At 35.6% G+C, this 72,089-nt stretch overlaps 1 non-coding gene across 1 annotated transcript; it reads right to left on the bottom strand.

Moving 5' to 3' along the window:
• Positions 1 to 508: 508 nt before the first annotated feature.
• LOC117803239 lies at positions 509 to 611 on the bottom strand. Its single transcript, XR_004626928.1, has one exon. It is a non-coding gene; the product is annotated as a U6 spliceosomal RNA (small nuclear RNA).
• Positions 612 to 72,089: the final 71,478 nt, after the last annotated feature.

Genomic DNA, 72,089 nt, shown 5'->3' with positions numbered 1-72,089 from the left:
AAGGAACCGAGATGCCCTTCAACAAATGACAGGATTAAGAAGTTGTGGTCCATATATACAGTGGAATATTACTCAGCTATCAGAAAGAATGAGTTCTCAGCATTTGCTGCAACATGGACGGCACTGGAGGAGATAATGCTAAGTGAAATAAGTCAAGCAGAGAAAGACAATTATCATATTATTTCTCTCATCTATGGAACATAAGTACTAGGAAGATCGGTAGGGGAAGAAAGGGATAAAGAAAGGGGGGGTAATCAGAAGGGGGAATGAAGCATGAGAGACTATGGACTCTGAGAAACAAACTGAGGGCTTCAGAGGGGAGGGGGGTGGGGGAATGGGATAGACTGGTGATGGGTAGCAAGGAGGGCACGTATTGCATGGTGCACTGGGTGTTATACGCAACTAATGAATCATCAAACTTTACATCAGAAACCAGGGATGTACTGTATTTTGACTAACATAATATAATAAAAAAACATTAAAATAAAAAAAAAGAAAGGAACATTAAAAAAATATGGAACACTACATGAATTTGCATGTCATCCTTGTGCAGGGGCCATGCTAATTTTCTTTGTATTATTCTAATTTGAGTTTATGCTTCCAAATCTAGCATTAATGTGTTTTTGCTTTTGTTTTCTTTCACCACTTCCTTACTTTTTGACACAGCAGGAGACTCCAGTCTCATCTTACATATTTCCTTCCCTAGTTCTAGAATCAGCCATGCTCCAAGGAATATTATTCAAAACGAAGATTTGGGCTTTAGAGTGTGTACATTTTTGCTGGGGTGTTATTTCTTTTAGGCTTTCTCATCTGACAGAGCAAAGAAATATATGTTTGTATACTAACCCCTATAGATACACATATCTACATATATATGTAGATAGAGGTGGATAGATTATGTAACCATCTGTAACAATATTAAGCTAAACATGAATTCTTACTGAAAGTAGTTACTTTTAAATTTCTCCTGCCTCTCAATTCTTATTCTTTGCACATTTCCTGTTTTTATTCTGTCATCCAATTTTCTCCTTTAAATTAGGCTTGCTCAATCTAAATAACAGTAGGCTGGAAGATTCTAAAGAGCCACCATCAACATACTGGTAGCTGCTAATTAAAGCTCTGAAATAAATGAGGTAACTCAATAAAACCTAATTGAGAGGTAGGAGTCTGATGAGCAGCCCCAGTGTTTTTGTTTTTTGTTTTTAAGATTTATTTACTTATTTTGGAGAGAGAGAGAGTAGAAACAAGGGGAGGGGCAAGGGGAGAGACAGAGCACCCTCAAGCAGACTCCCCATTGAGCACAGATTCCGACTTGGGCTCAATCCCAGGGAGCTGAGATCATGACCTGAGCTGAAATCAAGAGTCAGTCGCTCAACCAACTGAGCCACCCAGGAACACCACAGCCCCAAAGAGGAACGACCAATAGTGAGTGTTGTTATTGAAGCTATCAGAATGTGTTTGTTCATAGCCAATTAATCTTAATTCCCCCAACAAGTTTTATTTTTTCAAGCCTCCATGCCTTTGCATGTGTTGTTTTTGCTCTGTCTAGAATTCTCTGCACAAATTATTCCAGTTGGTAAGTTTCATCTTACCATTTTTTTAAGATTTTATTTATTTATTTGAGAGAGAGACATACAGAGAGACAGAGAGAGAACATGAGTGGAGACAGGAACAGAGGGAGAGGGAGACACAGACTCCCCCTGAGCAAGGAGCCCGATGGGGGGCTCCATCCACAGATCCTGAGGTCATGACCTGAGCCAGTCAGACACTTAACTGAATGGGCCACCCAGGCACCCCTCTTTTTACCATTCCATACTTCCTCTCCCATCACCTAACTCCCATTTAAATATAACTTCCAGCGAAGTTTTTTGTGATGTCTTAACCCAAATGGTTATGTGTACATTTCATTCTAATGTTGTAGTAACTGCCTTTCTTACAATGTTTACCTTATTGTAGTGTAATTGTGTGTTTAAATGCTTTTGTCTTTCAACAAGTTGTGAATTTTCTGTTATCATTTACTTCCAATTCTAAAACAGTATCTGGCACATAGTAGACATTCAAAAAAAAAACAAAAACAAAAACGTTTATGAATTGAGCAATTAAATTAATTAAAGAAGAGAATATTTCATAGGGATTAAAAGGGCAAGCATATAGGTGAATTTGACAATGAAACTTGGAAAAAAGTTATATTAAGGTTGTTAAGTCTGGAAAAGTCTCCAGTCCCAAATTATCTATCCCATTTACCTGTCACAGGTTCTGAAATTCACCATTAAAATTTCTTTCATTCATTTCAATATAGTTTTATTCAAAGCATCATTTTTCAAAGTGAAAAAATATCCTTCCAGGATAGCCTTTTAACTGATAGTTAATGTACTGTCAGTCCTTAATGCTTTAGTGTGTGAAATCATTAGATCTCCTGATGGCTTTAATACTGAACACTGACTGGATAGGCAGAAGAGAGTTTATTTGGTTCTTAAGATCATTAATGTTGATATTAGACTGGTGCAAAATCTGTTTTGCCCTTTATAATTTTTGGCTTGATAATTAATTAACCTCCCCGAATCTCAATTTTCTCATCTGTTAAGGTTTCTAGAATCTGTATAATTGAAAATTGTGAAGATTAAACAAGATTGCACAAATGTTACCCAGTGCCCCATACACAGTAAGAGTAAGCACTCAATAAATATCAACCATTATTATTATTTTCATATTCCTCAGGAATGAGAATTTTGATAAGAGTTTGGTAGAGAGAGATTATTTTCCTATAATTATAATGGATTGCCCATACTGGAAAACCTCAAGTAGGATATTGAAGGGATTTGTAGAATTTTCCTGAAACCCAAGGCATCTATTAGAGAGCTGGAACCTGGAGGAAGCAGACTAAAGAAAAAGGAAAGATTGGATTGGCTGCTAGCATAGGTTAGAGTATATCCATGACGGATGTTGAAAAGAAACATTTTTGTTCATTGTAAAGTATTATGGAGCGTTTTGTTGGCTTGGAGAAGCTGAAAGTTGACCAGTGATTCATTCTTTCAACAAGCAGTTACTGACAACACAGTATGAATGGCCCAGGCACTAATCTAAGCACTGAGGATACAGCAGTAAAAAATAGAGAAAAAGGTCTGTGCTCACATTTAAATGTTAGTGGAGGAGGCAGTATTTCTCTATGCTGGAAATAAAACTCCAATGGCAAATGGTTTTTCATGTTACCATTAAAAGTAGGCTACGCTTTACTCTTTTGAAATACATCAAAATAGTTTCTAGAATACGATCACATATCTATCACACACTTAACATGTGCAAGGGACTATACTAACCCCTCTATCAAATAATTAAACTCTCACAACAAATTTATGATGTAGGTTATCATTATTTTCTTAATTTTTCCAGTGAAAGAACTGAATCCCAGAGAAGGTAATTAACTTTTCTGAGGTCACATAGCTGCTGAATGTTACAGTCAGAATTCACAGCCAGAAGTCTGACACCAGAGCTCTTAACCACCACCCTATCCAGTAAAGTTTAAGAGAAATAAGAATGTCCTCTACCAGGCTGCTGCTGTCATCATTTTTCCCTAAGACTCCACAGAGAATAGTCTATTGGCACATCTCCAATACTCTTTGTCCCCATGTAGTCATTCCCTTCCAAATCCATAGGACATGAGTCATTCAGGAAAGAAATCTGAACCAAAGTGGGCTGCATTTTTGCAGCTTAGGTCACACATGATTTTTATTTTTAATTAAATACACAAAAATCAATACACTAGTCAGTCTGGAAACTCTTTTTTTTTCTCTACTGAAAGGATATATATATTTGAATAATCTAGAATGTGCCTTTAATCATAGTTTTTAAATACACCAATTCCATAACTACTCTACAAAAAATACATCAAATTTAATATTTTGTACAAATAGCATAGCCAGGGTAACATTAATAGGCTACTCTAGCAGTAGTTGGCAATAAAAGCATTCTGTAAGAAAGAGGAAAAGAGCAAGAAAAAAGACTCCAGAAATATCCAATAAGTATAAAAGGAAAATTGCTAAAATGCATGAATTCTTGATTTCTTTAATGGTTTGCCAGTTTCTAGGCAAGGAAAGAGTACTAATCTCAAGCCACTTACACAGGATCTAAAATCCATATTTTAAAATATCTAAATCACTCACCTTATTCCTATATAGTTAACTGTCATGAAATGAAAATTTTGTGGGTTAATAGAATCACTGAAGTACAAACAATATGAACATGTTGAAAATAATAGGGGTACTCTCTCTAGGGAATATTATTAATTTGTTTCACAGAAATCGTGATTTAAACCAAATGATCAGTTTTGAGGGTTTTCTTTTTCATTTGTTTATTATCCACTGATATTCTTTATTCTTACACATAATCTTCAACTAGGACTAAAAAGCATGCCAGTATACAAGGATTTATAATATTTACCTCTTAGTTCCTTTTTGATTTGAATTTGAATTCAATCATAATTAGTCTCTGACAGCCATCCTTTACTGTCCCAGATTATCTCTCATGCGTCTCTTTTTTTTTTTTTTTTTGGTTTACCTAGAACTTTTTTTTCTTTAAGTAAAGTGTCCTTCTCTTAATCTTTGCAGATATTTTTAAATATCCTATTATAATTCTAGTTTCATGTATAGGATATAGAATTAAGTGATAGTTTCAAGCTTCATCTAAATGCAGGGAACAGACATGAGAAGTTATAGAGCCATTTATAGGAATTAAGTATAACAGAATTTCTCATTTAGTATTTTTATTGCTATTTCACATTTATAATTACAGTACAAAAGTGATTTTAAATCTTTCTTATGCTACTCTTTGCAGTACCATGATTTAACGCAAGTAATTCTATTTTCAGTTTTAACTTCTTAAGTATAGAAAAAATGCTAACTTTTTGATTCTCTTAAACTAAAATGGGCAGTATGTCATAATTAAATACAGAATAGAGAATCTTAGCAGAAGAGGGATCAAATTCCACCTCCATTACTTACACATTGTGTGATTTAGAGCAAGGCACTTAACCCCTTTAAAATACAGGCCACTCATCTGTAGAAGTGAGGTCAATTATATCTGCTTCATATAGTGGTTGTGAGAATGAATGGTATTGCAAATAATAGACGTCTTGGCATAAAGTAGGTTGCTCTCTATGCATGTGACCTTTGGGTTATATTAAGTTATTCTTCTCTTTTTCAAAGAGTATCCTCTTCATTTCTGAAACAAATTGGTAATTAAATAAATATCGGTACTGTAAATTTAAATTCTTTAACAAGAGAATGTAACAGAAATCCTTTTCTGTATTCACAGAACACCAGACCATGCACCTTGGGACTCAGAGAAATTTTAAAAGTTGTGTTAGCATGCAGGTAAAGCAGGTTTCAGCCCAGCTGTGTTTGTGTATATATATCACACGTGTGAGCATCTCTGCCTTTGTAGATCTTAATTGGGAGAGGAAAGTGATTCACTTTGTCAGTTTCAGTTTCAAGGTGTTTTTCACATCTTGAAAGTGTTGGATTAGTTTAAAAGTTGAATATAGTCTTGGGGGGTTTGCAGAAGAGAAGAACTGAAAATCTGGGTTAAGGTATTTTAAAAGAAACATACAACATACCATGTCATTTCAACAACAGCATGAAAGAGGGTCCGGGATATTGATATCCAAATTCAAATTGATTGCAATTGATTAGAGGCATTATCTAGAAATAATATTTAGTACGGAAAAGTATGAATGAGAGTGATATTTAACAACCGCTAACTAACAACTTGTAGAAGTGGTCAGATGTAAGGGGCAAAGGGCATGGGTCAGTAACACAGTGCTGTACTTTTCTTTTTCCTTGAGAAGCCCCCATGGTATGTTAAAATTAACAGAGACACATTTTTTGAATGGAAGTGCAAGCAATGTCCTAATATTTCCTCTCTATTCAAAACCCCTTTACCTAAACATGAATTAAATCAAAGTGAAAAGAGATAGCAATGATTCTAATCAACAGTTTTGTTTGTGACTTGCTTATTTTGTGTTTTGTTTTGTTTTGCTTTTTTAATGTGATGATTTTCTGGAAATAAAAATACTATATGAGAAATGTTCTTTAAGACCACAAGCATATGAAACTACCTTACTAGAATATAATAAAAAACAGGAACAATAATAGTGGCAGCTTATTTTTTTGTTGTTTTAAACACCAGTGTGATATATTTCATTGAATTATTCCCTATAGTTTATCAGTTCATTCATTTATCAGGCAAGAAAACTGAAATTTGTAAAGGGAAAGTTTCTCATGGTCATATAGAGTATGCACATATTGATTTCCATTTGCCTTGAGAATGTGAGCAGGTGAAATGGGTTTAAGTTGCAATTATAAAGGAATGTCATTAATATTAGAGATTATTAAACAGAGAAGCAGTTGCCAAGGTGATGCCACTTGACCCATTTAGAAGGCAACAAATAACTTCTCTTCCTCTTGAGTTCATTTAAGTGTTGTTCTTAGAGGTAGGTTTCTTAACGTGGGCTTCAGGAATTTTGCCTATGTCTGAAAATTGTATGTAAAATCATATGTGTATGTGAGTGTGAGAATGTCTGCTTATCCTTGTGGGTTTGTATTTGGATGCGTAGGTGACTATCGATGTGTTTGGATTTATTTTTTTAAGGGACAAAAAGACCAATAGCTATCATCCAATTTTCAGAAGTTCCTATGATACAAAAAAATGTTTATAAGCAAGTCATTATTTCATAAGTAGCAATGTTTTAAATTAGCTAATGGGTAAACTGAAGTATATTAAACATTTTAAGAGTTTATTTGCACAAAAATGGCTTGGAAATTTGATTGGCTACAACCTTTTATTGATTGATGTTTGCCTAATTCGGAAAAATTTAGTGGGTTGTGTGTGTTTGGTTGTCGTTAGGTTTCAGTTTGTTAACTCTGAGGCATTTACAGGCTTAGGTTTGGGTTTGCTTGTGTAGGCTGCTAAAGTATTTGAACCACTCATCTAATGTCCTCTTTGTTTAATTAATTTAATAAGATCTGTGGTTCGAATATTACAACCCTGAGATCAAGACTTGAGTTGAGATCTAGAGTCTGACCCTCAACCGACTGAGCCAACAATTGTATTTTAAAGATAAGAAGACTGGTCCTTAAGGAATTTATTGATATATACTCACACAGCTAATGTAAAATGACACTGGGATAAACATCCAATATTTTCTGACTCCAGAGGCAGTAATCTTAACCCCTGTATTTTCTCTCTATTCTTGTATTCCTGGCTTATATTCCTTGTCTGGTCAACTTCCCTAACCTTGTAATGGTCAGGAAAAGGAGGGATCATTTCTCAAAGCAACTGGATTCACATGGGTCTCAAACTGAGGGCTGTTGGCCCACTGAACTATTTAGAGCAGCATTTGGGAAGGGTGATAAACAATGATTCCAAAAGCAGGAGATGCTGGTTTTAGCCCCAAATAAGTGCTAAGAAGTCCCAGAATAAAGAAATACTTATTGCTTATCCAAATATCTCCTACCCTATTTCAACACAGAATATTTTTGTTTATTTATCATCTCTGGAGAGCTACTATTCTAATTTTATACCAAATACAAGTCACATAAGTTTCAACGTAGCATTTACATTCTGTGTTATCACCAAGCTTAGGAGACACATGAGGAGTTCTTTTTTATGATATCTGTTTTATCCTTACAGAAAGAGGCTGGTGGAACCACGCACTGAAGCTAGTATTCATTGGGATACTGCTAATGGAACAAATACTCCATCAGATAAAGTAGCCTCTCCCTCATAAATATATCTCATACACACACACACACACACACACACACACACACACACACAATGTGTATATTTGTATTTCATTTATGCATATATTTATACGTATATGTGTATGAATGTATACGAGCATTACATTCCTGAGAGTCAGGACTCCCAAAGAGTGATATCTCATGATAAAGAATGATTCCAAATAAAAGAAAGTAGCAATGATTCATTCTCACCATTTTAGTCTTAATGTAATATTTCAGATCTCTCTACATTTCCACTATGTTAATTATGATTCACAACCTCTAACTTCCCTTACACCCCTCCAGGAAATAATTGTGTTTTCAGGAAAAGCCTGTAAGTGGTATTTTCTGTGAGTGAATGAAAATACAAATCTTCTATGCAGACATAGTAACACATGAGAATGAGTCATAATAATGTGAGCTTACATGTTACCTTCACAAAGTTCTCTTACGTCTAGTCTAAGAACTGGGCTTTGCATCCATATTCACAGGAAAAGATTATAACAGTTGAAACAACACAAATATGGGCGAGTTGGAGAAACAATTGAAAAAACAAATGTGTTCAAAAATGCATATTTAGATTTAAATGTTTAAATATTTATACAAAACCTCAAAACTCATCTTGTTTTGTGTTTAGCTGTAACTAGGTTTCTTTATAATACCACCCACCTCTGGCACCAGTCTCCCTGTGTTTAAATCATACTTGTATATAGAACTCCTATGCCATTCAATAGGCATAATTGTATTTTTTTAGCTACCTTGGATGGGACCCATACAAGTCTTTCTCGGTAATAACCAGAATATGAGATGGCTTGCTTTCAGATGTGCAAGGACCATGATTCAAAGTGGACAAAAAAACAAAAACAAACATGCATTTTTTGCCCCACTTGGGAGATAGTTTTTTAAACACATTTATATGTGTATATATTTATCTTATAAGTGTTGTTTGGTGTTAGATTGGCTCTTTTTCACATTCTTTATATGTCACTTATTTTTAGAAATCTGTCTTTTTCTTTTCGTCAGGTATTTGTTTATTTTTAACATATTCTCATGAATATACTAATATCATTTTTAGTTTTATCTCTTGTCATTCCATTTTCTATTGGAATACGATGGTGAAATACACAGAATTCTCATTATCTTGATGTAAGTCTTTTTTATTTTATTATTTTATTTTATTATATTTTATTTTATATTTTCCTTATGCTGTGGGTTTGTTTTCTGTGACTTGTTCATTTCACTGGTATAATATAAATGTCTTTCAAGGCATTTTTCCTCCTTTTCCATTGAGTTTTAATGATCTTGAATCTAGACATAATTTAGGATCTAGTAAAATTATATTTCTGTTTTAACTACATAATGTGTATGCATATAAATACAGATATGGTGTATATGTTTGTATATTTATGCATAATAATATATACTTGTAAATAGGTAGATTTTTTCCATTTTTTATTTGATAACAATAGATATATGGCATAAATGTATAACTTTATGTACTATAAATATATACATAAATAATAATTTATTCCTTTATAAAATGTAGATATCTCATGTGAAAATAAATTGTATTTTAGTTAATTTAATCAGTTTTTGGGGCACTTGGGTGGCTCAGTCAGTTAAGCATCTGCCTTTGGCTCAGATCATGATCTCAGAGTCCTGGGATAGAAACCCATGTGGGGCTTTCTGCTCAGGAGGGAGTCTGCTTCTCCCTCTCCCTGTACTCCCCACCCCCTGTGCTCTCTCTCTCTCTCTCTCTCTCTCAAATAAATAAAGTCTTTTAAAAAATTTAATCAGTTTTCATTTCAGTATACCATGATGAATATAATAATGGGATGAAAAATAATGTTAGCCCTATCAGATTTTCATGATCTGGGCCTGGAGTTAAATAAAAGTAATCCAAGAATGGTTAGCATCTATAAAGACAAATATTTGTAGCATCAAGTCTAATAGCAGTATTGATCCTCCCATAGATAATTCCTGCTGCTGCTATTCACCAATTTAATGCTGGCTTATTGGCTTATTGTATCACCTCTCACTAATTCATGGGCCCAAAGACATTTTGATTCATACCCTTAGACTTTCCACATAAACATTGTGTGATAAAAGCTGTCTGAATCTGAAATGTAAATTAGTGAAGAATTAATCAGTTTGGCAAAGGTGTTAAACAACACTCTAGCACAGTGACAACTTCAAGACATTTATCCAGCAGGTAGTTTAAGATTAAATTTACTACTGATACAAGGTTGGGTCAGTAATTCAGTTGTTAATAGGAACTCAAATGTGTAATTTAATATTTTGACTTAAGTGAACTGGATCTTAATATAGGACTTAAAATCTTATAAAACCTTATGAATGTTTTTGGCCAGCTATATAACTTGACTTTCTCCAATACAGACTTTTCCTTCCTTTCTCTAGGCTTCTGTCCATCTTTGTGCATATAAGCATCCTGATGGTTTTACTCTGGAGAGTCCTGTTTTGGAAAACTTTTAAAAAGCTTAGCTACTCTCTTCAATGTGAATTTCAGCCATAACAGCAAGCAGCTTGATGCTGTTTGTTGGAATACCTTTCTCATACTATAAAATGTCAAACCACTAGATAAAATGTTCAGAAATATAGGACACAGGAATGTTTTTGAGCAGTGTTGTTCTCACCACTTGGAAAATAATTGGGATAGGTTTCACAAGACAGAACTGTTAGAATGGGGTTATGATCAGAAAGGAAATTCATCTAAACTCAAAGCTCATAATTGTCCTTGATTTTAGGCTATGGTTCCTGGATTTGAAAACATACCCACCAAAGTATAAACATAATTCAACCATTGACCTTATATTTTGAATATGAAATTTGAGCATCAAATTTTTACCTAACAGTTACTTAGATTATACATTCCTGAGTTTTAACTAAAATGAGGCCATTATATCCCACTCTCTAAAATTTTCTTCACACCAATGAAACAGAATGCCTAAGAAGGCAAGAATCACTGGTGATAGTGAAGCTCACAACAGTTGTTCTCAAAACCTTTTGGAGTTATCTCAGGTCAGCAATGACATGTTCTTTGTTTCTATTGTCTTGGGTACAATTTCTGCTTTAAGTTATGATATTTCTTAGTCTCATCTCAAAATAATAAAAGCTTATAAGCATAGAGAGGTAAAGACCATAACTTAATTAACTACAGTCTTAAAAGATAGCAGGCTGTTATTAATCACTGAAGAATGTTACCATTCTCCACCTTCCTAAATTACAAACTATGTGTTCAGACAAAATACAAATTTATCACATAGAAACATAGATAGGAATACCATAATGGCTGCTAAGTTTCCCCCAAACAATCCATGAAAGTCTATCTAATCTGCAATGAGATTCAAATGTAGAACTATAACTAGCCTATTTCTGGTATCTAGGAGCAGTTGGTCACATGATATAAGAAGGAAAAGAAAGATACCTCCCCATTCCTTCCCCACACACTTTTGAGTCAGGAAAAACATAAGAAAATTTTCTGTAACTATTCTGTTATTTTCCTATGTTTTTTCCTCTATATCTCTTCAGTTCTATTACCATTTTTTCATTGTCTCCCTTTGCTAATACTCTCTAAATAATTTGTCTCCACATAATCAAAACTTCCACATGTCAACTAATTATTAATTTATAAGGATTCCCATGATGCCCATTAATTTTTTTTTATTACTCGCATTAAGTGGGAATACTATCTAGCTCCTCATGCTGGTCAATTGAATTTTCATTTAAAACCAGTAGTCTTAGCGAGGTAAGATAAACACTCAGGTATTGTGAAAAGATACATATTTGGGCAGAGATCCTAAAAGATGAGGAGGCCTTCTTTGGAATGTACACTTCAGCATAAGCTTCCATTGGTGCTCTTTCTGCTTTTCATGATTTCCCCCCTCTTTCTCCATTTCAGAATCTAAAAATTCTTTAAGAATTCTTAGGTATTTTTATAATTGGTGCAATGGCTGCAATAGTAGGGAGGTTCGCCAGAGAAGGGCTAAGAATAGCTGCTTTCACATTCAGATTATTTGTAATTTGTGATTTCCTGGTAGAAACACAAGGATTTAAATCTGTTTGGATAAAGAAAAGCACACATTGATACTCTTCTAGGTCCTTGATTTTTCATTTGTCATTAAGTTGAAAGTTAAATGAGTCCCTGAGCTCTGTGGTAATGGCTGGCAGAGTTTTTCCAGTTTACTCTAGCCCCCCACCCCCCTGCTTAAGCTCAATCTGCTATTTTGCTCTATTCTCATTTTTATGCTTGTTGTCTGTGAATAAATAGGATCTTGTTATAATCCATCTTTATGTCTTTCAATCCTCTCTTTTTACCCCAGTCAGGTATCTATACTTGCCCTTTCTCTAAGTAGATGAAGTCTTGGTCTGGACACATCAGATATTTATTTCCCAGACAGAAGTATGTGGATCTATTCTGAAGCAGGTATTTTTCCTTTCAAGATTTCTACTTTCCCTGTTTAGAGCAACTTCTTTCTTAAACTCAGGCCTTGTTTCTGACATTGTCTCTTGTCTTAATCAACAGACATTGAGTATTCCTAGACACCTAACATTTATTTTTAACGTGTGTATGTGGCTTGAAGTCACTTGTTCCATTTCTGACTTGCTCCTTTGATTCAATATATAGCTTTTGGTGACATATAGTAACTTAGTAATCCAAATGCACTCTTCTATTTGGTTTAACATTGGGAAGTGATGGTCGGCTAACTTGTTTTGCCAAAAGTGATTTTAAAGCGGTAGTTTAACCTATAAGATCTGAAATTTTAACTTTTTTTTTTTTTAAAGATTTTATTTATTTATTTGACAGGATAGAGACAGCCAGCGAGAGAGGGAACACAAGCAGGGGGAGTAGGAGAGGAAGAAGCAGGCTCATAGCAGAGGGGCTCGAACCCATAACGCGGGATCGCGCCCTGAGCCGAAGGCAGACGCTTAACCGCTGTGCCACCCAGGCGCCCCTGAAATTTTAACTCTTAATCACCCATACATCTAGGTATCTATGTATGTATGTATCTATCCAATCTTTGTCTGCATTTACAAACTTGATTGCGGTATGTATTTATGTCTCTTAGATAAATACCTTGGATCAAATGGTAGGTGAAAGTTTAACATTTTAAGGACCTTAAAGGTTTCTTAGATTTACAGTGTATTGTACTGTTTTATATTCACGTTAGCAGTGTAAGAGAGTTACATAAGAGTTCAAGTGGTTCCAGGGGCGCCTGGGTGGCACAGCGGTTAAGCGTCTGCCTTCGGCTCAGGGCGTGATCCCGGCGTTATGGGATCGAGCCCCACATCAGGCTCCTCTGCTATGAGCCTGCTTCTTCCTCTCCCACTCCCCCTGCTTGTGTTCCCTCTCTCACTGGCTGTCTGTATCTCTGTCAAATAAATAAAATCTTTAAAAAAAAAAAAAAAGAGTTCAAGTGGTTCCATATAATCAATAATACTAAATATTGCCAGCTTTTTAATTTTAACCATTCTCATGGGGGTGTAATAGTACCTTGTGATTTTAATTTGCATTTACCTGGTGAGAAACTGTCACATATGCACTGCATGCACATAGCTATTTGCATAGATTCTTTTGTGAAATATCTGTTCAAATATGCTCATTTCTTATCGGGGAATGTATCTTCTTTATGACTAGGTTATAAGAGTTCTTTATATATTATGCATATAAGTCCTGTGTCAGCTATATGTATTATGACTATTTTCTCTCAGGGTGTAACTTGCTCTTTCTGCTCTTAATAGGGTCTTTCCAGAGCAATTTTTTTTTTATAATACCCAATTTATTATTTTTTCTTTTATGGCTTATGCTTTTATGCCCTAATTAAGAGTCTTTGCCTACACCAAAGTCACATAGGTTTTCTACTACATTTTCTTCTAAAAGTACTATACTTTTGCTTTTACTTTTAGACTCATGATCCATTTTGTGTCAATTTTTATGTAAGATGTGAGGGAAGGGTTGATGCTCATTTTATTTTCCCTTTTGGATACTCATTTATGCAGCATCTTTTCTGAAAAAGCTTTCCCCTCCCCATTGATTGCCTTGGCACTTTAGGAAAAAGTCAATTGACCAAATATGTGCAGATCTATTTCTGAACTCTACTATTTCCCATTTATCTATATGTCTATCCTTCTGCAAGTATAACACTACTGGATAAAAATAGATGTAAAATAAATCTTGAATTCACATAGTATAGGTGCTGTGGTTTCTTTTTCTCTGGTTATTGCTTTGGTTATTCTAGGTAGCTGACTTTCCATACATATATTTGAATCAACTTGTCAAATTTTTAAAATAAGCTTAATAGAATCCTCTTAAAGAATATAAGCTATATCACCAAAAAAAAAAAAATTCTACATTTGCTTGCAGTGTTATTGCTAGATTCTAGAAATACAATCATATAGACATATAACAAATATTCGTATGATCTGCAAATTGATGAAGAAATGACCTTTCCTTGTGTAGTTTAGCAAAAAAGTAATAGAGTTAGAATCAGAACTGAGAGATATTCGTATTAGACTTGTTAGCATAAAGAATTTAGAGAAGGTGAAAAATAACATTTTTTTCCTCATGCATAAACAAGCATCTTTAATTCTGTAAGTTCTCTCTTGTTCATAGGTTACAGATGTACTTTTTATAGACTTCTCTAGGCCAATTTAACACTTCCCTAATATTTTAATTTTCTCCTACCATAGCAATTACCACACTATATTATAATATTTTCTTTATTGTTTCCCTCTTATTTTTTTGAGCACAATGAGGGCAGGGACAGTATCTAATTTTCATCTTTATATACTGATCATCAGGCACAGAGTCTGCCCCAAGCACATTTCACAAAGGATACATGATTGAATGGCCAAGCAAATTCTTGGTGATTTTTCTTTCGAGTGCGACATCAGGTAGTGCTGATAAAACTACTCAAGATGATGAATATGGCATTCTTGGCAGTTATATTTCCTGTGACCATATAGATTAGACACAAATACTACTCCAGAGACTTGCAGCTTTGCATAGTTACTATATCATGACTGTCAACTTCTCAAAAGACATACTGACCTTTCTTAATCAGTGCATCATTTGGAATTTGTGGCAATGGAGCTTCTTGACAACTTTTAAGCTTGAAAATTCTAGTCTGCATGTAAAGATTCCCTTGTGAAGGCAGGCCATGATTTTCATCTTCTTCATGCTTGTCATTAGTAGCTCTTTGCTGACCCTGCACATCTTTAACATGAGAGAATGCAGTCACTAGCAGTTTCTGGATCACTGTTGTAAGGATTTATGATGATCTTCATAGCCTGTTGAGTTAAAAAAAAAAAAAAAAAAGTTTCCCAGAGGACCAGCAGCACACTATGACACCAGCTTCCAATTTTAGCATATGTCCCAGGGTAAATTTAATGTACTGATGATGGCTTTAAAATAAACCTTTCTTTCACTTAAGAAATACATACCTCTTTTAATTAAAAGTATTCTGTCTTCTCTAATGAGAAAAGAAAATTAAATGGCAGACCAGGAAAGAAAAAAAAAGAAAAAGAAAATAAACTTGACATGAGAAGTAAATAGGTAATTATCTCTTCGTATAGTTAATCCAACTATCAACTTTATGTCCTAAAGATGATGATGCATTAGGGTGATGATTATGTATGATTTAGGTTTGTTCTTGCAAGAGTTAAAAATCTGAAGCGTGCAGACAAATCACTCATTATTTTTCCTCTCCCACCTACTCACTTAATTATTGAGTTTTAAAGTTTCAGAATGTTATATCTGACTACATGCTATTAAAATATTTTAGCCATTTGGTAACTGATTCAATAATTTACAAATGCATTTCAACCATTTTATGGTCACATATCTTTGACAAAAGTCATAGTTACAAATGAAAAAATCATCCTATTACATGGGAACTGATTTCTAGGGAAATCATGTCTGGGGTTTTGGGTTGGTTTTTATTCTTGTCATGCTTATAGACCCAAGTGCCAAAATGTCCCAAATAAAAATGGAGATGATAAGGTCATGGTATGGATAAAAAAATGTTATTTTGAGAACAAAAGAGTCATAATGAATACTGAAAGATAAGAAGATATAGAAACAAGTACAGTAGCCTGCCTGGTCTTTCTACCACTATGCATGATCTCCTACCCGCTGTTCTCTATCCAGCAGGGTTTTAAAATATAAATTAGGTCATACTACTCCCTTCCCCCAAATCCTTTAGCAGATTCTCATGGGGAATCACTCTAGAATAAAATCTGAAGTCCTAGCCAAGGCCGAACTGCCCCACATGACATAGTTAGCCTCTTACTCCAACTTTGTCTCTCCAGCTCCACCCCAGCTCATTATCTGCTTTAACCACCCTGGCTTCATTGCTGTTGTTGAACAAACCAAACATGTTCCCTTCTGAGGGACCTATTGCTACAACTTTTGCCTAGAACATTTTTCATCCATGTATTCATTTGGCTTTCCTGCGTTTCATTAAGAGAAGTTTGTCTGGCACCTTATCAAAGTATCCTCCTAATCATACATCTCTTTACCCTGCTTTCCTTTTCTATTTAACATTTATCACTATTTATTTTATACTTACTTATTGCTTCTCTTTTAATAGAATATAAGCAATGAGTGCAAAGACTTCACTACTTGACTGTACCCGTCATTTTTCCATTTTTAGTTTACCCCTTGTTTTGCTAAAGTCCATTTTCCAGTAGATTTCTAAAAGGTGGCTAGAAGAGGTAATCATTTGAAGACTTGAGTGTCAGAAAATTTCTTGAATCTATCACCCACCCATCCTTGGAATAATAAGAAAGGCACTGTTTTATAAGATCCAGTACGTTTTTAAGAAATGATATCATTTTTTCCCTTTAATGTTTCTGTGAATTTTTTTTTCATGTCCTTATTTCTGGACACTCTTAAGATCTTTTTTTTTTTCCTATTTTGGTGGGTCCTTTCATTCTAGAGACTGGAATCCTTGGTTTTAGGGGAATAATTTTCTACTACTTTGTAGCCAATTTCCACTATCCTTTCTCTCTCTCTTTTTTAAAAAATTTGAAATGTTGAAGATTTTTAGATTGATAGTCCAAATTGCTAATTATATCTGCATTTTTCAACTGATTGTTTTTACCTTTTCCTACACTTGGAGAGATTTTATCTTCTCAACATTCTGGAAGAGATAGAAATATGGAAAAATTATCTTTATAATTTGTAAGGGCTTCCCTGTTCTCTGAATTTATTTATAGCATATCATTCTTTATGTTTATATGCAACATTTTGCTTATCTTCAACATAAATTCACTTTTGAGGTTTTCTTTTGGTCTCTGTTTTTTAGGCCGTTTTGTTTTGGTTTGGTTTGTTGTGGAGCTTTTCCCTACATTGCTGGGCATCCCTAACTGCCCCTCCCTAATCAAGAATGAGTTGACTGCATAGACACAGCTGGTCACCTGGTGGTGTTTAATTGTTAATCTTACATCTTCAATGGGAGCTTTAACAACTCTTAGTATCTGAAATCCCCTTCTTTAGAATTATTTTGTCAAGATAGGTTTCTAAACTTTGGTGGGGGTATACAATTGTGGTAGATGATATATACTTGACTCCTAATTTTTTGGGAATCAGGTAGGGAAAGAAAGTTGCGGTTCCCATAATTTTATATGCAGTGATTCATGTAGTCTCTCCTCTTCCTATTTTCTACAGTTCTTGGTATCTCCAAATCCATTCTGTTTTCATGTAGGGGACAAGTAAGTGAGGATGTGAGACAAGAAAGTCTAAGTGCTTTTTAAGCAGATTTTCAACCAATCTCATTGTTTTTTAAAGCATTAACCTTGTTTCTCAGCATGTGTCTGTAAATGCTGAAATGTTTAGGGGTTCTGCAGGATTGATTGTCTTCCTTTTTTATTATCATTGATGATCGTCATCATCAATGTGTCTTTCAGCACAAACCCAGGTGATGACTTTATTGACTGGACTAAATCAGTTACCACTGTATTTCGGTTGGTTTTCCAAAGCAGTTCCTGAGGTGAGGAACCACTTTTTGAAAGGGGTTTATTAGGCAGTGTTCCCAGGGAAAACCAGTCAACAGTTGAGGCAATAGAATGGAAAGGAAAAAAATAAAACAAGGATGTTGAATCAAGCAAAATCCCCACAGAATTTTTTAGTTTAATCCCGCCTAGTAATTCAGGAGACCCACTGTTGATACAATAAGGGGTCAAGAGGTTGGTGAATCTAGACACTCACACATACCAATCATTGGATAAGGGATATCTGCTGTTCTCTGGTGTACACAGGCATATGGAGTAGGTACTCACAGCCTAGGAAACAGATCTCTGACAGAGATGCTAGTATTGGAAAAGGGCACGAAGTGTCAGAACCACTGTGCATGAAAAGCAGATCAGAGGGAATATGACTGTAGTACTAATAGCAACCAGTATGCCATTTTTCTATCCATAATGAATTATCGAACTTTACATCAGAAACCAGGATGTACTATATGGTGACTAACATAATATAATAAAAAAAATTAAAAAAATTATGTTTTTCAAAGATTTATAAAATTAGATATGAAATAATTTTAATGAAAAGACAATTACAGTTGAGTTACAGAAATTTGGTCTATATAAGTTATTGGAATTAGGAATGCCATCACTTATTAACTAACCATTGATTTGAGAATTTTTTTGTATAGTTAGAAATAACCTTGGTATTTCTTTCCATCTAGTTTTCGAAAAATTTGTGGAAGAAAGCAAAAAATTAATTACAATTTATTTAAGAGGAACTCAAATTTATTCCCATTGAATGTAATGAATTGCATAATTAATTTTTCTGAGGGAGTGGCAAGTTCTATGAACATCTCCAATTTCATCCTCCCCTACCCCAAGTAAAGTGCTCCAAGAAGTTTAAATGTCTGTGGTTTTAAGGCAAGCAAATGAAATAGGGCCATTTCTTTCTATTGCCAGTTGCTAACTATTCATACAGATAATATATTTTAAGTTTTTATAAATAAAGTTATAGATATAGGTATGGAAAAATGTGTGTATTTGGGTCTAATCTGAGGTTCTAAATACTTTGGGGAGACAATAACCAAACTTGATAATATAATAAATCTCGACTATTACATAGCTCCTTAACTGCTTAATTACATTCTGTTTATCTGATGGATCTACATGCTACTACATGTTCTCCACAAACTTTTCCTAGACAATCTTGTTGTATTGTCTTGAAAATTGCCTACAACGTTTAGGAAGGTGCTAAACATGTAATAGGTAATCAGTAAATAGGTATTATCTGGCAGTTAAAGAAAAAAGGCAATTTGGAAGTCAAATTGCTTGGGAGCAGGAAAATATCAAGCAGTTTTATAATTTTATATCACAAAATATATGAAACAGGAAATATCTCAAAAACTAGGAAATAATCATTCAATTTATTTCAAACTCATTTTTCTAAATAATATAGTTCTGAAGAAAATAAAACTATATTCACTTGATCTACAACTGCTGTAGTTTTCTAGCACTTTAGGGAAGTTGCTGACCACTTAAAAAAAATGAAGAAGAAAATTTAAAACCTCAGAGTGGGCATTGTTTTCTCATTTATACAACTTAAAAATGCTACCATAATATATTTCCAAAACACGTATCTAAGGAAACTTTAAAATTGTGTAGTCCACAAAATTGAAGTTAGTTATTCATGTATATTGAATTGGCTTTTTTTTTCCCATTGGCTTTTGATGAAAGATACATTACCAGAAGTCTTCCTAATCAATCAGATATTACCTGAGAACTGGAAATAATTCATTGGATATGTCTCTGAGTAATGCCTTAATAATACTTCTGTTTTTTTTGCAAATTAAATACAAGCACTTCTATAGCATTTACTATGAGCCAGCTATTGTTTAAGCACTGTGATTGTCCTATTTTTATACATAGGGAAACTGAGGGACATAACCAAATTGTCAAGTTCATAAGACAGCAATAGGTCAAAATCAGGTGAATCAAACTATCTGGCTCCCATATCCATGCTCATATCTGCTTTAAATTACTTCTTCTTGAAGAGCATCTCCTATGGCAATGAAAGGGATGAGCAAACATTAATCACCAGGAACATTTTAGTGTGACTTCTGTTAGTAATAGTGTTTCTTTTTTAGAGTAACATAATTTTTCTCCAACTAAGAAGATAAATATGAGGATAAAGAAGGAAATGGAGACAGTAGTTAGGTGCTTCTTGGAGGCAATAGCCAGAGGGAAGCAGTCAAGTGGTCTATCAGGGTTTAAATTTGGAATGAAAGAATAGAAAAAAACTGGAATATATAAGATAAGACAACTGATGGATAAATTTTTAAATATTCAGAATGTTTTTGAGAGAGCAACCCTTAAGAATAAGGAAGAAAAGGAGAAAAGAAGGCAGAATAATTTGAATTACAGATATGGAAATACATCAATTTTTGCTTTTCAGAGATTCATGGGTCTATTTGACTTTTCACAAATAAACGACTACTTAGTTTTATGAGGTTCTAGTTCATCCAGCACTGTCTATAGGCTTTTTGCCATGGAGAGTCAAAATTTCTCATGGGATCCAATTTATATTTTTAGATAGTTTCTGTTATGAATATGATGGCAAGATCAAGAAGCTTCACTTCTCAAGGATCTATTAGATTGAGAAATTGGGCAGCTCAACACCAAGGTCCAACCAAGTGGCTAGCCAAGAGTATCTTTGTCAGGTATCAAATACCTATGCGTTTTGACCAAAGGGAGGAGTGAACACCATTCAAGTCTGTTATTTGATGAATCACTTGTGGAAATATTCTTTGGAATCCTAAGCCTTAGCAAAATCTTTAACCCATGCTAAAAATACAAATATCTAAAAAAGACAGCCTGTATTTTCCCCCAATTCAAAATAAAATAGGGAGTACTTTTATCCTTGTATTCACATTTTTTCCTGTTTTTGTGATCATATTTCTTATGATTTACATTAGTGATTATCTAAAAATATTACCATCAGAGTTAGTGACACTTAAGTCATTTGAAGTGTACATTTTGTAGCCCAAAGGCATATGCAAGCATTCAGTGTGAAAGATGAGTAGGGGATCAACAGGGCAAAAGACTGGAAAAAAACATGTGTGCATTGTTATTTTAGCTTAAAGAGAAAAAAGCATGTTTGCAGAGAATAAATAGTCATTCATCCCTTGACACAAAGAATCTGAATGGATATGTTTCCTTTTTTTCTAAGATGTCTTATGAATTACCTAATCCTTTAATTCAGATCAAAATCTTTTAATCCAGCAGAGTATAGCCCAAAATGGGAGTTAAGAAAGGCATTTCAAATGCATTCATAATTATGCCAATGAAAGTGTAGTCCTTGCCCAGGCTGATCCTGTTCTCCATTGCTTTTTAGACCTTCATCTGTTCCAGATAAACAAATGAACATAAACAGATTAGCAGAGAGGAATTGAAAGAACTGAGAATGTAAATTTTTGTTTGCATCAATATTGAATGTATAACCTAAAGTATTATTTTATTCTTTTTATTTAGTGATACGTTTAGGATTTTAACAGTGTGTTGTTGGACGAAACTGTTTATTACAACTACTGACAATACTGATAATAATAATAATAATAATAATAATAATAATAATATAAAGATTTAAAAGTTAGGATATAGAGTTTGAATGGTTTCAAAATACTAACTAGAAAATATCTTACTGGACAATAGAATTGACTCTAACCATAATAACTGGTCTGAAGAGTGCTTTGTAACTTTTGTGAATTTCATCATTCATAATTTTTAATGCTTTTGGTTTTCTCTTTGACAAATGAGTACCAAGCAATGCACAGTCTTCTGCTTGACTGAGAAAGTAAAATACATGTTTTTGTATGTCGGTAGAGGAAAATGTGTTATTAAATGGTGGTTATCTAAAAGGAGCTTCATAAATATCTGTTGAGTGATTAACTATTTCATCCTGATCACACTAAATCATTGGGCTGGTAGAGTGCTTCCTATGATTTGATATGATATATTTTTTGCAGTCATCCTAGAGAGCTCATCTTCAGTTGGAATTTTCAAATCATTTAGTAGTGGTATTTGACATTTTGCAACATTTCTCTCCTCACCAACCATGAGAAATCTAGGAAAGACATATAAATTATCTTCATATTTACCTCAGTTAAAATGAAGCCTTTTGATATCCAGCACAGTTAGAGGACTTACTTAGTCCTAATATTATTAGGAAATAAGAATTAAGTGATAATAATTTGTTCAAAAGTACTTGTTGTGGGCTTAGTACGTGTCATTTATTAATTCTTCCCTTAACAAGACAATCCAACTAATAAGCCACACACCCCGGAAATAATGAGTACACCACGAAGAACAAATAGCAGCAACCACAAAAACACACTTAGCTTACCATATTCAAAATTACTAAAAAGCAAAGAGAAAAAATTTGAAAGAAACCAGGACTGATGGTATGTCTTACTTATAAAGGAGCAAGATAAGAATTATAGAGGACCTCTCATCACAAACCATGCAAGCAAAAAGAGAATGAAGTGAAATATTTAAAGTGTTGAAAGAAAAACAACAACAACAACTACTAACCTAAAATTTTACATCAGCAAAAATATCCTTCTAAAGGAAGAAGAAGCAAAGATTGTCCCCACAATTAGAAAGTGAGGGAATGTATCATCATTCCTGTAATAAATATTAAAATTATTTCAAGCATGAAGAACATAACATTGGCTAGAGACTTGAATCTACAGAAAGAAAGGAAGAAGGAGAAGGAATGAATGGAGATTTTTTTTTTCTTTTTCTTCCTCCAAATTGAACTAAAAGATAACTATCTCAAGTAATAATAGTAATGCCAGTTGGATATATAGATTTAACACAATTAAAATGCAATGAAAACTCAGCAAACTATCTCATGGATATCAACAAAATGATTCTAAAATTTATATGGAAAGGCAGAAGTCACAGAATAGCCCATACATTAATAAGAACAAAGTTGAAGGCATCACACTATCCAATTTCAATAATTATAAAGCTACAGTAATCAAATCAGTGTAGTAATGATTTAAATAAAGACACTAGAATTATAATATAAATAAGATATAAACATAGAACAATAAACATAAAACATAGAACATAGACTACAAAATATAGACATTGCAACTAAAATATAAATCAATGAAACAAAATAAAAACCCAGAAATGACCCATGGAAACATAGTTAACTAGTTTTTAATAGTGGTAAAGACACAATTCCAAGGAGAAAGGATTGTCTTTTCAGCAAATGATGCTGGTACAACTAGATATCCATACACACACATGCACACAGATGAACCTAGACACATACCTTACATATTTCCTAACAATAATGCAAAGTCTATCATTAACTTAAATGTAAAATTCAAAACTGTACATTTTTTAGGAAAAAAGGTAGGAGAAATTTTTATATGACCTTCAGTTTGGTGTTTAATTTGTAAACTCAACACCACCAAAACAAAAACATGAAAAAAAAAAATAGGTAAGTTGAGCTTTATCAAAATGAAAAAGTTCTTCTCTGAGACATTGGTAAGAGAATCCAAATGTCACTGCAGATGGGGAAAAATATTTTCTAGATGCTTATCTGATAAAGACATCTGATAAAGGATTTATACTTGAAATACACAAATAAATCTTAAAATCAATAACAAGAAAATAAACAACCCAATTAAAACTAGGCAAAATGCTTATTTTACTTAGCATAATACCCTCCAGGTCCATTTATGTTTTCACAAATGGCAAGATACTATTATTTTTGTGGCTGAGTAATTTTCCATTGTGTGTGTATATGTGTACATATAAACATCTCATATCTTCTTTATTCATTCATCTATTTATGGACACTTGGGTTGTTTCCATATTTTGGCTATAGCAAATAATGCTGCGATAAATATAAGAGCACATATATCTTTTCAATTTAGTGTTTTTATTTTCTTTGGGTAAATACCAAATAGTGGAATTACTGGATCATATGACATTTCTATTTTTATTTTTTGAGAAACCCCCATATTGTTTTCCACAGTGGGTGCACCAATTTACATTTCTATCAACAGTGCACAATGGTTCCCTTTTCCTCACATCCTTGCCAACACTTACTTCTTGTCTTTTTTATTCTAGCCATTCTGATAGATATGAGATGATATCTCATGGTGGTTTGGTGTGCATTTCCCTGATAATTAGTGATGTTGCATTTTTTCATGTGTTTGGCAGATAAGATATGATTTCACTTATATGTGGATTCTAAAAAATAAAACAAATAAACAAAAAACAGAAAGAGACCCATAAGTACAGAGAACCAACTGATGTTTTCCAGAGGGGAGGTGATGGGAGGATGGGCAAAATGGGTGAAAGGGAGTGGGAAATACAGTCTTCCAGGTATGGAAGGAATAAGTCATGGAGATAAAAGGTACAGCATAAGGAATGTAGTCAATGGTATTGTAATGACATTGTATGGTGGCAGATGGTAACTACACTTGTGGTGAGCTGTAGTGTATAATGTATAGACTTATTAAATAACTATGTTGTACACCTGAAACTAATGTAACCTTGTATGTCAACCATACTTTAATACAAAAAGTAAAAATAAAAGTAAAAATAAATAAAACACAGGTAAAAGATCTGAACAGATACCTTACCAAAGAAAATATACAGATGACAAGCATGTGAAAATATGTTCAGTATCATTTCACACTAGAGAAATACAAATTAAAACAATAATGAGATACCACAACATATGTAATAGAATTGCACAAATAAAAAAAAATCAGTAATACCATTTGCTGGTGAAGATGTTAAGGGGCATGTGTCTGGCTCAGTCAGTAAATCATCTAATTCTTGATCTCAGGGTCATGAGTTTGAGCCCCACTTTGGGTGTAGAGATTACTTAAAGTAAATAAATTTCTCTAAAAAATAAAAGATTCTCAATCAGGCATGATGAGAGGGCATAATGGTGCAGCTACTTTTAAAGACAGTTTGGCAGTTTATCCAAAGCTAAACATAATCCTAGTATATGATCAAGAAATCACACTCCTAGGTGTTTACCCAACTGATCTGAAAACATTTCTACACAGAAGTCTGCACTTGAATGTTTATAGAATCTTTATTCATCATTACCAAAATTAAAAACAACCAAGATGTCCACCAAAGATGGCTGGACGGGGTGACTAGGTGGCTCAGTCAGTTCAGCGTCTGCCTTGGGCTCAGGTCATGATCCCAGAGTCCTGGGATGGAGTCCCACATCAGGCTCTCTGCTCCTTTCTCCCTCTCCACCAGCCCCTCCCCCTGCTTGTGCACTCTCTGTCTCTCTCTGTCTCACTCTCTCTCTCAAATAAATAATAGATAAAATCTAACAAAAACAAAGAAATAACTTGATAAACAAATGGTGGTACATCCATACAATGGAATGTTTTGAGCAATAAAAAGGAATGAACTAGCGCAAAGACGTGGATGAATATTAAAGGTATATTGCCGAATGAAAATGACGCATCTGAAAAGGCTGTATGTCTTAAGCTTACAACTTTACAGCATCCTAGAAAAGGAAAACTATAGATACGGTAAGCAGTTCTTTGATTGCCAGTGCTTTGGGGAAGAGGCAGTTAAATAGGTGAAGAGCGGGGGATAAGTTAAGGTAATAAAATTATTCTGCATGATACTATAAAATTGTACAGATAACACTATACATTAGTCAAAGCCCATAGAACTTTACAGCACAAAGAGTAAATCTTAATGTATGAAACTTCCAAAAGTCCCTTAGGGATATGGGGAACACAGGAGGGAATGCAGACTATGTAAAGAATCTATTATAGATGTACGAAACAGTCTCCTGAATAGGGTGGGGAAAATACATGCTGCCCTAATAAACAGCGGAAAATAAGACTAAAGGGGGAAAAAAAACTGTGTAAACTATAGAATTTCCTACTCAAGTATCACTTGCTGCAGAGTGACTTCCTTCTGATAAAGTATGTAATGAGAAGTAAGGGGAAAGAGTAACTTTACAGTTACTGACAGACACTACTTCAGCCACATGATCAAATTGAACATTCATAGTGATGACATGTTGATAATATGTACTTACACTGGATACCATGCTATAAGAATGTCACTTGACTTCTGGTCTTTCACCCAAAAACCCATAACCTAAGTTTAATCATAAGAACAGCAGATACATTCCAATGAATGGTCAGTTTGAAAAATATCTGACCATTAATCTTTTAAACTGTCAAGGTCATCAAAAACAAAGAGTATCTGATGGAGTGCCTGGGTGGCTCAGTCGTTAAGCATTTGCCTTCAGCTCAGGTCATGATCCCAAGGGCCTGGGATTGAGAACCGCATCAGGCTCCCTGCTCAGCGGGAAACCTGCTTCTCCCTCTCCCTCGCCCATTCTTGCGTTCCCTCTCCCACTGTCTCTCTCTCTCTCTGTGTCAAGTAAATAAACAAAATCTTTAAAAAACAACAACAAAAACAAAGAGTATCTGAGAAACTGTCACAGCAAAGAGAAGTTAATGGAAACATGATAACTAAATATAATATGGTATCCTGGATAGGATATTATATAGAAAAAACAGGCAAAAACCAAAGAAATAAAAAGAAAGTATGGAATTTATTTATTAATAATGTATTGCTACTCATTAATTGTGACATATGTACCACACTAATGTATTAACATAGGGAATACTGGGTGTGGTGTATATGGGAATTTTCTATACTATCTTTGAGATTTTCTGTAAATCTGAAGCTATTCTAAAATTACAAGGATATTTTTTAAAAAAGAAGAGAGAATAAAGACTTTTTTAGACATACCAAAACTAGGATGGGAAAATCAGAAAAAGGAAGTAAGAAATATTAAAGGACAACTACATGGGGAAAATAATATTCCCAGGTGGAAAACTGGATCCAGACAATTGAATAAAAACCATATTTATATATATATGGTGTATATATATACTATATATATATAGAGAGAGAGAGAGAGGCATATGGTGTGGGTGTATATATATATATATATATATATATATATATATACACACACCATATATATATATATATATGTAGGCAAATATAAATATGTAGGCAAATATAAAATCTTTTTTCTAATCTTTAAAATATAATTTGATGTCACAAAATAATAAAGTGTTTTGTGAGGCTTAGAAAAAGCTTAGAAGTAAAATGTATGGCAGCAACAACAAAAGATGAGGCGTAAAATGGTAGTATGCTGATGTAAGTTTCTTAGAATTTACATGGTGGTATATTATTTGAAGACAGATTGTGATCAGTTGAAGGTGTGCAATATAAACCCTAACTAACCATTAAACAAAAGAGAAAGTGATAGCTAATAAGCCAAACAATTTACAAAATGAAATGTTTAAAAACAAACAAAAAAACCCTCTTTCTTTAGAATGCAGAAAAACAGGAGGATGAAGAGGACAAAGGGACATTTGGAAAATAGAAAACAGTAAGATGGTAGATTTAAATCCAACTATGTCAATAATCACATTAGATTAAATGGTAAATACTCTAATTAAATGGTAGAGATTGTCAGATTGGAAAAATCTGTATCTATGTATTAAATACAACAAAACCAATTAAATTTAAAGGTATAAAGTAAAAATATGAAAAAATATACCAGGCAAACAATAATCAAAAGAAAATTGAAGTAAAAAAGAAAATTGGAGTAGTTATTATCAGGTGAACTAGATTTTAGAGCAAAAAAATTGTCATATGGAAAAGACTTTATGGATGAGAATTTCATTTTATAAGTTCATCAAAAGGACATAGCAATCCTAAAGATTTATGAATGCAGTAACAGAGATAGAAAATACATAAAGTAAAAACTCATAAAACTGCAAAAAGAAATAGACAAATTCACAATTATAGTTGGAGACATTAACAGTCCTCTCCCAATAATTGAGAGAAAATGATGACATACTTGACCAGCCTATCTACATGTTTGACCTAATCGATCAAGGAAACATTCTACACAATAGTGTAGAATGCATATTATTTTTAAGGCAACAAAGAACTCTTATCAGGATACACCAAATTCTGAGCAATAAAATTACCCTCAATACATATGAAAGGACTCAAGCAATTTGAAAAGTATGTTCTCTGATTATAATAATTCAAAATGAATAACAGCAGATATTTTGAAGATTTCCAAATATATGGATACAAAATAACACGTTTACCAGCAACCCATCACCAAAAAAGAAAGAGAAATTAGAAATTATTTTTAATAGAATGAAAATGAGTACACACACGTCAAAATTTATGGGAGGGTGTTAAAATAGGGCTTCAAGGGAAATTTATAGCACTAAATGCCTATATTAGAAAAGAAGAAAGATCTCATACTAATCACCTAGTATTCTACTTAACAAAGCAAAAGACAAAAAAGGGAAGAAGAAGGAGGAGGAGGAGGAGGAGGAGGAGGAGAAGAAGAAGGGATCAAGCCCAATATTAGAAGTTTTTCTTAGAAGAAAGAAAAATAGGATAAAACCACAAGTAATAATATAGGAAACAAAAACAATGGAGAAAATCGATGAAATAAAAATTGGTTATTTGTGGAGATTAATACATTTAATCTACTTCTAGCCAAGCTGATGAAGCAAAGAATGGAGATGACAAAATTATCAATACCAACATTGAGAGAGAGAATATCCCTACAAATCAGATAAAATAGGGGAGAAATTTGAATAACTTTGTGGTAGTTTTGAAATAGTTCTTTATTGATCCCCCATTTAAAAAATAGAAATTTATTGTCTTTTCCTACAGTTGTGAGCCAGATTCAGTAATTTGCTTCTAATGAATAGTGTAAACTGGAAACAATGGTGTGCAAATGTGGTGCTTAGATCATGAAAGGCGCTGTGGCTTCCTCTTCTCTCACTCTCTTAGAGCACTTGCTCTGGGAGAAATTTCCATGGTGAGAAGACACTTAAGTACTTAAGCAGCTTATGAAGAGGCCCATGTGGTAAGGATCTAAAGCATCCTGCCAACAGTCATGAGGGAACTGAGGTCTTCTTCTGACAGACATGTGAGTGATCCATCTTAGAATCAGATACTGCTAAGTATCAAGTCTTCAGATGACTGCAACCAAAGGCGGCACCCTGAACCAGAATTATCCAGATAAGCTGCTTCTGAATTCCTGACCCAGGAGAACTTGGTATAATAAATGTTTGGTGTTTTAAGTATTACATATTGAGAGAATATGTTACACAGCAATAGGTTATAAAAACATTACACCAACCAGTTGGGAAACTTAGATTAAATGGACCAATTCCATGAAAGACTCAAAATACTGATGCTCAAGGAGAAATAAATAACCTGAATAGGTTCAAATCTATTAAAGAAATTGAATTTGCAGTTTAAAACTTTCCCACAAAAAAAAATGTCAAGCACAGATGTCTTCAGTGGTGGTTTCTATCAAACATTAAAGAAAAAATAACAGCAACTCTATAAAAACCCTTCTAGAAAATTGAAGAGGAGGAAACAAATATCCATTTATTCAATGAAGTCATCATTATAACCTTACACCAAAAACAGAGGTCATTGGAATAAAAAAAAAATCTATCTCTTTGCAAATTTCTTTAATCTAGATGAAAAAAGCTTCTTATGCAATTTTATTATGTTTAATCCAACATTATGTAAAAAATAGTATTTTACCACAAAGTGGGTTTATTCTGGGATTACAAGATTAGTTCTACATTTGAAAATCAATTAAGTTAATTTACCGTATCAGCAGAATATAGAAGAAAAACTATATGAGCATTCCAATACACAGAAAAAATTTTTGACAAAATTCAATATCCATTCATGATAGAAAATTTCAGTGAACAAGGAATAGAAAATAACTTCAATTTCTGAAAGGGCATTTACCATAAACCTATATCTAACGTAATATTGAATGGTGAAAAACTGAATATTTTCTTCCTAACCTCAAGACAATAGCAAGGTTTTCTAGTCTAACCACTGCTATTCAACATTTTCCCGTAGGTCCAAGCAAGGGCAACACATCAAAGAAGAGAAAGCAATGACATACAGCTTAAGAAGGAAAACATACAGCTTAAGAAGGAAAACATAAAGCTGTCTCTCTGCATCAACATGATTGCCCATGTATATTCCACATATTAAAAAAAAAAAAAAATTCATGATTGTCCCTGCTCTCAAGCATCCTTGTAGGCCTGCTTTTCCTTTCTTACTTAAGGGCACCAGCACCTACCACCAGATTGCCTGAGTCAGAAACTTCCTGTTCACACTGAATAACATTATGTTAATTACTTCCTTTATTCTGTCACAAAGACCAGTGAAGTTCCCCTTCTAATATCTATTTCAACCACCTCCTGCTTTCTATTTCCCCTTCTGCTGCTTTTGTTCTGACACTCATTTTTTTTTTTTGCTTAGGATAAAGCAATAAAAGCTTATCTGATCTCTGTCTCCAATTAGGTACTGTTCCAGTCTTCCCACACATGCTGACCAAGAGACCTCTTCAAACGCAAACCTAATCACAATATACCCTTATTTTAAAAAGGATTCCAATGCTTCCCAAAGATTTCAGAATAATATCCAATTAATTAAGCTTTGTCCACATTGTATTCTATCTCATGGGACCTCAACATTTAATCCAGTCATAAACAATGACTGCAGCTTCTGCGTTTGCATGATACCGTTTAACAACAGCATGGCTATTAACATTATTTGGAATACAAGCTCTTTCCAAACCCAATACCCAATATGTGCCCAAATAACTCCAATTCATCCTTAGAGACTGAACTTTTATTCGCTCAGAGAAGTTTCCCGTGATCCTCAACTCTTACTCTCAAGATTCCTAATGTGTTTCTACCTTGTGATCCAATAATCCTCCTCATATAGATCTGTCATAACTTGGGTCATAATAAATTGTAATATTTAATTTACTTTTTTTTTTTAAACTCCAGATACTAGTTGTAATGTTGCTGAGGACTGAAACTGTATTTAAATAGTTCTTAGAATCATAATTTCAAGGATGAGTCCGGAATTTCAATGTTTCCTAATAAATGCTTCTCTGATAAAATGATAATCAAATTGTTTAAAAAAATACCTTAAAAGTAAAGCATTAATATGACATATATGGTATCACATTTTCCTTTTTGTGTGTGTGTGTGTGACTGAAATGCCAGTATACACATAAGTTAACCCAGTAATTTACCAGAGGTAAAAACAAATAAATGACATGAAAATATAGTGACATATATTATTTTTCATGTATTTTTCCAAGTATATAGTCCTAATTTATCACTCTTTAAGGAGCTTAACTACAACTTCAAAAATTTGTCAAGGACCAAGAAAGGACATTAATCTCAGTGTTTGCAAATGTCTGATATTTACTCTAGTTTCCTCATCCTGCCTTTTTAAAATTAGAGTTTCTGTTGAAATTACGTACATGTATACAAGAACTCAGAAATTATTAATTTCCCCTAGATTTTGATTCTTCCTCGAAGATTTAAAAACACTCCACTGGAAAGATATTCATGACTGAAAATGGTGCCCTGCCAGTTTAAATGAGAAGTCTAAGCATTGGTTTCACACTAGTGAAAAGAAGCCTTTCAAGCAAGATGACTCTGAAGGAGGAGTATGAGAAATGGATAGAAAAGATAACAGTATAGCCTGTAGGTTCTAACATGTGATTACAGCTACAACTATTGAGGCTTATGGATATGCGCATATTCACTAGAACAAAAGATTCTCAGTCTTAAGGCAAAAGAGGCATCAACATGCAATGATAGGCAAATTGAAGTGCCCCAGCTCTGACAAACTGCAGCAATTCACACACCTTATAATCTTCCTTTTGAAATTGACAATAGTAGAATATTCTGTCCCCCAAATAGTTTGCCCCAGTTAAATATATGAGTAATTCATAACTCCTGGAAAAACGTCATTACTGCTTTATAAGACTGAAAGCTGTACATTTCAGTACAAAGAAGTCATAGTATTTTAGGTTTTACATCTTATTGGCACCATACTAATCCATTTTTATTAGCATTTATTTTCCTTTTACTACTTTTAAAAGGAATTATGTTTTACTACTGGTGGCTGGAAAACAGATACAAGGCAAAGGCTTTTAGCTTATAAAAGACTACTAGTTTACAGTGGAGTGCAATTCCAAAGAGGAGAAGTTGAGGGCAAAGGAGATTGGGACAGGGAAGAAGTCAGTTCAAGTATCAACTCCTGGTATCAAGTGATGAGGAAACAGAAGGCAAGCTGAGGACAAAGCAGAAGCTGACGCCGGGCAACCTCCTCCCCTGGGATGTATACAGCATTCCTCAGACACTCCTGGCTGCCCTAAAGACAAAGATACAGTTAACCTATAGATACACAATCTTGCAAGACTTGAGTCTCCCTCAGTTTACAAATGTCTTAGCAGTTTACAAGAACAAAGCTATCAGTAACCTAGCTTCCAGAAGGGAATGTATGTAGACACAATTAAATTTCCTTACTACCTATAGCCCATTGACAAGTCCTTGAAACAGGCACAGTGACATTCCTCTAGGAGCTCAGCTGCCTCAATGTTAATACTTTGCTAAGAGCCAAAGGCAGTCCTAGCCTGACCCCCTCCCCTCCACCAAGATCCTGTACCTCTACTTTAATGTATAAAAATTCCTTTGGAAACTTCCTCTATCTCTAACCCCCACCCCCAAAATACGTGTTGGCAATCATCCCCCAAGCACATGGCCCACTGATACACATCTGAAGGGTCTCATGACTAAGGATTTATTAGACGGTAATACCCTTTTCTCCACAATAGCTAGCTCCCTCAAGGTCCTGGAAACCTTGCTTCCAAAATTCCTTAGAGACTTACACTATCCCTAACCTGCTCCCAACTTAAGGGTATATAATGGGCCATTCCTCATGACTCCAGAGCAGCTCTTTCTGCACATGTGCCCTGTCCCCGTGCTTTAATAAACCACCGTTTTGCACCAAAGATGCCTCAAGAATTCTTTCTTGGTTGTCGGCTCCAGACTCCACCCCACTGAACCTCACCTATATTCCGTAACCTCATCATCAAGTGTGACAGGTTATTCAGTCTTGCTTGATCATCTTCTAAAGGGCCATGGACACAACTTTTTCTTTGGATAGACTGTGGAATTTGGGGAAGAGCTCGCACAGAATTGAGCACAACAGCCATGTGTGGGATATAGAAAGTGACACAAGTCCTAGAGATAAGAGATAATATGACAGACCTATGACACTGTGGTGATCTGATGTGGCACTTAGAAGGTATCGAGTACAAAACATCACTTAAAATTTCTTAGATCCAGATTCTTGTTTCTAGAACAAAAGTCAGTATTCTGCCCCTTTCTAGTTATTGCTTTCAAGTTCATAACTACTTACATACTCTATGGCTCTTTGCAAAATTGTAAAATACAGCATGGCTGATATGATTATTTTAGCCCTCTCTGTGGGTGACACAGTGGTGTCAGAATTGCTTTAGTCACTTAGTTAAAGGGTTGGGTTTTCTCTTATAAAACTTTGGAAGAAGTGGGGAAATTGTGCTTTGTTTTCCTTTGTCACTCATTGCATCAATTAAAGATGAATACAGTTTGTAAAAGATCTACAGACTACATGTTAAAATAAATAAATAAATAACCATTTGTCCTTAATATCAAAAAGAGGAATGGAACAGCCTCATTTCAACCTTGTGAGGATTACTTGGAAGACTAAGAGTCAGCAGTTAATATAAAAGAAGGCACTTGCTACCCTGTACTTGGCCAGATGTGTGGCGATTACTGCTCTCTAAACTTGAGAGGAAATGGACGTGGCACAGAATCTGACCTATTTATCATGTGCTTGGTATAAACTGAAAAGTAGGAGGTCATTAGACATATAAAGGAACTCTTTTATGTACAATACATGAGAGGGATAGATATTTGGCTCCTGGGGTCTTGTCTCTGGAGATATGTAGGCATATTATTTCTTTGAAAATACCATCTCTGCTTTATCGTTTCTGGTGGTATATCCTCTACTCTACCTTCACACACGTTACTTATCTCCAGCGGTCTCTGTCACAGTCTACAAATTATTTTGTCAGTCTTTCTCTTGAGCTCAGCTGAATTTTAAGATCAATGAACTTACTTGCCAATTTGACAGGGCTATCAGTTGTTCTAGCAATTAATTAAGCCTTACAAATTATTTTAACCCACGACTAGCAGTCTCTACACTGCTTAATTGCCACTCAATCACACAGTTAAATTTGCCTGAAATTAACACCATGTTCCACAGGGAGACAATTTCAACCAGTCTGTCCAGTTGTTAATTTTCTGCATATTTCCTTAGGCATAGCTTTGAAAAAAGAATATTAAAGCTTCAACACAGGAATCCTATTTTTCTGAAAGCATTTGAAAATGATCTTTTCTCCTTCAAAGACTAATTTGAGGTCAAGCAAAGTGTTGATGTGAAAGCATTTTTCTGTCTTTGTTATATTTAGCACTAATTTAGGGGAAATAAAGCAACTGGAGAACAGAATATAGAAAGAAAGGGTAAAGAAGGCAAACATATGCAAACACGCATATCCACAGTTTCACTTATCTGGTTCATTGACTTTGTCTTGTGAAATGATAGCCAAGGAAAAGAAACTGGTAATGTGAACAAATTCACAGCTGATCTTCACACTTAAATATCATTCACCATGACAAGCTGACTTGGAAACTAACAATCTATCCACCTGTAAAAATATATATTTAGATCTGCTTAGTGCTAGCAAGCATTCCTCACTGGCATGGACCTAGCAGATATGCTGCCTTTGTAATTAAATGGCAAAATGGCAGTATTCGGGTTTTTAAAATCACTCTTTGTGCCTGGATTTTTAGTTCAAGCTGTATAATGCATGCAATATTATGATCTGCCTTTGAGATAGCTATTTAAAAATGACATGGTTTCCTTTTCTAAGCACATAAATATACATGCTAATCAGTGCCCAGCAGGAGAGCTACCTCTTCATTCTTTGCTCATGTGAAGGAGTGGGTTGTCGTTAGATGGGGTGGGGGGGAAGGTGCTGGGGGGAGTTATGTTATAGAGGAAAACCATCTTCCTTACAGAATTGAAGACTAACTTTCCAGAGGTGAGGAGCTGGTGAAGGGAATCTACCTAATAAGTGCCTAATAGATTTCTTTCACTAGATACTAGCTGCTTTATATATGTATTCTCTAATCTTCATAACAAATTTGAAATGTAGCCACTATTATCCTTTTTATTTTTAGATGAGTAAGCTAGACTCAGAATAGTTATGCAGTTTAATAAGGACTTACAATTGATACAGGGAGTAATCTCTTCATCACCTTTGCCGCTTCCAAACAATTTGTCACACTTCTAATGGAGTCATGATCATATCACATCCCTGCCTAAAATTCTCCCATTACTCCCTATTTCCTAAGTCAGAGTTGAAAGCAAGATTCAGTCTTTACCTACCTCTTCAGCATCGTCCGTCAACTTTGTGTACATTGCACTAAGTTACATCAATAGTTAACTGCTTGTGGTCCCAGAAAAACTCCGATCCAGATTTACTCTAAGCTTTGGCATATCCTTTACCTTTGAGAGATCTGGTGCCTGCCTCCTTAGCCCCCTCTTTCTGACTTAGTGTATTTATATATTTATCCCGACTAATTCCTCATATCCTTCAAAATTGAGATCAGCTCTACTTCCTTTTTGATCCTTTCAAGGACTTGGCCTTGCTTCAGTTTCTTTTCTGAATGTTTCCTTAGCCACTTGCACTTGCATCTTCCCTTGTGATTGTGTTATTGTATATTAATGTATTTGCCACACAGTAGACCTTGGATCTTTGAAAGAAAGCCATGAATTATAGTTCTAGAACTAGCACATTACCTGGCACTTCATCGATACTCACTACAATTTGATCAAATGAATGAATTGAATCAGACTAAAGTAGGTGTCAAAGTAAAGGCAGTCCAAGAATGCTGGTTTGGGGAAGAAAAAAAAAAGTTTTCCATCCAGGAGAAACTATCCTCAAATAAAGAAATGAGTGTGGGGGGGGGGAGGGGCAGAACTTGTAAAACTTAATTTTAGGAAAAGTATTAAGGAAGGGAAGATAGTTATACTAGATTCCGTTTTCCTTATGCAACATTCACTACATTTTGGAGTGATAAGAATGGCAATTTTGCTCAAATCTATTTTATTTTTGTTTTTGTTTTCTTATTGCTTTGTCCTCAGGATAAATATACAGAACAAATCATACCTAGCCTGGCCATCTGCTAGCAAGTATTTGTGAGTTAGTTGTATGGTGGTGGTGGGTGAGGGGAAGGAAAAATGAATGGAGACATGAGAGAAAAATTATATGAGGTTCATCAAATGAATTTCAATTGATAAGTTTATAACCTAAATCTCTTAGTAAATTCTTTTTTATAGTTATGGAATTTATTGCTTACAGTTTTATAGTGTTTTGATAATCAACCAGATTTCAATTTTTAAATAAAGTTTAGAGAGTTTTTCTTCTTTTTTGTTTTTAATAATCCCCTTTATCTCAGAAGAAACAAAGTTTTTACATATATTTTACTGAACATTGTATTTGCCGAATGCATTTTAGAATTTCAGCAGATAATATCTACTCTTGAGTATCTTCTTTATTTGCTGGTTTAGAAGTTTATAAAGAGTTATAATGGCTTCTGTGTGTACTCTTCTCCCCTAGAAAATTAGTTCTGATTTTTTAATGAATTGCTATTTCATTCCTGATTACCATTCTAAAAACTATGAAAAAAGAACTCACCCCATTTTCTTAGCTAAATCTTATTGCATTGGCATTAAAGAACCCCATGTTTTCCTTTTAAAATTCAATTGATGTTTTACAAATTTTTCATTATAATTTATTTAAAAGATTTTTTTTATACTCCTATCTTAGTAAACCAATAATGGTGTCATAAAGCATACAGCTAGAGGGTTTTTTGGTTGCTGGGAATCCAAACACATGAAGTTTAGTAAACTTGCAAGAAAGCAAACTATCCTGAGCAAGGGAAATTTGATTTAAAGAGAATGGGCCACAGTTAGTGTTTCTGAAAACAGCACAGCATATACTTCTTAAATTGTTCTCCAGCCTCATGGAATATCAATCATTTTTTAGGCAGAATGAATGTAATAGTGAGCTTGGTTAAAAGACTCTACATGGAACCTGGAAAGCTCAATGTTAAAGTAAAATCTGATTCAGATAATTTATTTTTCCTCATTATTAATATTTTAACTCACTTTTCAGCCCCTCTTCGCCTTAAATAATAGAAAATATCTCTAGAGCAGTAATCCTTTATAAATATGGATTTGGGGAGGAAATGCATTTCTTAAAACTCCACGAAAACAGAATGTTTTAATAACTAGGCATTATTTAGAAAAGCATTGCTTTCATTTACATAAAGCAAAGTTGAATTTAGCTCCAGATATTTAAAATAAAATGTAAATATACTTAAAATAATTTTTGAAGCTAATATTAAAATATTTTTAAACTGACCAACATTAAGTGGTCTTAATCAATGTTTATTGTTTTGTTACTTTTTTTCCAAGGAACATAGCCTGCATATCAGAAATTAAATAATAAACACAATAAGGATTGGCAGAGTTTTGAGATGCATCTCCCAACATTCACACTCACATTCTGCCTCTGTCTCTCTCACACACAGGCATGCATGTTTTTCATTAGGCTAGAACTGTTGTTCAGCCAGCATTTGGCAATATCATGTAGACATATTACAGTTGTCCCCTTTATTCTCTTTTTGGAAATCTATTCAAATGTTTAACAACCATTGCCCACCAGGGAAATCTTCCAATGGTTAACTTAAATCACTCTTGTAATCTAGAGCCATTTACAGTTTTGCCCTCAGTCCTCCTTAGAAGGAGAACTGATAGAAGATAAGCACTAAATTATCTCCCATTCACCTTCTGGTGCTTTTTTTCCTTTACATAAAACTTACTAGTATATAGTTCTCACAAGTATTTGAACTCAGGCATTTACTAAACGAAGTTAGAAATTACAGAAAATAAAATGAGGACCTTGACAGAGGTTTAGGGGAACAGAAAGAGATTTTTAAGTTAGACCTTGTTATTCAGGAGGTAAAAATAAAAACTCAGTCTCCATGGGTTTGTATTTTTTTTTCTTTACGTTGGAAATCCCCTGCACCAACATTGCCCATTCCTATTGCTATGGAAGCCTTAAATTGTTTAGTATATTTCTAGCTTCTATGGATTCTTCCAATTCCATTTTTTAATGCCATGTTTCTCTCAATGAGCATAACATTGATTTGTACACAACATTTGGGTCTGTCATTTTAATTTACCAAAAATAAATAATCTTTTTAGCATGTAAGGATACATGGTATATTGGTTATTGTTTAATATAGGTGATCAATTATATTATGTATAAATTACCTTCTACTACCTATAAATCAACAAGATTATTTTTTAAAAGCTAATTTTTTTGGCAGACTGTCTTTTAAGAGTTTCGTTGATAAGTGGATTTTATTTATTGTGCAAACTCTCTGGAAGTTACTATGGTTATAAATATGAAAATAAATTCACTTTCAAAACCTCATTTAGGGCTCACACTAATATAGTTTTAATAAAACAGTCTCATTAAATATAAAGCATAAAAAAATCCAGTGGTATTACTGCCTTCTGATGCTATCTATCCACGCAACGAAAATTTAAAAGCAAACTACACTCATGCCACAGTTTGAGTTTCACTGGGAGCAGACTCCGAAGCAAAGATTACTTACTATTCAAGAAGTTTAGAGAAGGAGGGCCATTTGAATCACCCCTATGGGAAAGAAAAGAAAGAGGCAGGATTGGACTAACAGCCTCAGCCTACCCCCATGGGAGAATTTGAGCTAACATAGCCATCAGGGACCTTCTGTACTGGGCTGAAATGGTTGGGTCTTGATCAAGCACAACTTGGGGTGAGGTGAATCTCTGTAACTGAAGTGGTTTCTGGAGGGGATAATGGCTAAAAGTTGGCCCTGAATGGCTCTCCTAGAGTTTAGGTCAACAATTTCTTCCTTGAAGGGAAACTGAGTAGTGTATACCCAAGTACACCAACATTTATAGTCGTGTGCCAGACATTGTTCTAAGTTTTTCACATATATTAACTCATATAAAACAATACCATATAAGAAAATCACTCATCTGATAATAATTTTGCATGTATAGAAGATGAAGATCTTAGAATTTAAGTATCTTGCTCAAGTTCGCAAAACTAGTAAATGGTAGAGTTGGTGAACTCAAGCAGTCTGATTCTGGAGTCTACTGATGTACTGCCTCTAAGACCCACTAATTCAAAGCTTACCAAAGATTACCAATGTTAGTTGCCAAAATCCAAGTGTCCAAGTTTTCAATTTATTCTTTGTGCTATTTATCTATCTGAATTGTCTGGTATGGTGTACCTTGTTTTACTTCTCCAGATTCATTCCTAGGTTAATTCATGTCCTTGTGTTGATTTTAATACCTAGTTTTCTGAGATCTTTCTGGCAACTCCTCTTCACCTCTCTACTTCTTAAATGTTTATGTTCTTTAAGTGTTCATTTCTGTTCTCTACTCTCTACTCATTTCTGATCTTTATATGCATTATTTTAAGTGTACCTCAAGCATATTTCATCCATGCTGCTACCAAGTCTTTTATTATATTACAAAAACTGAGGCATCAGATTATATTAGGAATGGAAGTGGTAGGACTGGAGAGGATAGAGCCAGAACTTCTCCATGCAAAGTCTGATGAGAAAAAAATCCAAGCAGCAGTTTCAGCCCTTGGACCCTGGGGAGGGGCAGGAGTTAATATCCAAAGGGCATCTGTTATAAGGGATGAGAATAAAATACAATCTAGGAATTATGGAAACAATAGCAACAGGAATAGTAGCACCTAGGGAAGCAATTAGATGGGAATTGCAAGATGCCAGAATTCAAATTAAAGACCAGGAGGTGACAGTGCAGGAAACCAAAAATTAAATACTTCACCCTATAATCACCCAGTAGAGGTATGAAATTGATCTTTAGTTTAAAATCAGAAATAGAATTTAAATGTGGAAGAAAGAGATTGATAGGAAATATTTTAATTCCAACATAAAAAAATAATAAGACTAAGATAATTTTCTTTTATTAAAATTTAAATTTTTTTTTATTATGTTATGTTAGTCACCATACAGTACATCATTAGTTTTTGATGCAATGTCCCATGATTCATTGTTTGCATATAACCCCCAGTGCTCCATGCAATACATGCCTTCCTTAATACCAATCACCCGCCTAGTCCAATTCCCCACCCCCCCTCCCCTTTGAAGCTCTCAGTTTGTTTCCCAGAGTCCATAGTCTCTCGTGGTTCATTCCCCCTTCTGCTTACCCCCCTTCATTCTTCCCTTCCTTCTCCTACCAATCTCCTTGCTATTCCTTATGTTCCATAAATGAGTGAAACCATATGATAATTCTCTTTCTCTGCTTGACTTATTTCACTTAGCATAATCTCCTCCAGTCCCATCCATGTTGCTGCATATGTTGGGTAATCATTCTTTCTGATGGCTGAGTAATATTCCATTGTAAGCATAATCTCCTCCAGTCCCATCCATGTTGCTGCATATGTTGGGTAATCATTCTTTCTGATGGGAGTAATATTCCATTGTATATATGGACCACAGCTTCTTAATCCAGTCATCTGTTGAAGGGCGTCTCGGCTCCTTCCACAATTTAGCTATAGTGGACAATGCTGTTATGAACATTGGGGTGCATATGGCCCTTTTTTTCACTACGTCTGTATCTTTGGGGTAAATACCCAGTAGTGCAATTGCTGGGTCATAGGGTAGCTCTATTTTTAACTTTTTGAGAAACCTTCACACTGTTTTCCACAGTGGCTGTAGCAACTCGCATTCCCACCAACAGTGTAAGAGGGTTTCCCTTTCTCCACATCCTCTCCAACATTTGTTGTTTCTTGCCTTGTCAATTTTTGCCATTCTAACTGGTGTAAGGTTGTATCTCAGTGTGGTTTTGATTTGAATTTCCCTGATGGCTAATGATGTTGAACATTTTTTCATGTGTCTGTTAGCCATTTGTATGTCTTCATTGGAAAAGTGTCTGTTCATATCTTTTTTTTAAATTTTATTTATGTACTTGAGAGAGAGAGAGAGCATGGGGGAGAGTGAGAGGGAGAAGCAGATTTCCCGCTGAGAAGAGACCCTGATGGGGGCTTGATCCCAAGACCCTGAGATCATGACCTGAACTGAAGGCAGATGCTTAAACAACTGAACTACCCAGGTGCCCCAAGGCTAGGATAATTTTTAACTACTTATTATGAGCCTGCTTATTTAATGGAAATGCATGTAGGAAGTCATTTGTATTTGGAATAAGAGTTGGGGGATTCCTTCAATAATTTAAATTCTGTCCTATTGATTTGTGAAAGGAAAACTTGTCTGTATTCTTAAACTTCATTAGTTATATTCTAATACGTCCAGCATTATATGTAAAAATACATTAAAGAGATATGTGTGTAATTTCCTAATGAATGATTTTAGAAATAAAAAAATCACATGCCATGAAGATGATTTAAATATTATTGATGGTAAAACAAAAACAAAAAAACACATGAACAGTTAGACTTCATTGTTTTAATACTATAGATTTGCTTGCACATACAAGCATTATATGTATTTCTAATTTAAAATGTTCTTAATTATCTCACTTAAATATGCTCTGAATCAATTCTTCCTTGAGCTTTGTAGTGTTTTATTTATTGCATCATCTATAATAATATATTTTAAAAGATTTATTTATTTGTTTTAGAGAGAGAGAGCATGAGTGGGCAGGGCAGAGGGAAAGGGAGAGAGAATCCCAAGCAGATGCCCTGCTGAGCACAGAGCCTGATGCTGAGCTTGATCCCAGGACCTTGAGATCATCACCTGAGCTGAAACCAAGTGTCTGATGCTGAACTGACTATGCCACCCAGTCACCCCTCATTTATATTAATACTAGGAAAAGTTTTGGTGTGTGCATTATTTTTCATTATCCTTTACAGTTTGACAAATTTGTTTCTCAAAAATTTAGATGACCCTTTTAAGTCAACAAATGCAGAGCAACAATTTTCAGACTGTTAAAATATTAATGTGAACAAGCATTCTTATATTATGTAAAACATTTGGTGAAGTATTCTTTTTCTTTGCCATTGTATGTCTGACAAATATGCTCATTAAAGTTAGGAATCAGTTCTATCACTAAGACACAGAAATAGCAATTCTGTAAGATAGCAAAAATTCTAGAATTTACTCATTATGCTGTATGAAGGAAAGTGCCTAAACCTGAATCATTCATTTCACCAAGGAAATGTAATGTGCTCATTGCTTAAAAACATGGACTTGTTCATAGAATTAGGGTGTGATGAATGAGGAAGGGATGTTTTGACAAGCATGGAGAGGGAATGGATACTAGGTGACAAATAGTAGATGTCCATTGTAGTGAGTTTGTATGTATTAGGACTATGACTTAGAAATATGTGACAATGGGATGCCTGGGTGGCTCAGTCAGTTAAGCGTCTGCCTTTGGCTCAGGTCATGATCCCAGGGGCCTGGGATCGAGCCCCACATCAGGCTCCCTGCTCAGTGGGGAGTCTGCTTCTCCCTCTGCCCCTCCCCTTGCTCATGCTCTCTCTTCCTCTCTCTCTCAAATAAATAAATATAGTGTTAAAAAAAAGAAAGATGTAATATTACATAATAAAATAATAATTCAATGCTATAGTTAATGCTGTTACACAGAAAAATAGCATTACATTTTGTACTTAAAATACACTAACATTTACTTCTTTGTTGTTTCAATTAAACAAGCCATAAATTCACTTCTTCCACTTATGTCAGAGAAAAATCATGATAAGAAATATTAAGTTTTTTAGGCTAAAAGATAACTTAACTCTTGAAACTAAACCAAATGCTCCTGAATCACCTGAAAACTCATAGGTGCTTCAAAAGAGAAAAGCATTTTTCAGTTCATGATTTATGTGTTTCCCTCATTATTGTAGGATCCTATTGTAAAATTGCCAGTGTTGTCAAAATTTCAATTCCATAGAAGTGGTGTGTTGTCAGTTTCAAAGTGGAAATGTATTGTTATAGCTACTCACTGTTAACATGCATATAGTCTAGGACAAGTTAATATATTCAATCTTTCATTTATTTCAATTTTTTTACCAAGTACTTATTTAGCATCCCTATTTTCTAAGCAACTTTCTAGATGCTCACAATGTAAAGATGAAGAAGACAAGATGAATGGCATGAATAAAAATATGAGTTTAGATAGCAGATGGTATATTGGGGAAATATATTAGGTGTGCTGAGAGTAAGGGGAGATTATATTGGGGCCAAAGTTTGAAGGATCTCTCATGTCATGCTAAGGAGTTTAGAATGTATCTGTTATGGTGAAGGTTTAATGAAACTTTTTAAGTTGTGAAATAACATGACCAAACATGTATCTTCCACAGGAATTGATTAGAGAGGGGAAAACATGAGAAAGGAATTGAAAACCATTTATGTGCTAGGACCTGGGGATAGAAATATTAATAAGGCATGATTTCAGCCCTCAAGGAATTTAGGGTTGTGAAGAAGACACACTTATAAAAATGCAAATTTAGCAATGTCTTTACTAAAAGAATAAACACTGAAGGGGGAGTGCCTAACTGCTTGTTTGTGGGTATGTGCCAGGGATCCTAGTGGGGAGTGGGGTTCGTGAAGGTAGAGAATATTCAGGACAGATACTCAAAAGTGATACATGGATTAGAACTTGAAAGAAGAGATAAAAGATTCATAAAGCAACAAGAATTGGGATTAAGATCTTTCTTAAGAGAGTTAATAGCATACGTAAAAACAACAAGGTATGAGAAAGGGTAGTGTACTTGGAAATATCAAATAGGCAGGGATTACTCAATCAAAGCAAAGTTGTAGAGAACACAGTGGGAAATTATGCTAGAAAAGTCTACAGGGGCTAGACCAGAAAATGCTGCTATCCTAGAAGTATTATTTTTTTCATCAGGATCATTATCTTTTATTTTTTCTTTATAAAAGGCTTTATCAAGCATATATACTTTTAAATAAAAATTGTATATATTTAAAGTATACAGCATATCTATCATCTACCTGTCTGCCTATCTAGTGAAATGATTACTATAGTCAAACTCATTATTGTATCCATCTCTTACATGTGTTTTTACACTAGGAAACAAGAAAACTTTGTAAGATTTTATGTAGAAAAATAGATATTGTAGGATATCTCTGTTGACAGAAGTAGACAAAGACTAAAGGCAGAATATAGTAAGAAAAAAATTATGAGGGATGATAACTAGCAGTAAATGGGTAAGAAAGAAAGAATGAAAAGGATATATAAATTTAAGGATATTTAAAGGATAGAAATTACTGTATTTGGTGATCTCTTGGATACAAAGTTTTAAGTGAGAGAGAGGATTTCTGATGGGGGAAAATGTGGAAGTTAGCAGACACTTAAAACAAAGGCAAGTGGTGGAAGGAAAAGGGTGGGGAAGATTATTCATTACTTTAGACATAATGAAGTTTTGGTGTCAATGTGATATAGCCAGGATATAGCACAAAAAAGCACAACATGAAGCATGGCAAGAAATTGGGTTTGGTTTGTCAAGTTTGGATTAAAATCTGAGTTCCTGATTTATCTAAGCCTCTTGCCTGTCCCTCAGCCCTACCTGACTTGAGTGATAATTAATACAGTCTGGGATTAAGAACAAATTTTAATCAATGACAAAGGCTTAAAAGTATATATGGAACCCACTCCCCATTAGCAGGTAGGATTTGGACACGATTTAGATTCCAGCTGCCATATGCCCAAAGGTCTGAAGATGACTGAAACATTATTGTCTTAACTGGATTTTCTTCCTTGAGCATCATGGTCAATATTTTTGCCAACTTCCTTTCACAGCTAATGTGGTTGATAAATGTCTGCTGGAAACACTCATGGAGATGATAATACACACAATGTTATGATTTAAAGGTAGTCTAAGTCTAGCTATCTAGGCTTAAAAAATACGGCTACTTGAAATTCTCTAAAGTCATAATTGATATCATTATACCCCATCTCAGGTATCTCTGGGTACATGTTTACCGTACTACGTACATATAACCTGCACAGGAAATTATACTAAATTCTAGTGAAATCCTGCTGTAGGTCTTACAAAAAATTTAGATATAAAACAAACAAAATATTAATATAGAATTCACTTGGATGTATTTTTAAATTATTAATTTCAGAATAAAACTGCTTCCTTTATCTTTTCAATAGTTCCCTTCAAAATCATCTTCTCTGTGTGAAATAAGTTTCTTTCAGAAATAGCTATTTCATTTGTTTTGTAAAGTTATGTAATGCATTTTTTTATTAGATTAATATAAACTATCAGTCTGGTGCTCTGAATTTTAAGTACATATTATTAAGATACCAAAAATCTTAAGTAAAAAAGTAATGAAATAAAATCCACTGTGGGACATTTCCTAAAGGCATCCAAACATAAGAGCAGACAGGAAGATTGCGGACACCCAAAGTAAAAACCTATATCCATGAATTTCTATCTTTGAGCAGAAAAACAAAAAGTGAAAAAAGAAGTTAGTCCATTAATCCATTAGCTTCCTCATGTAGAAAATAACTACCTTTTAATGTCTTAAAGACTGCTCTGTGGCATTTTTATATCTATTCTTAAGTGATATAACTATAATAGTGGGTAGGTTATACAGAGTTACAACAATGTAAATTGGGCAGCCAGCCTTAGGAAATGTAATCCCATAGGGTGAAGAGCCACATGATACAGATATTCTGGATAGGATTCTAACAAGTGATTGGATTTAAATAACTCCTATATCTTCTTAGCCTAGCTTTTTAATATTATATAATGCTATGAATTATTGTCTTTATTGCTATCTTGATTTGACAATATCTGAAACAAACTTTCTGAGTTTGTTGTAAGGAATAATGTTGAGGATAGGGGAAAGGGAAGAGGAGTCTAATCTAGAAAATACCAATATTTCAGTATAGTAGTATAATATAAGTTGATCCTAACTGATTAATAAGAGGAGTCAAGAAAATGCCAGGAGCCATATTCTTTTTTTAAAAAATGAATTTCCTCCTCAGCAAGCAAGCACAGGTGGAAACGAGTTGATACTATGCCTTATAAAAGGTTAAAAAACAAAACTGAAGCATAAACCCTTACGTAGGTCACATCTAGGATAGAAGCCCATAGAGCCAATAATTTTTTTAAAGTTTTGAGTAATTAACATTCAACAGCTCTATACATTATCCAATGCTCATTGTTGATAAGTGTACCCTTTTTTTTTTTTTTAAGATTTTATTTATTTACGTGACAGAGAGAGAGCCAGCAAGAGAAGGAACACAGCAGGGGGAGTGGGAGAGGAAGAAGCAGGCTCCCGGGGGGGAGGAGCCCAATGTGGGACTCGGTCCCGGACGCCGAGGTCACGCCCTAGATCACACCCCGAGCCAAAGGCAGATGCTTAACGACTGCGCTACCCAGGTGCCCCAAGTGTACTCTTAATCTTCACCTATTTCACTCATCCCCTGGCCCACCTTCCTTCTAGTAACCATCTGTTCTCTATAGTTAAGAGTCTTGTTTGGTTTGTCTCTCTCTCTCTTTTTCCTTTGTTCATTTGTTTTGTTTTTTAAGTTCCCCATATGAGTGAAATCATATGGTATTTATTTTTCTCTGATAGAGCCAGTCTTTACAATATATTCTCTTAGCCATTCAGCTGTTTTTCTTTGGGGAAAAGTTACATAGGAATTTGTCTTTAGAAAACATGTTACTTATTTGAAAAAAAATCTTGCCAGAATTAAATCCTAAAAGAAAATTTTCACCTGGAATCTTATATAAGAAATATAGTGCTCCGTGTTCTTCACAACAGCTTGTGATGAATGACAAACTCACTTCCACATGGCAATTTCTTACAACAGAATTTAGCAAAAGCAAAGGATATAACATTAGAAAGGACATTGGAGAGGATATTGTATGGAACTATCCACTTTTTATCTAAGTACACAATATTCTGCTAATCTACTTCAATCTGAAGGAAGAATTTAGAGTTGAATTGTTGCTCTTTTTGACTATCTTCTCTAAAGATCACAGTCTCAGACCTTCTTTTGATATAGCATGACAATCCATTCAAGAATATACCCTATGAATTTTTCAAGTGATGAATTCTGTGTTGCTGAAGGAAGACTAATCCATATTCTCTGTAAACCAGAAATCAGAAATGGGGTCAAAGTTGTGCTATATGACCACTAACATTTTTTGGCAAGTATATTTGCAAGAAAATATTGGCAAGTAAATTAGCAAAAGGTTACTTTCATGAAGTCATTATATATATAACACATGTGTAAATAATCTATTGTCTAAAGAAGGGGTAGAGAAAGTGGTAATAATTTTAAAGGAAGATCATAACAAAAATATATTGCCAGACACTTTAATTTGTCATAATAATATTTAGCTCATTTATCTTAGAGATAGTTGCCAATAGTTACTCATGTTAGACTAGACTGATTTAATCCAGTTACACTCATTCTTACTTTCACATCTGTAATTTTTTAGAATGGTTTATGCTCTAGCTTCTTTATTTCCTGATAGTTCAACTGATCTTTGCCTCAAGATGCAGGAACTAAGCCATCAACTTAATTACTGTACTTCATCTATCTAAAAGTGAGTTTCAAGTCTGGAAAGGTGTTGACATCTGGTTAGGTCTGATTGCAACTGAAATTAGTTTTTTTTTAAGATTTTATTTATTTATTTGACTGAGAGACTGTACAGGCAGGGGGAGCAGCAGGCAGAGGGAGAAGCAGGCTCCCCACTGAGCAAAGAGCCCAATGCAGGACTTGATCCCAGGACCGTGGGATCATGACTTGAGCTGAAGGCAGACACTTAACTGACTGAACCACCTGGGCACCCTGCAACTGAAATTAATCTTAAAAGCAAGGTAATGACACCTATTTACTTTTGAGTTTTAACCATCCTAGTGACCATATATTTGCTCGTATTCAAATAAAGCCTAATATTCATTAAACACATTGCAGCCTTAACATTCTAAGGCTTAAAACAAAAATGAAACAAACAAACAAATAAACAAAAAAAACAAGATAAAACTTATAAAATATTATAAGGGAGAATTCATTAGTGATGGAATATAAAAACTCCACTGTCCCCTGCCTACCTCCAGTTCTTTGGGTATTTGCCTATTTCCCCTCCTACTCGACTCTTTTCTGACTCTAACGTATCCAAGGGAGATATGAAAATCCTTATAAAACAAAGACAATATTGAGTGATTTACATTTCTCCAAAATATATTTTGAATGTCATTTTATAATACAGTTTTAATGACAGAATTGACCAAAACCAGTTGTTTTTGTTGTAATGGTTGTTTCATTTTTAAAAATTTTTTACACAATGTAATCATAGTAAGTTATAAGGAGTTGTTTGTATTTATTTTATTTTTTTTCTAGAACTTGAAAAAGTATAATAATAACTTCATACTATGACCATCTCCAGCTGACACATTTTGTAAGAGTTCACCATACATCATCATTTTATAGGGAAGGGTTTCTGAAGAAAGCACTTATGCTACCCCACAATTACCTTCTTCAATTTATCATGGAGAGATTGCTTTTATTCAGTAGGTAATATTTGAAAAGCTAGTCTTTGCCCCTTTTTCTTCCATTGAACTCTTTATAATGATTACAGAATGTGAGCTAGTTCTATTTTTCCATCATATTTTATCATTCAGTACCTGTGGAAACAATTCCCACTTTACTAAGCACACTCACGGCCTAATATGTTTTGACTAAAGTACTTCTAAGTATCAGGCACTTAGGCACACAAGGGCACATAGTTATCAAATACTGCTGTTCACTGACTAACCCAGAATGCAAGGTACAAACTACCATTTAAAGAAATGGGCATAAGAATAGATATTCAATAACTATTTCTAAAATGTATTGAATTTATGTTGTTCCTTTCTAAAATTATTTTTCCTTCTCATTCTAAATATACAGCTTGGAAACTTGCACCACACAGGAGTTGTTCTGAATTTGAGATTGTGTTGAGCAGTTTTAGTGTACTGAGTTAGAAACAAAATTAGTATCTTTCATATATATTGCCCTTTGCAGTTTCAAAGCACTTTTAGTTATGACATCACATTTGATTCTGTAACAACTCAACCTAGAAAGTGATTTCAAAACACATCTCCTATGCTAGGCCATATTTTAAGTAAAGGGGAGGGTGAGGTAGGGGCAGCGGTTAGGAGAAAGTGGAAGTAAAGGGGCCTAAACGTAGATATTTTGAGAAAGATCCTCTGTGTTTCTGCTGCAGATTTCAAAGCTAGTTGTAAATAAACGGCCCATAGTAGTAGTTCTTGAAATATGGGCCCCACATCAGCTTCACATCACCAGACAGGATTTATTGGAAATGCAAATCTCCAGGCTCCATCCAAATGTACTGACTCAGAAAGCCTGGGACAGCGTGATAATCTGTGTTTTAAAAGCTCTGCAGGAGAACTTGACATATGCCAAAGTTTAAGAGCCACTGGTCCACAGCTATGGTTCACAAAATTGTGGAGATCAGAGAACCTGTGTGAGTGCCTGGATTTCTACCAGGGCTACCAAATCAGCTTCTCCTAAAGGAGGGAGAAATTTTTGCAACTGAGTATTTCGAAAATTCTGTAGGAGAATCTAATGCATATTAAAGTTTGAGAAGTACTAACATGGTCCACTTTCTGACATTTCTACCACTCTTTCCCTCATTCCTACATTTTAAAGTCCAATTACAACGTAGGTAACTCCACAACATTCCCTAATACAAATGAAATGTAAAGCCACTTTACCTTTAAACCACTGGTCCTCTGGCAAACCTTACTCATCCTTCCTGTCCTTGATGAATTGCTGTCTTTATTGTGAAGAGACATTTCAAAAAGACTTAAAATACAGTCTTTTCACACTCCCTCTCATTGTCCTTATCGCTACGTTTGTTATATCTTCTATTTAATTGTATTAGACTTGATTGTTAAAAGAAAAAAAAAGAAAAAAAGAATTGAATGTTAAATGTCATTCTCTAGGATTAATCTGAGTCCCTTAAAAACATGGACTTTTAAAAATCTTACTATTACCCATTTAACTCAAGTCTCCCTGATTAAGATTATAAGTGAAACTAGTACTAGCTGAGATTTACATATGTTTCAAGCACTGTTTTCAGTGCTTCACGCACATTTTCTCTTTTAAAAAATGTTTAAGTTAATTTTATGGCACAGGTACTCTAATAATCCATGTTTCACGAAGGAAATATGAAAGCTAAGAAATTTACCCAAAGTCATACACGGAAAAGCTAGGATTCGAACCCCTGCAGTCTGGGTCCAAAGCTCAGCCTCTTTGCCATTACAGTAGTGTCCAAAATATAATAATATCTCAAAGTCTATTCATTTTTCCCCCTCTAGCTTCATATTTCTGCTTGCAGGAGACAGTGCCCCACTACTTTGCCCGCTGTAAGGATTCTATGTCCCCATCACTTGGCCCAGCTCCATGAGTGCCACTGCTCCTTAGTCTTCCCATATTTTGTAGGTTTTATTTCATCCGGAGCCTCAAATATCTTTCAGGAAAATAATCCACAGCTTCTAGGGATTAAAATCTTTCTGTACAAGGGCTCAACATTAGTCAGGTGTGCTGAGCATGGGCACAAATTCCACACTACGTTCTCTATTTTTTTAATCGTGGTAAAAAACACATAATATTAAATTTACCATCTTAACCATTTTAAATGTACAGCTCAGTCCTGTTATGCATATTCACATTGTTGTGAACAGATGTCTAGAACTTTTTTCATCTTTTAAAACTGAAGTTCTATGCTCATTAAAACTAGTGACCCCTCACCTCCCCCCCACCCTTGGCAACCACCTTTCAGCTTTCTGTTTCTATAATTTTGACTACTTTGTATACTTACTATTGAGTGGAATCATACAGATTTGTCCCTTGTCCTTGAGTTTCATGCAGCACATGACAGGAATTCCTTCTTTTTTTAAAGCTGCATAATATTCCATTGTGTGTCTTTGCTATATATATATATATATATATATCTCCACTCATCTGTGGATGGACATTTGGATTCACTCTCCATTCATTGTTTTTAACAACATACTCAAACTTCTTTAGACTTTTTCAAGCAAACCCATGTCCACTCAAAAATCTATGTTACAAGCTCACTAGTTAAGAAATAGATATATCCTGAATTTCAGTTTGGCTTCAGTGGAGTCTCCTTCCTGTATATATTCTGTGGCCTAGAGATTGGCATACCGTAGTCACTACATAACTTTTTTTTTGAGTCACATGTTCAAAGTCAAATAGTTTAAAACATAAACATGGGTTCAGAATAAGAGATGTCTTAACAGCTGTTTTAGTATATTTTTCACAATGCTACTTAATTTTAAGCTTCCACTGGCAAGTGACATCTCCCCCATTGCATTTGATTAATTATATATGCTTGTTTTTGCAATATATATTTCCAGGTATTAGCATCAGAAATATCAAAATTTGAAATGACATAATACTGACATATAGTACATTTTGTCTTTCTCAATTCCATCCTTCACACTGTATCCAGTGTTACATCTAAATTTGTAATACGATCATGTCTTTCCTTTGCTAAAAAATATTTAAAAGGTCTCTGCCTAAAATCTAAAGCCTACGTATTTTCAAGGACATTTGAGATCTGGCCTTCCTTTAACTCCTACCAGTACATCCTCAGGCTTTACTATATTATTGTACACTCAATTATATGGGAAGTCCCTTACTCCGGTCATGCTCTTTCATACATTGATCTCTAGCTGTGGTTTGGCTTCTGAAAGAATTCTTTCCCCCACTCATTAGCTTAGTTGAACTCTACTCATTCTTCAAGGGATGCAAGTTTCCCTTGCCATCAGAAGCAGCCTTGTCTCCTATCTAAAACACATCATCACCAAGTATGAGTGAATTATTTTTCCAGTGACTACTGATCCGCCATAAGACCTACCCTTATCACTTCTCATTGTTCCCAGATCCATAACTGGGTGCAAGTAGCAGCAGAGCACCAAAGAAAAAATACCACACAGCAAGATGAGTATACACCAAGATATAAATGGGCATGAGGTGTTATATACAGCAAAAGAATTCCAAGATTTTTATTTTCTTTTTTTTAAAAGATTCTATTTATTTACTTGAGAGAAAAAGAGGGCTTCAGGGACAGAGATCACAAGCAGCAGGGAGAGATAGAAGGAGAAGCAGACTCCCTGCTCAGCAGGGAGCCTGATGTGGGGCTCGATCCCAGGACTCTGGGATCATGATTATTATCCATTTAATATTTGTAGGAACCTGGAGGAATATGTTGAGAATGGACTGTAAGACTATTATACAAAGGAGAAAGGAAAATCTTGGTGGATTCAGCCCAATTATTGATACAGCGGATGGCCCAGAGATTCTGAATTTAATACATATTAGTTTGAGAGGCTAAACTGGGGGTATCTCTTGCTTGCTCTATTGTTTGACTGAAAACTGAACTCAATGGTGGCCTGCACTGAAGGAAATTGAAGTGCTAGAACTACTTTGGCAAACTGTGAAGAAAGAAATCAATTGGCTCAAAAAGTCAAAAAGGAGGGGTGGATTTTTTATGTCAACTTGTTCACCTACACATACTTCACAAAGCTTTGTATATTGGCTCTTTTCTTGATATCATAGTATGTGGATCACTGCCTAAACATTAAAATTAGATTATTCTCTTTGTTTTTTATAGCAAACTATAAATTCTTCAAAAGGCTACAATTATTCAGCCGGTTTATATCAAATGCCTCCTACACCCACATTACTTTTTTAATGGACACGAAAGAACACAGCTTTGCTTATTTTGGTTCCAAGCTATGTTATTAAAGATTTTATTAAGTATATATTTGATGACCAATATGTTATTTTAGAGATTTTTTAATTATATTAATGATATATGTTAGCTATTATGAAGGAATTTGTTTTTTCATTCATTGTTAATTTTGATATATATATACACATATATATTTATATCTGATTTATTACTTTTAACTTTATATAACTAAATATATTGCATGACATGAATATGCTTCATTTATGTCTTCACTTTTAAGTCTTTTCTAGGTTTTCCCTGCAATCAAAAATATTTCCATAGTCATCCTTTTGCCTGTTTTCTGGTATATGTAAATTAAAGTTTCTTCATGGTTTCTTTCTTCCACCTACAATCAGAATTTAGGAATTTTAGTGTACATAAAGTTTTAATTTTGCTAATCTCCATCAGGAGTATATGAGTTCCTCACCAATCCAAAATAGTATAATTTGTTTCTTAACATTTAAAAACTGGTGAATAGGGGCGCCTGGGTGGCACAGCAGTTAAGCGTCTGCCTTCGGCTCAGGGCGTGATCCCGGCGTTATGGGATCGAGCCCCACGTCAGGCTCCTCCGCTAAGAGCCTGCTTCTTCCTCCCCCACTCCCCGTGCTTCTGTTCCCTCTCTCGCTGGCTGTCTCTATCTCTGTCGAATAAATAAATAAAAATCTTAAAAAAAAAACTGGTGAATAAAAACAGCATTGTTCATATGCTGTTGGCTATTTTCTTGCTTATGATATGCCTTCATATCTGTTGTTCATTTCTGTTATCTTTCCTTGGTTAAATTGCAGCAGATTTTGTACATTCCCTATGCCAATGCTTTGTGAATTATCTGTTGCAAGTATCTTCTCCTAACCTCAGATAGGTCTTTAATGTCATGTATGATATTCTGTCCCCTATGAAAAGATTGATTTGATTTGATCAAATTTATAATAATGTTTTTCTTTATTCTGAGTTCAAAACGACTACCCTCTACATTCTTAATTCTGTCTTAATTTGTTTTATTTAATCCTTTTATGTCTTAACTATTTATCTGTATTTTCTTAACTTTTACTACATTTTAAATTTCCATAGGAATTTTAGAGTATTTGTTTAGTTTTACAAGGATTATTTTGGGTCATTGATTGAAATTGCATTAAATTTATAGAATAATATGGGAAAAACTGACATCTTTATGAAGCTGTATTTTCTCTTTCAAAACTATGCTATAACATTCCATTTATTCAGCTCTATTCTATTCACTTCCATCTATTCAGTTTTTCATAATATTTTTCAGTAATATAACATCTATTATTTGTTTGATTCACTCTTTATAGGTTTTTATACTATTATAATGAATTTTGGGGAGATTAAGATGGCGGAGGAGTAGGGGACACCTTTTTCAGCCGGTCCCCTGAGTTGAGCTGGATAGGTACCAGATCAGCAGGAAATATCCACGGAATCAGCCTGAGACGCAGGAAGATACATCTGGATCTCTACAAATGAACATCTCCAGCGCTGAGTACCGAGGTACGAAGCGGGGAGCCGAGAAACCGCGCACTGATATCGGAAGCTAAACAGAAGGGGGAGGGAGCCGCCGTGTCAGGGCGCCGGGAAGCGGTAGCCACCTGCAAGGGGGAGTGGACAGACCGCGGACCCGCACGCTTGAGACAGCAGGCTGAGAAGGGAGCTCCGGGAGCGCACGCGGGACGGCTGGCGGTTGGCGGGCCACCTGCACGGGGGAGCAGGCGGACTCGCGGACGGCACCCGCGAGACAACAGACTTAGAACGCGAACTCCAGGAGCGCGCGCAGGGCGGCTGGCGGGCCACCTGCACCGGGGAGCGGGCGGACCGCGGACCCGCACTCTGGAAACGGCAGACTGAGTCCGTGAGCCGGGAGCGTGCACCACCAAGCATCTCACGGAGCTCCGGAGCTCCGGTGTGCTCACTGGATCGAGGCTGAGACCGGGAGCTCCGGGAGCGTCCGCGGGGCGGCTGGCGGCTGGAGGGCCACCTGCACGGGGGAGCAGGCGGACTCGCGGTCAGCACCCGTGAGACACCAGACTGAGACGGGGAGCTCCGGGAGCCCGCGCGGGGCGGCTGGCGGCGGGCGGGGTTGGAAACACAAAGGACAGAGACGTGCCGGCCCTGGAAGTGAGGGCTGGGACGCCGGGTGTGGGGCGCACAGCCCGGGATGCTGCAGGGTTGAGCAGCACCAACAGAAACAGAGTTAAAGTGGCCAGAACATCAGTGGAGAACGATCCGCGATCCCTCTGTTCTGAGACAGAGGCTGAATTTCAGCCGCTGCTGCTCTCTCAGAAGAGGCATAGCAAACCGCCAGGGAAAGCCGCCAGAGAACAAAAGCCCGGAAATACCGGCTCACAGGGTGCCCATCCCCATCCCCCCTCGCAAGGGACACAGAGACTCTACCCAAACAGGGTTTTCTGAGTACCTGCAGGCAGGCCCCTCCCCCAGAAGGCAGGCTGAAAAATCAAGAAGCCCACAACCCGGAGCGCCTGAGTGGCGCAGTCACCAAGCACCTGTCTTCGGATTAGGGTGTGATCACAACGCTCCGTAAGGAGTCCTTCATCGGGCTTCTCCACCGGGAACCTGCTTCTTCCTCTCCCACTCCTCTGCTTGGGTTCCCTTTCTTGCTGACTGTCTCTCTCTCTCTCAAATAAATAAATAAACTCTTTAAGGAAGAAGCCCACATCCCTAAGATCTCTATAAAACAAGGGCGCACGGCCTGGGTCCCAGTCAACACTTGGGCTCTGGACAACCCTGCAATCTCTCTTCATCAGAATGACGAGAAGGAGAAGTCCCCCCCAGCAAAGAAAAGATAATGAGTCTGTGGCCTCTGCCACAGAATTGGCCTCGGCCACAGAATTAATACATATGGATGTATCCCAATTATCAGAAATGGAATTCAGAGCAACAATGGTCAAGATGATGAGTAAACTTGAAAAAAGCATCAGAGAAAGCGTTGCTGAGAATATAGAATCCCTAAGGGCAGAAATGAGAGCGAATCTGACAGAAATTAAAAATTCTATGAGCCAAATGCAGTCAAAACTAGAGGCTCTGACGGCCAGGGTCACCGAGGCAGAGGAACGCGTTAGCGAATTGGAGGATGGGTTAGTAGAAGAAAAAACGAAAATAGAAGCTGGTCTTAAAAAAATCCACGCCCACGAATGTAGATTACGGGAGATTACTGACTCTATGAAACGATCCAATGTCAGAATCATCGGCATCCCTGAAGGGGTGGAGAAAAACAGAGGTCTAGAAGAGATATTTGAACAAATTGTAGCTGAAAACTTCCCTAATCTAGCAAGGGAAACAAGCATTCGTGTCCAAGAGGCAGAGAGGACCCCATCCAAGCTCAACCAGGACAAACCTACGCCACGGCATGTCATAGTGCAATTCGCAAATATTAGATCCAAGGATACAGTATTGAAAGCGGCCAGGGCAAAGAAATTTCTCACGTACCAAGGCAAAGGTATCAGGATTACGTCAGACCTGTCTACAGAGACCTGGAATGAGAGAAAGGCTTGGGGGGGCATTTTTAAAGCTCTTTCAGAGAAAAACATGCAGCCAAGGATCCTTTATCCAGCAAAGCTGTCATTCAGAATTGATGGAGAAATAAAGACGTTCCAAAATCGCCAATCATTAACCAATTTCGTAACCACGAAACCAGCCCTACAGGAGATATTAAGGGGGGCTCTATAAAGGTAAAAAGGCCCCAAGAGTGATACAGAGCAGCAAGTCACAACCGATACAAAGACTTTAAAGAGAAATGGCATCATTAAAATCATATCTGTCAATAATCTCTATCAATCTAAATGGCTTAAACTCTCCCATAAAACGCCACAGGGTTGCAGATTGGATAAAAAGACATGACCCATCCATTTGCTGTCTACAAGAGACTCATTTTGAACCCAAAGATGCATTCAGACTTAGAGTAAGGGGATGGAGTACCATCTTCCACGCAAATGGACCTCAAAAGAAAGCTGGAGTAGCAATTCTCATATCAGATAGACTGGATTTTAAACTAGAGGCCATAGAGAGAGATACAGAAGGGCACTATATTATTCTTAAAGGAAGTATTCAACAAGTGGATATGACAATTATTAATATATATGCCCCCAACAGGGGAGCAGCAAGATACACAAGCCAACTCTTAACCAAAATAAAGAGACATATAGATAAGAACACAGTAATAGTAGGGGACCTCAACACCCCACTATCAGAAATAGACAGAACACCCTGGCAAAAACTAAGCAAAGAATCAAAGGCTTTGAATGCCATACTCGACGAGTTGGACCTCATAGATATATATAGAACACTACACCCCAGAACCAAAGAATACTCATTCTATTCAAATGCCCATGGAACATTCTCAAGAATAGATCATGCTCTGGGACACAAAACAGGTCTCAGCCAATACCAAAAGATTGAAATTATCCCCTGCATATTCTCAGACCACAACGCTCTGAAATTGGAACTCAACCACAAGGAAAAACCTGGAAGAAACTCAAACACTTGGAGGCTAAGAACCATCCTGCTCAAGAATGACTCGATAAACCAGGAAATCAAAAAACAAATTAAACAATTTATGGAGACCAACGAGAATGAATACACAACGGTCCAAAACCTATGGGATACTGCAAAGGCAGTCCTAAGGGGGAAATACATAGCCATCCAAGCCTCACTCAAAAGAATAGAAAAATCTAAAATGCAGTTTCTATATTCTCACCTCAAGAAACTGGAACAGCAACAGAGGGACAGGCCTAACCCACTGACAAGGAAGGAGTTGACCAAGATTAGAGCAGAAATCAATGAATTAGAAACCAGAAGCACAGTAGAGCAGATCAACAGGACTAGAAGCTGGTTCTTTGAGAGAATCCATAAAATTGATAGACCACTGGCAAAACTTGTCCAAAAACAAAGAGAAAGGACTGAGATTATTAAAATTATGACTGAAAAGGGAGAGGTCACGACCAGCACCATTGAAATTGCAAGGATTATTAGAAACTTTTATCAACAGCTATATGCCAAAAAACTAAACAATCTGGAAGAGATGGAGGCCTTCCTGGAAACCTATAAACTACCAAGACTGAAACAGGAAGAAATAGATTTCTTAAATAGGCCAATTAACTATGAAGAAATTGAGTCAGTGATAAACAACCTTCCAAATAATAAAACTCCAGGCCCAGACGGTTTTCCTGGGGAATTCTACCAAACATTCAAAGAAGAAATAATACCTATTCTCCTAAAGCTATTTCAAAAAATAGAAACAGAAGGAAAGCTACCAAACTCATTCTATGAGGCTAATATTACCTTGATCCCCAAACCAGGCAAAGACCCCCTCAAAAAGGAGAATTACAGACCGATTTCTCTAATGAATATGGATGCCAAAATCCTCAACAAGATCCTTGCTAATAGAATCCAACAGTACATTAAAAGGATTATCCATCATGACCAAGTGGGATTCATACCTGGGATGCAAGCATGGTTCAACACTCGCAAATCAATCAATGTGATACATCATATCAACAAGAAAAGACTCAAGAACCATATGATCCTCTCAATTGATGCAGAAAAAGCATTTGACAAAATACAGCATCCTTTCCTGATTAAAACCCTTCAGAGTGTAGGAATAGAGGGTACATTTCTCAATCTCATAAAAGCCATCTATGAAAAGCCTACTGCAAGCATTATTCTCAATGGGGAAAAGCTGGAAGCCTTTCCCTTAAGATCAGGAACACGACAAGGATGCCCACTCTCGCCACTATTATTCAACATAGTACTAGAAGTCCTTGCAACAGCAATCAGAAGACAAAAAGGGATCAAAGGTATCCAAATCGGCAAAGAAGAAGTCAAACTGTCTCTCTTTGCAGATGACATGATACTCTATATGGAAAACCCAAAGGAATCCACTCCCAAACTATTAGAAGTTATAGAACAATTCAGTAAGGTGGCAGGATACAAAATCAATGCCCAGAAATCAGTTGCATTTCTATACACGAATAACGAGACTGAAGAAAGAGAAATTAGGGAATCCATCCCATTTACAATAACACCAAAAACCATACGTTACCTTGGAATTAACTTAACCAGAGACGTAAAGGACCTATATCCTAGAAACTATAGATCACTTTTGAAAGATATTGAGGAAGACATAAAAAGATGGAAAAATATTCCATGCTCATGGATTGGAAGAATTAACATAGTTAAAATGTCCATACTACCCAGAGCAATCTACACTTTCAATGCTATCCCGATCAAAATACCGAGGACATTTTTCAAAGAACTGGAACAAATAGTCCTTAAATTTGTATGGAACCAGAAAAGGCCCCGAATCTCCAAGGAACTGTTGAAAAGGAAAAACAAAGCTGGGGGCATCACAATGCCGGATTTCGAGCTGTACTACAAAGCTGTGATCACAAAGACAGCATGGTACTGGCACAAAAACAGACACATCGACCAATGGAACAGAATAGAGAACCCAGAAATGGACCCTCGGCTCTTTGGGCAACTAATCTTTGATAAAGCAGGAAAAAACATCCGGTGGAAAAAAGACAGTCTCTTCAATAAATGGTGCTGGGAAAATTGGACAGCTACATGCAAAAGAATGAAACTTGACCACTCTCTCACACCATACACAAAAATAAACTCCAAATGGATGAAAGACCTCAATGTGAGACAGGAATCCATCAAAATTCTAGAGGAGAACATAGGCAACAACTTCTATGACATCGGCCAGAGCAACCTTTTTCACGACACATCGCCAAAGGCAAGAGAAATAAAAGATAAAATGAACTTATGGGACTTTATCAGGATAAAGAGCTTCTGCACAGCCAAGGAAACAGTCAAAAAAACTAAGAGACAGCCCACGGAATGGGAGAATATATTTGCAAAGGACACCACAGATAAAGGACTGGTATCCAAGATCTACAAAGAACTTCTCAAACTCAATACACGAGAAACAAATAAACAAATCATAAAATGGGCAGAAGATATGAACAGACACTTTTCCAATGAAGACATACAAATGGCTAACAGACACATGAAAAAATGTTCAAAATCATTAGCCATCAGGGAAATTCAAATCAAAACCACACTGAGATACCACCTTACGCCAGTTAGAATGGCAAAGATAGACAAGGCAAGAAACAACAATTGTTGGAGAGGATGTGGAGAAAGGGGATCCCTCCTACATTGTTGGTGGGAATGCAAGTTGGTACAGCCACTCTGGAAAACAGTGTGGAGGTCCCTTAAAAAGTTAAAAATTGAACTACCCTATGACCCAGCCATTGCACTACTGGGTGTTTACCCCAAAGATACAGACGTAGTAAAGAGAAGGGCCATATGCACCCCAATGTTCATAGCTGCATTGTCCACAATAGCCAAATCATGGAAGGAGCCGAGATGCCCTTCAACAGATGACTGGATTAAGAAGCTGTGGTCCATATATACAATGGAATATTACTCAGCTATCAGAAAGAACGAATTCTCAACATTTGCTGCAACATGGACGGCACTGGAGGAGATAATGCTAAGTGAAATAAGTCAAGCAGAGAAAGACAATTATCATATGATTTCTCTCATCTATGGAACATAAGAACTAGGATGATCGGTAGGGGAAGAAAGGGATAAAGAAAAGGGGGGTAATCAGAAGGGGGAATGAAACATGAGAGACTATGGACTATGAGAAACAAACTGAAGACTTCAGAGGGGAGGGGGTGGGGGAATGGGATAGACTGGTGATGGGTAGTAAGGAGGGCACGTATTGCATGGTGCACTGGGTGTTATACGCAACTAATGAAGTCAAACTTTACATCGGAATCTGGGGATGTACTGTATGGTGATTAACACAATATAATAAAATAAAATTAAAAAAAAAAACTATTATAATGAATTTTTGTCCACTGCATTTTCTAATTAGACATCCCTGATGAATATAGTTGAGATTTTTTAGATTTTTTAAAAATTTATTTGAGGGAGAGAGAGAGAGAACACAAGTGGGCGAGGAGCTGAGGCAGAAACTGAGGGAGAAGCAGATTGCCTGCTGAGCAAGGAACCTGATGCCGGACTTGATTCCAGGACCCTGAGACCATGACCTGAGCCAAAGGCAGACGCTTAACCGACTTAGCCACCCAGGTGCCCCATTAACTTTATTGTTTGCAAATAAGAAAAAATATGTATCTTTCTTTATAACTTATCTGGTAACTCCTATTTTTAACTGATGCAGTTGCTAGAATGTCTAATAAACTATTAAAGGAACAGGAGTTATAATACTTGCCTTTGTCTTTAATGAAATATTTCTTAAATAGTAATTTAAACCATGTATTTTGTGGGATTTTGACCTGGGTATTTACTGAGTTAAATAAATTATCCTCTATTTTTAATTTGGTAAGTAGTTTTTTTTAAAATCATGATTGAGTATTGTATTTTATTGGATGATTTTTCTGCATATAATAGGATAATAATGTGGGATTTTCCTCATTTTGTTAATAAGTTGAACTATACTGATAGATTTTTTAATGTTGAAATGTTCCTGCAGCTCTGTGATATTGTATATTTGACCATGGGGTAGCACCTTTCTTAACACATGACAAAATTCAATTTGTTTTGGATGTTTTCTTTAGAAATTTTATCCATGTTCATGAACAAAATCAGTGTATAATTATCTATTCTTGTTCTTTCCTAATTTTTGAAAGATTATACCAGCTTCAGAAATAAATTTAGTAGCTATTCCCTTTTTCTTTTCTTTGAAATATTTTGTGTAAAATAGTGACTATTGTACTTTGGAAGTTTAGAAATCTTTGTATGTAAAATTCTTGGTCTGGTAGCAGATGTCTGAGATGCTACAAACAATAGTCAGTTCATGTGAGCTGCAGCTGAGTATGACAGTTTCTAGATCATTTTCTCTATTTTCCCAGTCTCCAAAACCATAGAAGTTTTCTTATTCCATACAGGGGTCCACACAAAGATTAGTGGGGACTTATTCTTTAACCAGTGGGGTAGGGAGTTGAGAGTTAAATGCTGAAGACTGCTTGTCTGTAGGAGTTTAACAGAGGTGTATTCTATAGTGATTTAGGGGATGCAAGGAGGGGTTAGTTCCAGTTGCACATAGTACTAACCTGTTGTAGAAGACATCTTTTATTGACTCTCTCTACTTTTCTCTTTCACACTCCTATCTCCCTCATTTCTGTGTCAAGAGATTTCTTCTTAAGTAAACTACCACATCTAAATTCTTGTCTAAGGTTTTGCTTTTAGGAGTTGCAAGCAAGTCCATATAATTGTGAAAGAGGCCTTGGAAGTTAACCTACAGGATGGGATTTAGAACTAGGTCAGTCCCTGATCAGGTGGCCACAAGGACCCCATTACCAGTGTAAGTGTGTACTATTAACTCCTGGCATGCTGTAGAATAACAATTACTAATCTGTCTCCCTATTATGAATTAGGAGATAGGGAATAAGAGGTAAAATTGACTTATGTAGAAGCAATCTAACATTTGAAGGGAATGAGAAAATGGTAATTATAAAGACTGTCTGTTGCCTGGATTTGTTAATGGCTGTAAAAACCTTTAAAAAGGACTGACAGGTACACGTTAGCCAATTCTCTGTTCTGTGCATGCTGTGAAAATGTGAAGGGCTCCAGAACAGTATTAAAAGAAAAAAAAGTCTCCTGCAGCTGCAGCAAAGACTATGCTGATAATCAGGCCAATTTAATTAAAAAGGTGGCAAAATTGCTAAGGAGACTGAATACATAGCCTTGATACAACTCAGAAAAATAAAATCACGTCTTAATAGAGAAGGGTAAAAACTCTGAGAACAGGGATGGGGACATTTAGGAGGATGTGCCTGAGACTAGCTTCCACTAACAGTATAAACCAGCAGAAGTCACACTCTCATTTCTAGAAGGAACCTCTCTCTGCCTAAAGACTATGCAAAAAACTCACATATGACTATTTCTTTAGAGGATGATGCATTTTCTCCAAAATATCCCTTTCTGACTTCTCTCATTGTCTCTAGACAATAACTAATGTCTTATCTCTGCTTACCCTGAATGGGGCATCCATGAAAAAAAAGACGTGGCAATTGGCCAATATGTAATGGCAGAAATAGTGGAACTTGGGAAGGTTTGGATTTTGAGGGTGCTGAAATGGAAGATGTGGGTAAAATATGAGACTAGGTTGGCAAGAATTGATTAACATAAAATAAATCTCATGTTGCACCTCAGAATTTAATATTCTGACAAATCTGAATCTGATTCTAAAACTTTGCTCTTTAAAGTTTAGGCATGATGACAGCCTACAGTAATTAAGTATGGATATCTGGTCTTGCTGGCAGAGTATTGAGGAATGGGTCAGAAGACAAGTACAGCTAAACATGTCTACTATATGTTACCAGAGAATATACCACCTAATTACTTCCTAAGAAAAGACCAGAGAAGCTTTCAGTCAGTATGGACAGTATTTGTCAGCAACCAGCATCCTTGAGGACCTCCATGGTGGCTGTTCTCAAGGATCCGAGTTGACAAAAGAGGTTTTGCATGGAATTGGGATCCCTGCCATCAATAAAGATGATGAAATTCTGGACACTTGGAGGCCAGGTGGCAACAACCATCAGGAACAAGGTGAATTGTAATTACCATAATGGACATCAAGAATAGATTGACAAGTGGTACCGTTTGACTTGCCAGAAACTATGAAGTGGGCGTAACTGAATTATATTCTGAACTAAATTATATGGGCGGAAAACAAGGCTGTTTATTGTCTTGTATAACCAGAAAAAAATAAATAACTGGTATATGAAAGGCTCATGTCTATTGCCACAGTGAAAATTCACTGATCTTTGTCCAGTTAGCAGATTTGAGACAGTGAGTAAGATTCAGAAGTCATTGGTTCAGAAGAAGGTTAAGGTCCCTTAAATAGGCCTTTCACTATCACAGATGATATGTAAGAGGAATATTCTTCTGATTTTTGCTTAAAGGGATCTAGTAGTCATATACTACAATAACATCCTTGAAGAAAAGAGGATACCTAGGTGTTTTTAGCTCTACTAGGTTCAGGGTCTAAACTGTTACTTATATCATGGAATGTAAAATGCCATTATAGCTAGCTGATTAAAGAAGGGGCTTATGGAATACAGGTTATAAAGGAAGTCCGGAGCCCATTTTGTAATGAGTCACAAGCATCTATGGCCACACCTTATGGTAATTTTCCAGGTCCTTACATGCATAATTGGGGTGGCTGTACATAACTGCTGACTAAGCCCCCAATTTGGTTTCTCTTAACTATGGAAGAAGATGCATTATCATAAGTGATAGATGAAAGTCCCAGAACCAACTCCACCACACACACACACACACACACACACACACGTGCGAGCGCACACATATTCCAGCTATAACCTAAACCCCTTTAAAGCAAACGCCAAGTTATTGCACTTTGCACATTTTTCCATTAAGATAATGACACAGTACTTATAGATCTTTTTGGAATTATTTAAAGACAAAATTTACCACCAAAGATTCCCTAGGGGTTGTGGTGCCCTGAACAAATATTTTTGAAGGATCCAGTCAATATAACCAAATTTATAAAAATGCATTAAAAAATCCATAGGGCCTTGTGAAGTATAACAATTTATGTATTAAAGATTTACAATACTAAGTAAAAAGGGAATGTTAAATGTCTAATTATTGTACCTGAGAACATTTTGTGATGTCCAGGCAACATGTACTTCTGTTCAGATTCAGGAATATATGTCTTCACCGTGCTTTATTATCAAATATGCTGTTCCTGGAGAAGTTCAAATCTCCCACCATCAGAAAATGGAAGTAGTGCTGTTATTACTCCCAGTGCTCTGGCTCTTCAGAATCTATGTCTATTAAAACAATATAGATCTTCTTGGCTCTTGAAGTCACCTGATTCCATTTATTGAATGCTTACTACATAATTACTCTGACTCTGCAAATCCATTCTAACATTTGTAAATACTGGCTTCCAATGACCCTTTCGAAAGGTGTTCCTCTGTTTCATTGATGATCTCAAATGCAAATCTTCCTAGACAATGAAGGAAAATGAAGGAAAATATGAAAAATAACTCATTTGTTTATTGTTTTGAATTTTATAGCAAAATAGTGAACCAAGGCATTTTCTAACTTTGTGTTTTCTTGAAACCTTTGGGCCCTAATGACTGTACTTTGGAATGTGAGCACTACCAACATTGACTGCACCTGTCTTCCATACTCTGTGACAAGCATAGGCAAAGAGTCCATGGGGAAACTAAGATCAAGCAAAAAAAAAAAAAAAAAAGTCTATCACTTATCAATAAGATGAACTCAATGGTGCTGTGGAGCAAAGATCTAGAAAATTTTCTGAGGATAAAGGGAGTACTACAAATATGAAGATGCCACAGGGTAAAGAAAAGATGCCTGCTGCCACCCTTACTCCCCTGAAGTACTCTGAATTAGAGGAGGCACTACTATTGGAACACAGAGAGATGAGAATAACCCACAGGCCCACACAGAAGCTCAATACCAATGGTTGGCCATGGGAATGTCGATAGCCTAGACCTTGGATATGTTCTGTGTCCAAATTAAGAAAGTCACCAAATGGGGTGCCTGGGTGGCTCAGCCGTTAAGTGTCTGCCTTCGGCTCAGTTCATGATCCCAGGGTCCTGGGATCGAACCCTGCATTGGGCTCCCTGCTCCTCAGGAAGCTTGCTTCTCCCTCTCACACTTCCCTTGCTTGTGTTCCCTCTCTCGCTGTCTCTGTCAAATAAAGAAATAAAATCTTAAAAAAAAAAAGGAAAAGAAAAGAAAGTCACCAAATATCAACAGATCAGCATCCTTCTGGCAGCCCAATCTCACATAATCCCACAAAAGTAATACTGTTTGCTAGGCCACCACATAGAAATGAGACCTGGCTACAGGGACTGAACAACCCTTATAGGGACTACTCTCAGAGCTTCTTGAAACATTTAATCAATGTCACATGTGGAAATGGGGGTGTTTAAAAGACAGAAAGCCAATCAGTGGTAAAAGATGGGATAGGATCCCTGTTTGGGCTTCCTAGATAGCTAGTCCCAGGCACCAGAGGGTTTTCCTGATCAAAACCCACAGGACACCTGTTCTTTGCCTGGCTCTACTAGCCCCAGCCCCAGACACTGGAAGAGTATTAGAAAATTTTGAAGGAGCTTCTCCAAAGTGTGGGGCCCCTTGAGGTAAAGGTCTTCAAACTGGGGCCCCACTTGCTCAATGAAAAGAGCAGAGCTGTATGTAATGTATCTGGGAATAGAGCTCCAATCACCACTAATTTCCACTATAGTATCTGACAAATGATATTTGTTGGAATAAAACAAATGAAATAGATTACACGATGTATTTCAATTGATCCATATTTATTAACTAGTTCTACAAAAACTTGCTGAATTCTTATTGTGACAAACCCTGTTTATGCTGTGAACAGAAAATAAAAGTACCTACATGGAATTTATATACCATTGAGATAGACAAACAATAAACTTTATGAAAATATATATATATACATATATATATCTGTATGTAGATATACACACATATACACACAATTTATATAATGAAATTACTCATAAAACATGAAAAACTTAGGCTTCGTAAGAATATAAGTGATGGAGATTAATAATTTAAATAGAATCATTAAAGACGATGTCTGAAGAGATGATATTTGAGAAGAAATTTGAATGAAGAGAGAGAGATAATAATGTGAATATCTGGGAGAAGGGAGAACATCAAGTACAAGTTGGGTTGGGGAAGGTTGGTGATGGCCATTTTGGTGGGTTTAATTATTTTTAAAAATTATTTTCCATGCTTTATTGTGATGTGATTGACATATATATTGTATCTTTTTAAAGATTTATTTATTTGAGAGAGAGAGAGCATGAGCAGGAGGGGCAGAGGGAGAGGGAGAGAGCATCTCAAGCAGACACCATGCTGAAAATGGAGCCCAACATGGGGATCGATCCTCTAACCCCAAGATCATGACCTGAGCAGAAACCAAGTGTCAGATGCTTAACTGACTGAGCCACTCAGGCACCTCTATATATAGCACTTTGTACCACATTATTTTTTATAATGCACATCATTTTATATATATTGTGAAGTAATTGCCATGGTCAAGTTAATTAGTAGCTTTAAAGAATAACAGTGAAGACAGTAAGAAGCAGACTGAAAAACTGGGAAAGTAAGAGGGGATAAGGCTTGAGGAGTGACAGGAGGATGTAAATATGGGCAATTGTGAGAATTCTATATTTTGTGTTAATTTTGATGGAAAATCATCAGAGGATTTTATGCTGGAGAATACTATGACCTGGCTTATGTTTTTAGCTTGATCAATCATTGTTTTGTGAAGAATAGAATGTTATATTAAACATGGAGGCAAGGAGACTAGTTAGGAGGCTATTATAATAGCCTATATGATGAATTTGTTAAAGTTCATCAGAATGAAACAGTTCAACTTCTTCAGTGCTTTTCACAAGTTAGGTAGTACATAATTAATTATTTGCTGATTGCATTTTATATCTATATAATAATTATACCTACATTTCTTAAAAGTTACTAAATGTAAGTTTACCATAACCATATATTAATATGTAAATCACCATGCTTCATTCAGTTGGCAACCTTATTATGGGGAGAAAAACTCTAAAAGGAATAACTGAAAGCAATCCAATAGTGTTCATAACATATCAGAAAATAGATTTTGTAATTTAGAAATGATTGACTCTACTGACAGGAAGGTTATTTCCAACTTAGAGTAAATATATTATCTGTTATAGATTTTCAAATTTGTGATGCCAACCATCAGCCACATTTCAAAATTAGGCTATGGTGAAACTCCAAAGCAAAAATAAAATATAAAATTTTATGTGATATTCATTCTTTAAATATTTCCAATGAAAATACCTAATGTAGAGGAAATCGGCCAATCTAAAATACAACATACAGATATTGAATAATCATGCTCTCCACTGCAGTTGATATATCTCACTATATCTTGCCAGCACTTAATCACTTTTATGGAATTACAATTTGGTTTTCACTAACTGTGATTTACTTAATGTGGGCTGATTTATGCCATTGAGAATTTGTTTAGTTAATGGAACATTTTAATTTATGACAGAAGGCAGCATAAAATTGCTTTGAATATCTGCATTGCATTACTATTGACTGCCAGTCAAAACTTGAAATGAAACGAAATGTGACAGATAAAAGCATTTCTATATCAGCTATACCTATCACTGGAGGAATATAGATTTAAAACTAAAAGCACAAGAAACTAGTAGCTTTTACATTTGTTTCACCAAACTCTTGACTAGATGTTGCAGTTCTCACTGACATATGGTACTGTCTGTGAAGTCTTTTCAGTGAAGCCTCACAGGGAAAGAGTGAGATGTTTCATAATATAGTGTCATCAGTATGCTATTGGCAACCAGCACTGGGTCTCCTTTCATCTGGCCCAGATGGTACAGATCTCTGACTCTTAAAGTGTCTGCCTGAGATAAGGAAAGAATTGAAAGGAAACAGGCTGATAGTCTATCCCGATGATTTCAGAATAGTGTGTATAGGTCAAAGAAGCCAGGAGCAAGTAAAGCTTAGCCTTCTCCTTTAATAGAGGTTTATTTAACCTTTGCCATCAAGTTATACCAATCTTTAATGCCTGATGTATAAATATCCATTTCTATACTGCAATTATTCATACATGCTTTTAAGTGTTTCTTTCAGGCTGTTAGAATTTTCTTGAAAGAATGTAATAAGAATAGCCTTTCACAGAATCAGAGACTTCAGGCTTCAGTTAAGTTCACTTGTACTTAGAAGTGTTTGAGCTAGATATTCACTGCTTTACCCACCAGATGCCTTCTCACCGTAGGATCTGTGCACCGAGTGGGTGGGTGACCTCTGGGGATTCAGTCAACTGGTCTTTCTTGCCTTCTGGTCTCCTGTTGGATTTGACAAATTAAGTCACCAGCAGAAACTTGAGGTTGGGGGATGGAAGTATCAGAGGGATGTCAAGATGTTTATTTTCCCAGCTTTCTGTCTGCCAGGCTACAGGAGGTTGCAGTGGCTATATTCTTGACTAAGGCCTTAGTTCCTACTGTGGGGTCCTCTCCCACAGAGAAAGGGACAAGGATCTCTGTCCCATTCACCATTCGCTCCATTTAGCCCTTCAATTCCAGGTTGGCAGTGGCTCACCAGGACGCTCCTCTATCTCATGTTCATTTTCCTTAACCTTAACCATGCTTTTGCAATGAATTTGTTCATTAAAATGTTTCCAATATCACTATTTGAGTATGCCATCTGCTTCCTGCCACTTGTGATAATAGAGTAGATTTGTTGGATGCTTGAATTCTCATTATAACACTTCTACTAAATGGTCAATTTGACCATATGTTTGACTGAATGTAGTAACAGAGAACCTGTTACTCCTTAAGACATCCTATTCTCTATTTAATCAACCTGTAACTGAATTTGATCTTTTATTTATGGCAAAATAGCAGTAAATCTTTGTGCAACTGTAAGAAAGTATTTTCATGTTTTTGTGCAGTTTAAGCTTTCTGAGCACAGAAAACTGGAATCTGGGGTAACAGACAAGATTTGGAAGTGAAAGGGTGAGTAATTAGATAAGAGGCCTCTAGAGAAATACAGAGATCCATCACTTCTTGGAGCCATAGGTGTACAGTTCAAAACATCATAATACCAGGAGTCTCATTTGTGTTCAAAAGAGTTGTAAACCAAGAATTTATTTCTTCCTTCACAGAGAGTATTTCTTTATATTAGGAAGATAAGGTTTCTTTCCCACTCTCAGGAGTGGGGGAGAGAAGCTCTCTAGTACTTTCTGTATAATTTCACAGGTGCTCTCCTGTGGTACACACCCTTTTATAAACACATGCCTAGTCATCTGACTCTTATTGGTATACCATAAAGAAAAGACTTGAGATTGAAGAACCAATACAGTTCTTGTTGTAAATAATAATACTGTGGTTTGGATTTCAAAGCCTCAAATTTGTTTTCTGGACAAAATAAATAAATATAGATCTTAAAAATTATGTTTTGATTTTCCATCTTTGGATTTACTCTATAAACATGCAGAAGAGAACACATTTTCGGAAGACAGGAGTTTTTGGTTCTGATCTTAGTGTCCTGGATCTTCTTTTGCCCAGTCTACAAATGTCATAGATAAAATCTCTTGAACTTCTTAGTTGTTTTCTTACAGAAACCCGCATCATATTCAGCTTTTAATTACATGCTGTAATAGGTCTCACCAATGCAAAATACATTACCATTAGTCTTCTAGTTACTAAATTAAAAGCATCAGTTTGGGAAAGGGTGGAGAATATCAAGGCCACAAGGCCAATTATAGTGTTTCTATAATGTATCATCATCTGGAAGAATCAACTCTAATTATTTTCAGTCTTTGGGCACCTACGCTCAAGATTAATATGCCAAGGAAAAGTATCTGTTTAGCCTTGATTGGATTATATACTCATTCTTGGGGAAGAGAAGATGATGATTCATTCTGATCATCATTCCATCTAAGTCATTTGGAAAAGGAAAAGAGGAGTCCCCAAAAGTACATAAGTATGCTGTTAACAGAAGAAAGGGATACAGATACTAAGCAGTCAAAAGGAAATATTAATAAAGGTTTTTGCAAGCATAGGAAAGATTTGAGCAAAGGTACACAGGCAAGGATGAGGAAGATATCTTTGGAAACTAAATAGTAGTCTGGTAAGAGGAGAAAAAGGAGAAATGTGGGTGAAAAGAGCTAAATTAAAATGGGATATTTTTTGTTGTTGATGTTTTTTGCTGTTCTCTTTCTTTGTTTGTTTGTTATGCATTCTTTGCTAGGAGCAGACGAAATTGAATGATAAATTAAAAGTGCTGAAAATCTAATCAAGAGACCCTCTCTAGTGATAAAACACTTTCAATAGTGGTGACAAAATACAGAGGTTTTCAGACCAAAACAAAACAAAACAAAAGAAAAACAAAAAACAGAGAACATTTGCTTTCAGCATAGCTTAATAAAAGAAATACTAAGAGCAGAGGGAAAATGCTTTCAGGATGAAACAAAGTAGGAAATTTAGAAAGAAATGAAGATTAGTGGAAAAAGTAAATATGTGGATAAATTTAAATAAGAAGTGATAAAACAGGGGTGCCTGAGTGGCTCAGTCGTTGTTAAGCGTCTGCCTTCGGCTCAGGGCGTGATCCTGGAATCCTGGGATCGAGCCCCACATCAGGCTCCTCCACTGGGAGCCTGCTTCTTCCTCTCCCACACCCCCTGCTTGTGTTCCCTCTCTCACTGGCTGTCTCTCTCTCTGTCAAATAAATAAATAAAATCTTTTAAAAAAAAAAGAAGTGACAATACAAAACAGTAACAGTAACATGCTGTGCAAACTTAAATATAGGTAGAAGTATATACTTAACAACAGAAATGCAAAGACAGGAGGATAAGTAGATATAAAGGTTTCTAAGTTTCTAGTATATGGGACAAGTGGAATATTATTGATTTGCATTAAATTGTAATAAGTTGAGAATGTATATTGTGACCCTAAGGAAAACATATTAAAAATGTAATTAACAGGGGCGTCTGGGTGGCACAGCGGTTAAGCGTCTGCCTTCGGCTCAGGGCGTGATCCCAGTGTTGTGGAATCAAGCCCCGCATCAGGCCCCTCCGCTATGAACCTGCTTCTTTCTCTCCCACTCCCCCTGCTTGTGTTCCCTCTCTCGCTACCTCTGTCAAATTAATAAATGAAATTTTAAAAAAAAATGTAATTAACAATCTAATTGAAGACTATGAAAGTGAAATGTATTTGTTAAAGTATAAGAAGAAAACAAGAAACAAAGTGTGGGTCAAATAGAATACAAATAGAGGTAGATAATAAGCCAATGACATCATTAATTACATTAAAAACTAAATAGTACAATGAAAAGAAAAAATAATTATTTGACTAAAAAGTGAAGCTTGACTACTTTCTATTTAGATGTAATATAAAATGATTCAAAGTATTTTTTTCATCACTAGAAATCAGAAACAAAAAAAGAAAACTAAATCAGGGCCCACGGTTCAAATTAAACAATACAGTTTAAAATAACCCATTGTTCAAAGAAGCAATCACAAAGAAAGTAAGAAATATTTTGCACTAGAGAATCATAATGAAATATGTCAAAACAGGTAGAATGAATTTAACGCAGTGCTTAGAGGAAAAATTATTGTTTTAAATACACTAATTGGAAACAAAGTGTCTTAAGAAGCTAATTTTAAAAATGGTGAATCAAACCTAAGAAACTAGAAGATGGAATTAAAGATAACAGCAGAAAGTGAAAACAAAGAAACAAAAGGCAATAAGAGAAAACAACAAAGCCAA

This window comes from Ailuropoda melanoleuca, chromosome 7 (genome assembly GCF_002007445.2).
Source record: "Ailuropoda melanoleuca isolate Jingjing chromosome 7, ASM200744v2, whole genome shotgun sequence".
Taxonomy (NCBI): Eukaryota; Metazoa; Chordata; class Mammalia; order Carnivora; family Ursidae; genus Ailuropoda; species Ailuropoda melanoleuca.
Note: the sequence above shows the minus strand (reverse complement) of the source record. Positions and strands in the feature narration are given on the sequence as shown.